At 40.7% G+C, this 56,842-nt stretch overlaps 2 protein-coding genes across 3 annotated transcripts; one reads left to right on the top strand and one right to left on the bottom strand.

Moving 5' to 3' along the window:
* Positions 1–12,079: 12,079 nt before the first annotated feature.
* Positions 12,080–23,871, bottom strand: psmd3 (proteasome 26S subunit, non-ATPase 3). Its single transcript, XM_082186076.1, has 12 exons — positions 23,608–23,871; positions 20,711–20,901; positions 17,657–17,794; positions 17,412–17,548; positions 17,143–17,333; positions 16,754–16,857; positions 16,547–16,661; positions 16,006–16,125; positions 13,985–14,088; positions 13,741–13,896; positions 12,520–12,570; positions 12,080–12,403 (listed from the first exon to the last, which is right to left on the bottom strand). The coding sequence occupies exons 1-12, from the start codon at positions 23,732–23,734 to the stop codon at positions 12,326–12,328; spliced, it is 1,512 nt and encodes a 503-aa protein (XP_082042202.1). The 5' UTR covers positions 23,735–23,871; the 3' UTR covers positions 12,080–12,325.
* A 654-nt stretch (positions 23,872–24,525) lies between these two features.
* On the top strand, positions 24,526–47,911 carry LOC309511043 (uncharacterized protein). 2 transcript variants are annotated; one of them, XM_082186062.1, is made up of 9 exons: positions 24,526–24,774; positions 30,682–30,834; positions 31,060–31,165; positions 31,366–31,486; positions 40,470–42,593; positions 43,070–43,232; positions 43,329–43,491; positions 47,049–47,181; positions 47,283–47,911. In XM_082186062.1, exons 1-9 carry the CDS (start codon positions 24,722–24,724, stop codon positions 47,444–47,446), a joined length of 3,180 nt encoding a protein of 1,059 aa, XP_082042188.1. In that variant the 5' UTR covers positions 24,526–24,721; the 3' UTR covers positions 47,447–47,911. The 2 variants fall into 2 exon arrangements, with proteins under 2 accessions (XP_082042188.1, XP_082042189.1); XM_082186063.1 differs by lacking the exons at positions 24,526–24,774; positions 30,682–30,834; positions 31,060–31,165; positions 31,366–31,486 and adding an exon at positions 33,329–33,539.
* Positions 47,912–56,842: the final 8,931 nt, after the last annotated feature.

Raw genomic sequence — 56,842 nt, 5'->3', positions numbered from 1 at the left:
AGGTGATGCTGTGTGTTTCTCCATCAGTCATGTGACCTCAGGAGACTCAGGTGATGCTGTGTGTTTCATCAGTCATGTGACCTCAGGAGACTCAGGTGATGCTGTGTGTTTCATCAGTCATGTGGCCTCAGGCGACTCAAGGTGTGTTGGACATCGGCTGCGGCTGGATGTAACCGATCGGCGAGAGTAGCCGCGTGCAGGCGGGGAGGAGCTGCAAACGGAGACGTGAAGTCGGACACTTTCTGGTTCCCGTAGTGACCGCTCACGTGGTGTTCGCGTACTTTACCACAGCTGCAGTGAAATAAATGTAATATTTGCCAAATAATACACAGATGTTTCAGAGACATTTTCATTCAATAGGCCTACTTTATGTACTGCTTCATACAGCGTCTGTTTGAACAAGAATAAAGTTCAACATAAGCTACTATCAATGAAGTGGAGTCTATACGTTTTTTAATCAGTTTTAATTTGATAAACATGACACAATATAACATCGCAACGACATGAAAAGAGTGTTTACTGTTATAAAAAACTGATTTGTGAGCTTTAGATGAACTAAAGGTGTTCGAATAAACACGAAACACACGTGATCGTTGTCATGCGGTGAATCCGGCCAATCGTGGAACAGCTGTGTCGTCATCAGCCCTCCTGCAGCCCAGTGCAGCCGCTCTTGAGAAGCTGCGCTGGCTGAGTTCTCCGGCTACTCTCGAAATGCTCTCGCGGTACTTTGATGGCATATGTCACAGTCACGTGGCATCGGCGCTGTATCAAGTCGGACAACATTTCTAACCGGCATGCACTGCTTCAAGTCAGCCGCCGATCGGTCTGCGCAGAGCTGCATGAAGTCGAACAAGCCTTCAGGTGATGCTGTGTGTTTCTCCATCAGTCATGTGACCTCAGGAGACTCAGGTGATGCTGTGTGTTTCTCCATCAGTCATGTGACCTCAGGAGACTCAGGTGATGCTGTGTGTTTCTCCATCAGTCATGTGACCTCAGGAGACTCAGGTGATGCTAGGCTTGTTCGACTTCATGCAGCTCTGCGCAGACCGATCGGTGGCTGACTTAAAGACGGCTGCCGGTTAGAAATTTTGTCCGATTTGATACAGCGCCAACGCCACGTGACTGTGACATATGCCATCAAAGTACCGCGAGAGCGATTCGAGAGTAGCCGGAGAACTCAGCCAGCGCAGCTTCTCAAGAGCGGCTGCACTGGGCTGCAGGAGGGCTGATGACGACACAGCTGTTCCACGATTGGCCGGATTCACCGCATGACAACGATCACGTGTTTCGTGTTTATTCGAACACCTTTAGTTCCTCTAAAGCTCTCAAATCAGTTTATTATAACAGTGAACACTTTTTTCATGTCGTTTTCATGTTATGTTGTGTCATGTTTATCAAATTAAAACTGCTTAAAAAACGTAGACTCCACTTCATTGATAGTAGCTTATGTTGAACTTTATTCTTGTTCAAACAGACACTGTATGAAGCAGTACATAAAGTATTGAATGAAAATGTCTCTGAAACATCTGTGTATTATTTGGCAAATATTGCATTTATTTCACTGCAGCTGTGGTAAAGTATGCAAACACCACGTGAGCGGTCACTACGGGAACCAGAAAGTGTCCGACTTCACGTCTCCGTTTGCAGCTCCTCCCCGCCTGCACGCGGCTACTCTCGGCGATCGGTTACATCCAGCCGCAGCCGATGTCAAACACACCTGCCTTGTGTTTCTCCGTCAGTCATGTGACCACAGGAGACTCAGATGATGCTGTGTGTTTCTCCATCAGTCATGTGACCGCAGGAGACTCAGGTGATGCTGTGTGTTTCTCCATCAGTCATGTGACCGCAGGAGACTCAGGTGATGCTGTGTGTTTCTCCATCAGTCATGTGACCGCAGGAGACTCAGGTGATGCTGTGTGTTTCTCCATCAGTCATGTGACCGCAGGAGACTCAAGTGCTTTAATGCTGTGTATGTTTCATCAGTCATGTGACCTATTCTGTGCTGGAGTCTGAGAGGCAATATGAGGGATAGGAACAACAGGCGGTGGAGAAAGCCAGCTTGATGCTTGGCTAGAGTCAGGACTGTGTGTGAGAGAGGCATGAGGAGAAGATATCAGCCAATACTGGACAATGCTAATCACATCTTTATCACTCTTCATGCCAGCGTGATCAACCAGAGGAGCAGTGGAAGCTGATGACTCTTCTCACTGAGGTTTAGAAGATCTTTACAATATTCTGGTCTGGTATTTATTTTATTGACCTATTCATTTTTATCATTGGATTTTTAGGGACATTCACAATATTTTAGTCTGTATAGTAGTTTGAGTAAATTATTCTTAGGACTATGTGCCTTTTAAACAAGTATTTTCCTCACTCTATAGCTCTCTGATTTGGTGGTTGTGGCTGATTTATTTATCATTGGATTTTTTTTTTGTGTGTGTTTTTACTGTTTGTAGTGTTGTGTGAGCTAGTGGATGCTTGAATATCCCAAAAGGGATGGATAAAGTATTCATCAATCAATGAATACAGTGGGGAGAACAAGTATTTGATACACTGCTGATTTTGCAGGTTTTTCCACTTACAAAGCATGTAGAAGTCTGTAATGTTTATCATAGGTACTCTTCAACTGTGAGTGACGGAATCTAAAACAAAAATCCAGAAAATCACATTGTATGATTTTTAAGTAATTAATTTGCATTTTATTGCATGACATAAGTATTTGATACATCAGAAAAGCAGAACTTAATATTTGGTACAGAAACCTTTGTTTGCAATTACAGAGATCATATGTTTCCTGTAGTTCTTGACCAGGTTTGCATACACTGCAGGGATTCTGACCCACTCCTCCATACAGACCTTCTCCAGATCCTTCAGGTTTCGGGGCTGTCGATGGGCAATACGGACTTTCAGCTCCCTCCAAAGATTTTCTATTGGGTTCAGGTCTGGAGACTGGCTAGGCCACTCCAGGACCTTGAGATGCTTTTTACGGAGCCACTCCTTAAGGCCAATTTATACTTCTGCGTCGAGTGTACGCCGTAGTGTACGTCGTAGGCTACGCACGTAGGCGACGCCGTCATGAGCATTTATACTTCTGCGAATGTCTGTGTTGCTCTGCAGTTACACCGCCGAAACGCTAGTTGGCGCGGGTGGGTTTTAATGTTCCACTGTGTTTACATTATCGCGGCTGTTTTGAGTTTAGGTTTCTACGAGCAATGGCGACTGAAGGAGTCATACAGATGGCTGTATTTCCGCACTTCTTCAAGCAATCTCTCGGTCACTTGGTCTATTTCCATGGCTCTTCACTGATCTTCGGAATTTAAAAATGGCGGGCGGGCGGTGCAGAGTGCAGAAGATCATTCCGGAAATGGGTAGGAGGAAACGCGATGCTATCCAGCCGACCAATCACAGATCTTGCGGTCCGCGTCGCCGCGACGCGTAGTTACATTTTTGAGGAGGTGCGCGTCAGGGTACGGCGAAGGGTACGACGTATGGTACACGTCAATGCGTATGCTACGCCGTACCTTCTACGCGCACCCGACGCAGAAGTATAAATTGGCCTTTAGTTGCCCTGGCTGTGTGTTTCGGGTCGTTGTCATGCTGGAAGACCCAGCCACGACCCATCTTCAATGCTCTTACTGAGGGAAGGAGGTTGTTGGCCAAGATCTCGCGATATATGGGCCCACCCATCCTCCCCTCAATACGGTGCAGTCGTCCTGTCCCCTTTGCAGAAAAGCATCCCCAAAGAATGATGTTTCCACCTCCATGCTTCACGGTTGGGATGGTGTTCTTGGGGTTGTACTCATCCTTCTTCTTCCTCCAAACACGGCGAGTGGAGTTTAGACCAAAAAGCTCTATTTTTGTCTCATCAGACCACATGACCTTCTCCCATTCCTCCTCTGGATCATCCAGATGGTCATTGGCAAACTTCAGACGGGCCTGGACATGCGCTGGCTTGAGCAGGGGGACCTTGCGTGCGCTGCAGGATTTTAATCCATGACGGCGTAGTGTGTTACTAATGGTTTTCTTTGAGATTGTGGTCCCAGCTCTCTTCAGGTCATTGACCAGGTCCTGCCGTTAGTAATGTGACATTTGAACCGAGGCGTCGGAGCTTGTGTCGAGAAAAAATGGGCGTGCCAGATGAAGCCGCGATTCGAGGCTTGTGTTGTTAACGTGAAATTCACGTGACTGATGACAAACGAGGCCTCGGTTTGTGTGGATACGTCATCGGTTCGGTCTGAGTGTCGCTTCTGGATAAAAGGCGGTTCGAAACTCGCGCCACCTTGTGGGTGTTGTTAGTAGTAGTAAAAGCAGTTGTAGTAGTGTTAAAGAGTCAGAGAGTTAGAGAACTATCATTGTTATGGCTGTATATTATTACATTATCAGGTTAGAATAGTTATAGTATATTGTTATTATTAATTATAGTAGGCTTAGCTATATTATAGTCTTGTTATATTAATTAGCCTAGATAAGATTATTTGGATTGCTCTGGATTCTTTTATTTGGATTGTCCTTTTGGATTTGTTTGCTTTTTGTGACTCTTCCTTTTTCCTGGAAATTGGAGCCAGCAAGAAAGAGGGAATCCTCCCCTGTCTGGGCTCAACAGAAGCATCAGTATCCTCATTTATACCAGCTGGCACTGGCATTTTTTAAATAAGTGTGTTACCCCAACACACTTGAAATAATTCTGTTTCTCAATAAAAATCGATTGTAATCCTTCCTTCCAGACTATTCTGTTGCAGTTTACTTTATTACACTCCCTCCAACATAAGCACTGCACTCAACACAGTGTCACTGTTGTTGTTCATACTGTCACTATCCAAACAATTAATGAATATTTAATTAACTGTGTGTGTGACTCTGCACAAGTAAATTCAGACAGAGAAAGATACATATTTTATATTATACACAGTAATGGACAAATGTCTGCTCATGTCTTTTTATTATTGCAAATGAAAGGTTACATACATCAACCGCGAGTACAAAATAAATAAATGCATATTTTTATTTATACAAATATTTTTCTAAAATATATATATTTTTCTAAAAAATATATTGTGTATAAAATTGGGGTGTCCATGTATAAAAAGCGAGCTCCTTGACAAAAAAGCCAATAGACATATTATACTGTTTATTACGGTTTTTCCAATCAGATGAAACCTAATTCATGATGATTACTGCCAGAGAATTTAATGACAGTGTAATTGAAGGTTAGAATGTCAAATCATTTAACATTTGATTCCATGTATAAAATGGTGTGATTTATAAATGTAACCTCTAAAATGATTCAGAATGTCACTTGTGTAAGCCAGTGACACTGGTTCAGAATGAATGAATTTGTCTGCTATTTCTTTGCACAGTAGCTAGGTGTCACTAGTGAGCAATGCTGAATGAAGCTTCGAGTAATGAACCTTTGGCTGAAGCAATGGGCTGCGAGGTATCAGTGGTTCAGGAAGCCTCATTTTGCCATCACTACCTGCCGTGTAGTTCTGGGCTGATCCCTCACCTTCCTCATGATCATTGATTCCCCACGAGGTGAGATCTTGCATGGTGCCCCAGACCGAGGGAGATTGACCGTCATCTTGAACTTCTTCCATTTTTTTTATAATTGCGCCAACAGTTGTTGCCTTCTCACCAAGCTGCTTGCCTATTGTCCTGTAGCCCATCCCAGCCTTGTGCAGGTCTACAGTTTTATCCCTGATGTCCTTAAACAGCTCTCTGGTCTTGGCCATTGTGGAGAGGTTGGAGTCTGTTTGATTGAGTGTGTGGACAGGTGTCTTTTATACAGGTAACGAGTTCAAACAGGTGCAGTTAATACAGGTAATGAGTGGAGAACAGGAGGGCTTCTTAAAGAAAAACTAACAGGTCTGTGAGAGCGGGAATTCTTATTGGTTGGTACGTGATCAAATACTTATGTCATGCAGTAAAATGCAAATTAATTATTTAAAAATCATACAACGTGATTTTCTGGATTTTTGTTTTAGATTCCGTCACTCACAGTTGAAGAGTACCTATGATAAACATTACAGACTTCTACATGCTTTTTAAGTGGGAAAACCTGCAAAATCGGTAGTGTATCTAATACTTGTTCTCCCCACTGTATATGTATACACACACACACTCGCACTTCCGGATGGGAAGGAAGCCGCCGCTTCTGCGATTCTAAACATTCATCTGTAAAATGCTCATATTTACCCGAAGCCTTTGATTTTAATAGAAGAAAAACAAAGCGTGGTGGAGATCAGGCCTTTGCTTGCATCTCCTACACTGTGGAATGCCACTATTCATAAAATCTTCAAATATGGCCATTTTTAAAAGGGACATCATAATGTTTTATTTATAAAGCACCTTTCCCAAGCTCAAGGTCGCTGTACAAGAAGATAACAAAAACACAGCATCAAACATTAGTATGCTTCACATAGTAAATATACATATAACAATATACAGTAACAAAAAAGCAGAACACTAAACAGAGGAGGGTTGGAAATACTGTAAGAAAAGAAAGGTTTTCAGTTTGGGATAGGATGAGGATATAGTAGAAGTGTCTGGAAGAGTTAGAGCAAGAGAGCCTCAGCACTGAACAATCTTCCACACATCGATGAATGTCCGCAGTTTTAAGTCAGATGACCGGAGAATAATAGTGCAGAAGTTCAGATAAACACTGGGAGCAAGTCCATGAAAACATTTAAAAATTAAAAAGATAATTTCATACTGAATGTGGAGAGGAACAGGTAACCAATGTAGATTACAGAACAGAGTGGTCATGTGATCAGATTTTGTGTCTTGATTGATGAATTCCGAACATACTGTAGTCTAGTGATAGTTTTAGCAGGCGAGGTACAGTAATCGAGACGAGAGCTTATTAAAGCATGGGTTATAGTGTCATTGTCTTCAGTGCTGAGCGCTGGTCGCTGTCTTGGTAAAAGAACTTATCTGAGATGAAAATGTAAACGAAGAATCAAAAATTATACCCAGATTTCTAACAATATGAGATGGAATTAATGTGGCGCCATCAATAGATAAACGCAGACCGGACCGGAAACAAGAACCTCAGTTTTGTCATTACTGAATTTTAGGCAAGGCAAGGCAAGGCAAGTTTATTTATATAGCACATTTCATACACAATGGCAATTCAAAGTGCTTTACATAGAAGAAATTAAAATATAAAAAGAAATAAGAATAATTAAAACAGTTTAGAAAAATTAAATAAAATACAGTACTTTTAAAAATAAAAAATAATATTATTATAGATCTTTCCTTCAAAGGATTCCCTTAAGACTTAAATCTTTCCTTCTTTTAACCTTCAATCTTCTTACGACTTCCATCTATCAACTTTCCTTTAACTTTCTTTTCTCCCTCATTTACTCACACGTTCTTTTCACTTTCTTTAGCACTGCGTTCACATTCTTTCTCAGACGAAAACTTTAATATCGTCATTTAAACACTGTTCTACTTTCAAACCCACATTAATACACGTCACTTTCACATGATCACTTTCTTTTACCTTCTGAGTGGGCATTTACAGTTTCGGGCTAAATGCCCTGCTGACATAGGAGAAATTAAAATAATTAAAAGAAATAAGGATAATTAAAACAGTTTAGAAAAATAAAGTAAAATACAGTACAGTACAAACAGTCGGACGAACAGCGGCACAGTGCTCATTCAGTAAATGCACAGCTAAACAGAAGTGTTTTGAGTCTGGATTTGAATGTGACCACTGTAGGAGCACATCTGATCTCTTCTGGAAGCTGGTTCCAGCTGTGGCTGGCATAATAGCTAAAAGCAGACTCGCCATGTTTAGAGTGAACCCTTGGTATTTCTAGCTGATATGATCCTAATGATCTGAGTGATCTGTTGGGTTTATATTCAGTGAGCATATCTGCAATGTATTGAGGTCCTAGGCCATTGAATGATTTATATACCAGTAATAGTACTTTAAAATCAATCCTAAATTTAACTGGGAGCCAGTGTAAAGACCTGAGGACTGGTGTGATATGTTCATATTTTCTGGTTCTGCTCAGAATCCTGGCGGCAGCGTTCTGTATGAGCTGCAACTGTCTTATGGTCTTTTTGGGAAGGCCAGTGAGGAGTCCATTACAATAATCCACCCTGCTGGTGATGAAAGCATGCACAAGTTTCTCTAAGTCTTGCCTGGAAACAAAGCATCTAATTCTTGCAATATTTTTCAGATGATAGTATGCTGATTTAGTTATTGCTTTGACATGACTACTGAAACTAAGGTCTGACTCTAGTGTCACACCAAGATTCCTGACTTGATGTTTAGTTGTTTGACCCCTAGAGTGAAGGTATGCGTTCACCTTGAGAACTTCATCTTTGTTTCCAAACGCAATAACTTCAGTTTTGTCTTTGTTTAATTGAAGAAAGTTTTGACACATCCAACTGTTGACTTCGTCAATGCATTGGCACAGGGAGTCAATGGGGCTGTAATCGTTAGGCGATAGGGCTAAGTACAGCTGTGTGTCGTCTGCATAGCTGTGGTAAGCAATTTGGTTATTTCTCATTATTTGGCTCATTGGGAGCATATACAGGTTGAACAGGAGTGGCGCAAGGATTGAGCCTTGAGGGACTCCGCATGTCATGGATGTCCACTCAGACTTATGGTCTCCTATACTAACATAATAACCTCTCCCATCTAAGTATGACTTGAACCATTTTAGGACTATCCCAGAAAGCCCCACCCAGTTTTCCAGCCTGTCAAGAAGTATGTTATGATCGACAGTGTCAAATGCAGCACTGAGGTCGAGTAGTACCAGCACTGATAATTTTCCTGAATCAGTATTTAAGCGAATATCGTTTATTATCTTTATGAGCGCTGTCTCTGTGCTGTGGTGCGGTCGGAAACCAGACTGAAAATTGTCAAAGTATCCATTTGAGCTTAAGAATTTGTTCAGCTGATTGAAGATAACTTTTTCAATGATCTTGCCTATGAAAGGAAGATTTGAGATCGGTCTATAGTTGCTTAATATGGTCTTATCCAGATTGCTCTTTTTCAGGAGGGGCTTGACAACTGCAGTTTTCAGGGAGTTTGGAAAACTCCCAGAGAGAAGTGAGGCATTTACCACTTCTAGAAGATCTGCTTCTAAACTGTTTAACACACTTTTGAAAAAAGATGTGGGAAGTGTGTCAAGGGCGCATGTTGATGTTTTAAGGTGTTGTACGGTTTCTTCCAAAATTTTGCCATCAATTTCTTTGAAGTCAGACATAGTAACTACTTTCTCAGGTGGTCTGATCTGTCTGACCTCAGTGCAACTCAAGGATGTGCTGATCACCTTTCTGATATTATTGATTTTCTCAGAGAAGAAAGAAGCAAACTCACTGCACTTGCTGTTTGAGAGCATTTCACTGGGAATCTGGCTTGGGGGGTTTGTCAGTCTCTCTACAGTAGCAAAAAGAGTGCATGTGTTGTTTAAATTGCTGTTTATAATATTTGAGAAGAAAGTCTGTCTAGCTTTGCCTAGTTCCATATTGAAAGCATGAAGGCTGTCTTTGTAGATGTTATAATGGACTACAAGTTTTGTCTTCCGCCACATGCGCTCTGCTTTTCTGCATTGTCTTTTCATATGTTGCACTGCTGTTGAGTTTCTCCAAGGTGCTTTTTGTCTGCCACTCTTCTTCCTGACTTTCACAGGAGCAATATCATCAATTACACTTTTAACTTTTGAGTTAAAAGAATCAAGGAGAAAATCAACAGAGTCAGCAGATATGCTTGGTGTTAAGGATATAGCCTTCATAAATAGTACACTAGTGTTCTCATTTAAGCATCTCTTCTTGGCAGACACAGATCTAGCTTCAGTGGCAGGAGAGATCAATATATCAAAGAAAATACAGAAATGATCAGACAGTGCTACATCCTTAATAACAATCGATGAGATGTTTAGACCCTTACTGATAAGTAAATCTAGAGTGTGTCCATGATTGTGTGTGGGTCCATGTACATGCTGAGTCAGATCAAAAGTTTTTAAAACAGTTTTGATTTCTTTTGCCATATTGTTTTCTGCATTATCTATGTGAATGTTCAAATCTCCAGCAATGGCAAAACAGTCAAACTCTGAGGTAATTGTTGATAACAGTTCTGTAAAGTCCTCAGCAAAGGCTGGAGAATATTTTGGAGGCCTGTAAATAATGATAAGTAAAATGCGAGGAGCACCTTTTAACACAGTACCCAGATATTCGAAAGACGGGTAATTCCCAAATGATATTTGCTTACATTGATAGATATCTTTAAAAAGAGCAGCTAGACCCCCACCTCTCTTAACAGCTCTGCAGACACTCATAAAAGTAAAGTTAGGAGGGGATGTTTCATTGAGGATTGTTGCACTGCAGCTGTCTTCTAGCCAGGTTTCATTTAGAAACATAAAGTCCAGGGCCCGTATTCATAAAGATTCTAAGAATCCTCTCAGAAAACTTTTAATTTAGCTTAAAAACTTTTACGTAGGAGTCTTAGCTTAAAAGCGATTCGGGAACGATCTGAGAGCAACTCTGCGTAAGGAAAAGACAAAAACTTTCATCTTAGTAAGGAGGCGGGGTTGACCCCGTTGCTATGTATGACACAATCTTTTGACGACTGTGATTGGTTGGTTGTCCAAGAAGGGAAAAAAGTATAGGGTTTAAGTATAGGGTCTATTCTAAGCCTTCACTTTGAAATTACATACGTAATTTTTCCTATTTGACCGTTCTCACACACACACACACACACACACACACACACACACACACACACTCACACATTATATATGTGTATATAAATCCTTTTTATTTTTATTTACCATGCTGTTAATTTCCTATAAGGTATTTGCTTGGCTTAGAATGATAAAAATTGTTCCACTCTTTCCAATTACACTAATTGCTGGCATGTCTATTTAAGTGGTGGTTTGAATGTTGGTTTTAATGTATCAAACATGGAATTTTCCCAGTTGCCAAATATCGTAATGTAGTGATTACTTTCATTTCTGGCGCTATGGCATATGCGCTGTATCGGAGATATTAGCGTGTCTCTAATAAGATCAGTCACAAACATGATCCCTGCACGATCTAATCTATAGCGTCTTATTAACTCACTGTTATTCATTGTCTGCAACACATTTCTTCTCCCTCTTCGTCTTTCTGCCATTTTCTCCTCTGCTAAAGAAACTCTTAAGCCTCTTAAAAGTCCTCGTCCGTGCTCCTAACAATTTTGACCTTAAGACCTCTTTTAAGGGTTAAGATGCTTTCTGAATTACTCTTTTCTTTACTAGGATTTTTTCTTTAATTTTAAGAGTAAACGCCCACATTTCTAAGAATTTTCTTAGAATTTTGTCTCTAGGAGCTACTCTTTGCATTAAGATTCTTTATGAATACGGGCCCAGGTTGTTTGTGGTTATTAAGTCGTTGACTAGAAGTGATTTATTTTTAAGTGAGCGAATGTTTAAAAGTGCTAACTTAACAGTCTTACTTTTTGTCCCCACAGCAATCTTAGTTTGACATGTAATAGGCACCAGATTAGTTGGGTTTGCTGTACGGCTATTGAAGGCCTTAGACTTTCTATCTTGTAATAGAACAGCAATAGAGAAAGATACAGGCACACTGGGTTCCCGCTTGTTCTGTAAACATTTGAGAATGTTTTAGGCTGCAGTGTGACCAGAATTGATGTCAGCAATACAGGTATTTAATAAGTCCAGAGGAAGAGCAGAGATGGAGCGAGCTGATGTGTAAGCTGATATGTCATCGGCTTAATAATGATGGCTGAGACCATGACTATGGATAATGTCTACGGGACTTAAAGACTCATTCATCGGATCAGGCTTTTGCCGTTTGATTGAATGCGAGTGATTTCATTGTATGATTCATATTGGTGTTATGCTGTGTTGGCATTGAATGTTTTTAATGTTATCTCTGTACAGCACTTTGGTCCATTCTTATGGTTTGAAAGCTTTATATAGGTTTATGCTTTATAAATAAATGTTAAGTTCAGTAAATTCCACCCTTTTCAAAATGAATCTAATTAAATTGTCCATTTTGTTAATTTGGTAAAGCAAGACAATGCTTTTCACAATTCAATTCAACACTTTCTAACAAGACACTATTATGTTTAATTGAGATTTATTGCTGCAAACCACATGTATAAAACTGATTTATGTATTGGTGGAAAAAAAACAAGCATCCATTAATTTTCAAAAGCAGAGAACTGATGCGTTTATAATGTTACATCACACAGTACATTCATGGATTACAAGAAGAGCAAAGCTGAAGCACCTGTGAGGAACAGACGCTATTTGCAAAGATCCGGGACCGAAACACAATAAGATATGAGGAAAAAAGGACACGAGACTCATGGGAAACTATCATCATCATCTTCTGCCATCTCTTTAGCAAACTCCAGATCCTGCTGTTCCCGCTCTCTTCTCTCCTGTCAACACATGCAGACAAGCGGTCAACAACTGTGTGTGTGTGTGTGTGTGTGTGTGTGTGTGTGTGTGTCTGTGTGTCTGTGTGTGTCTGTCTGTGTGTGCGCGTGTCCCTCACCTCAGCCGACTCCAGGTCCTTGTTGTACGCCTTCGGTGGGAATCTCATGGCCTGCACAGAATCGTGTGGATAAAGTTAACAGAACTCTAATCCCCATAGAGCGAACTTCAAGTATATCAGATTAATAAATCAACATTTAGAACATGAGTTATAAAAGGCCCTTTCACAGGCTTGAGCTTCAGCAATGCGTGGAAATTCAGGAAATTAGCGCTTGAGAAAGTGTCAGAAAAAGCATTATTGATGGGATCCACCTGACCCATGCTCAAGATATTTTAAGGAACTCATTACTAATAATATAAATATGATATACTATATAATAACAATTATTTGTGACTGATAGCTATGGGAGAAGCTCAAGTGCTGGGATTATAATGAGATCCCTCATCCCAAAGGGTTCAGGACACTATACAGTACACACTTCTTTCCAGGGTTTCTGCAGGGATCTTCAGTTTAAATTTAATGCCTTTAAATAAAAAAATAAAAAAATGTATATATATATATATATATATATATATATATAAATATAAAGATTGACAGCACTAATATATATATATATATATATATATTAGTGCTGTCAATCTTTATATTTATATACATATATATATTAGTGCTGTCAATCGATTAAAAAAAATAACTCAATCCAATTTTTTCTGTGATTAATCGCTATTAAAAACACAGTTTTATAAGTTTATATTAGTTTATATATTTTATAATGTAATAATTTCATAGTTAATCTACAAATGAATGTAGAAGGCCCGTCTCACTGATAGTAATACAGCTATTGATGACTGGATAAATATGATTTTTGGCCCCTAATTTCCATCCAACATTACAGTGTAATTGAAAGCTTTTCTTCTTTTTTAACATTAGGCTTAAAAAAAAATGACAACTTTTAATTTAAGTGAACTTAAACAATCCTCACATAAACCCATAATAAATGTCATTTCTAAATTAAATATAGACTAATGCTTATTAGTGAGTCATTTTCTCTGTGTTCTGTGATTAACTTTACTGACAGAAAGCTTTATTGGCTGCTAAATTGTTTGTCTCCCTAACCCTTTCCCATTTTTCTGGTCTAGTTTTATTCCTGTTGTTCCTGCTGTTCAAAATGCCTGCATCATCTCCGCATCATCAACTCCGCATCATCGCATCATCAGAAACCCGGTCTTTTGTTTTAAAATGAACTATTTTGAACCAATCCGTTGGATACGTTAGTCCTACCTTGACAGACATGTTGTGTATATCCAGACAGAAGGAGATGCGCTGGTGGAAGGCGAGCTGAGGCTCTCGAGTGCTGTAAATGTCCATGGTCTCCTTAGACTGAACGTAACCTTTCTCGTGGTTTATGCTGGCCTCAATCACACCGTCACGGATGGCCTGGAGATACACTGAGTCAGTGAGTGTGACAGCGCTGTGTGTGTGTGTGTGTGTGTGTGTGTGTGTACACATGATGCTGGTCACTGACCTTGGCCACGATAAACTCGGCATCTTCAGGACTGTCCAGCTGCAGCTTCTGAGCGATGTCCGCCAGAGAGATCCGAGAGTACGACAGACTGATCATCCTCACCCCTACAGCAAACACATCACACACACGGGAACACGTCACACACACAGCATTAGGGATCCAGCAGCTGCCTAAACCATGGCTGAATACAGGCTAGCATTCCCTTCACACACACGAGAGAGCTAACCCTAACCCAGCTGCCTAAATACAGGCTAGAGCTTAGACCTACCTGTGCCCGTTGTGTCCGAGCCCGGCCTGGCTTGACACATTAACTGTAATTATGAGCCGATTTAAACCCGACCATTGTTAAATACGTGGGCCGCTATAACCAGGGGCGGCGCCAGAGAGTTTAACGCAGGTGCTGAGGGGGTGCTAGATATATTATATATAAATACTATTAATAAATGAGCAAAAATTGGCCACTTAATATTTAATATTCAATTACTTTATAAAAATTAAAGTATTCATTTTATTAAATTGAACAAGCACAACATTCAATCAAATATTATTAAAGATTTATTATTAATAATAATGTTATTTCAACATAATATCTCGTTATTTCAACAATATGTGTGCGTGCAACAAGCAAGAATGTGCATTTGTAACTCAGGTGACACACGTGCATTGATTTTTATTAATAAACTAGTGTTTTCTGTGTCAGTGTCGGCTGCAAAGATGAAGTTGACGATCGCCGTAGTGAACGCGCAGAGAGAAATGCACATCATGGATTACATAATCAGAGTGGCCTATTTCTTTTCGTTTTGAATTGTTTCATTTAAAGACATTTCAGGCTTTCTTTAGATATATTGCTCATGTCTGTGAGGCATACGTCGAGTTATACGTCGAGTTATACGCCGCGTTATACGCAGAGTTATACGCAGAGTTATACGCAGAGTTATACGCAGAGTTATACGCAGAGTTATACGCAGAGTTATACGCAGAGTTATACGCAGAGTTTCAGTCATTTATGATGAGATGCGCTCCCGTTCACGAGCAATGCAAGACCGCGCCGGCGCCTCCATGTCATGATTATATTGTCTGCTATATTTTATTATTTATTAAATACAGGCAATTGGTTGCTGAAAAATTTATTAAAATGAAGATACAATTTATACAAAACGAAATTCACTTTAAAGAAAGGTTTTCTACAAAACAAAACTTAATGAAGTGGTCAAAATCATGTCTGACCCACTCCATGTCTCCCGATATATTGCGCATCCTATCTTACTCGTGCTGTTCACTTTTCATAATCAACATAGATGAAAAAAAAAAAACATTATAATATTTGAACAAATATGAAACTAAATGCGCTTATTTAACCCTAACACATATAGGCCTACAGACTCTATCTGTACAAATTGCTGCACATTCAAGTTAATTCTCCTGTTTTTATTCTTTTCTGTACATCTTCAAGCTCTATGTTGCACTTAAGCTCCACAATACAGCACAGTGACAGGGCCCAGCCCGAGGATAGTGGCGGGAAACATCGGGCTCGGGCAGAGGAGCTAAGCTCTAATACAGGCTAGCATTACCTTCACACACACGAGAGAGCTAACGCTAACTCCTGAGAGTCCACTGGACACTCATTCGGCCCTGTCCTGCGTTCATTTAGGAAAAAAATTACACGTTTCCTGATTCTCAATTTTAATTCCACAGTACTGAACTCTCCAAACTGAAATAAAATAGTGACAAATCTGAAAATGTAAATGTTCGCAGAATCGTCCTCAGTGTTTTCAGTCGAGTAACCCTGAACCCCCGTTGGTCTGCTTTAGACGAAGGTCTTCCGGAAACTTCTTACAAACACGAATGAAACTAGGCCTTTTATATTCTAAACTCCTTCTACAGAATCTGTTCTTATTCACGTTTATAAAATGATTCTCTATCATTACTAAACATCTTTTTCAATAAGCAGCCGGAAGAGAATCTAGTCTGTAATCGTGCTCATTATAAAGAATGGAAGTAAAGACAGAAGCAGAACTCACCGGTTTTGATGACGTTGTGTCTCAGACGGATGATCAGTGTGTAAGTGCCGTCGGTCTGGAACTTCTCTCCAAACTGATCCAACGCCTGGTTAAATTTGGCAAGATTTCCGGTTCTCACCGCTAGATAGGCCAGAAGTTAAGAATTTGAAGCTTAATTACTTGTAATGCAAATGGAAAAGTTTTTTTTTCTTTTCCTTGTAAATGTCAATGAAAGTGCAAAGTGATCTAATAGATCAGGGACGGACTTGTTCAAGAAACCCTACACTAAAATACATCCTTCACTACTTCACTGATCACACATTTATCGTTTAAGTTTTAAAATTGAAGAGATGCTGATTACACACTTAAACTAAAGTCAAGTAAGGTATTTTAGCATTATTTTTTGCATTATATCGCAATCCACTTTTCATATCCATGACGATGCACTGTTACACCCCCAGAAGGAACATTTAAATCCAGTCTCCTAACACAGACAGGAACACATGTTTGTGAATTTTTGCTTGTTAAGCGAGTGCAGCGAGTGAAGAGTGTGAAGAGTTACCCTGTGTGAGTAGAAAGTAGGGCATGAGAGATCTCTTGAGAGACGGCTGTCGAAACTGCAGACGGTCAGGAATCTCACCCAGCAACAACTCCACCACGATCAGCAGCTTATGAACCTGCACACACACACACACACACAGCGGAGAGAGAGAGGGGTGAACACTCACGGTCAGCATCACAGCAGAGAGAGAGAGAGAGAGACACTCACGGTCTGCTTGAAGCCCACTGCTGTGTGTTGAGGAGCTTTACGCAGGGCGTTAGTAAGCGTCCTCCTGGCTTCTGAATACTCCAGCTGGATGGCCTTGATCCGCCCTGAAACCAGCCAAACATTTAATAATATTAATAATGATACTAATAATAATAATGTCATAATATTACTATGCCATTTACTAATAATACAACATTTTGTCTCATGGAAATGATCATTTGACGGTAAAGCACTGCATTTGATTTGGGATTTAGACTTACTTAACTGCCTTAGTTCAAGTTTTTTTATTTAATTTACCCAGACTCTAGTTTCTCCCTCTCACTGAATTGAATCCCTAACTCTGGAGAAAGCCCTGAGCTGGTGGGCTGACGCCGCCGGCCCTCACTCACCTGTGTAGTACAGATAGCGAGCCCACTCGTTGTTATTGGCCAGCTCGGGGAACACTGATTTGGACACAAGTTTCTCAGCCTGGTCGTATAAGTTGTACTGTAAGTAGTTGCGCAGAAGCAGGTTGAGGAGCGTGGCCTGACCATCAGCATCACGGCGTAGCGTCGCTGTCCTCAAGCGCGTGTGCAGGAAACTGGGGAACACAACAACACAACCACATGAAACACTCTTCTCAAGCTGAACCTCGAGTTGTTGTGGAAAACCGGCTCACCTGCGGACCACATCGAGCTGGTTCAGGAACTCGTACACACGGGAATGGTAGTAGTAACACTTGGCAGCCACTAAGTCCAAAGCCCGACGGTTCTGAGAGCCGATCTTCTGCAGAAGGTCATCCGAGACTTTCTGAGCCTGTTTATGGGTGAAATCAGAGCATTTTAGACCTGCAACTAATGATTATTTGGACGATTGAATACTTGAAGTTCCAACAGATGAGCTATATAGTGTGTGTGTGTTCACCTCGGCGTAGCGCTGGTTGTTGGTGAGGTAGACCACCATGAGCAGCTGAAGATAGGCCTCGGCCTCGGGCAGCAGTGGGGTAGCGGCAGCTTTACCGGTGCGAGGCCTGAACTGCACATCGCCCTCGTTCTCCACCGGCTGGAGGACACACACATCTGTTAATAATCGACAGCAACTCGCGTTTCATTGTAGGGCTGCAATAAACCTCTGGGCTCAATGTTAAGCGTTTCCAGCTACTTTTTGTCCAATGGACATTATTTGCACTCTTGAAAGTGTGAGGATATAATATCAAAAAAGAACAAGAAATCTTCAAGTGTCTGCTTTCAAAAGAGACCAGGATTGTTCCCGTAGAGCTGCAGCCATTTCACTTTGGGTGTGTCAATTTTGTTTGTTCAATGATTTTGTTGAAACACTTTTACTCCCCGTCTAGAAGTGCCTGCAGGGTAATGCTGCAACTGCTGTGGAGAAACATTCAATTCATGCTCTGGCATGTGCGTGTAATGCAAAAAAATTGACAAAATCGGCATCTTATCCCAAATACCTTGATGTTTCGCTTTCAGTAATTGCACCGTATCTAAAACACTAAAAAGATGTGTGTATGGTTACTACTAGGCAATTTAAAACACAGTTGCCAACTTCCCACGGGTAAAACAGACAGCACCTCAATCAATGAATTAACAACAAAGTAGATATTCTGAGAAACTGCTGTGTTATTTAACACTTGCTGGATTAGTACCGGTCCAGGGGTAGAAAACTTCAGTCCTGGAGAGTTTGGCTCCAAACCTGAAAACCCCTCAGTAATCCTGAAGACATTGATCAGCGTGTTCAGGTGTGTTTGATTAGGGTCAATTTATGGCTCGTTTCCAGAGAGCCGTACAATACAGTACAGTACGAAATTAGTTTCGATTGTCAGAAGCTGTGAATAATACCAAACCGTACCACTTTTTTGGACCTTTCCATTGAGGTTCCCAGTACAGCCGGTACTAAGGGGCGGAGCTGGACTCACTGCAGAGCGTAATCCGGTACTAATAGGGGCGGAGCTGGACTCACTGAAGAGCGTAATCCGGTAATAAGGGGCGGAGCTGGACTCGCTGCAGAACGTAATCCGGTACTAATAGGGGCAGAACTGGACTCACTGAAGAGCGTAATCCGGTACTAAGGGGCGGAGCTGGACTCACTGAAGAGCGTAATCCGGTACTAAGGGGCGGAGCTGGACTCACTGAAGAGCGTAATCTGGTACTAAGGGGCGGAGCTGGACTCACTGAAGAGCGTAATCCGGTACTAAGGGGCAGAACTGGACTCACTGAAGAGCGTAATCCGGTAATAAGGGGCGGAGCTGGACTCACTGAAGAGCGTAATCCGGTAATAAGGGGCGGAGCTGGACTCACTGAAGAGCGTAATCCGGTAATAAGGGGCGGAGCTGGACTCACTGAAGAGCGTAATCCGGTAATAAGGGGCGGAGCTGGACTCACTGAAGAGCGTAATCCTGTACTAAGGGGCGGAGCTGGACTCACTGAAGAGCGTAATCCGGTACTAAGGGGGCGGAGCTGGACTCACTGCAGAACGTAATCGGTAATAAGGGGCGGAGCTGGACTCACTGAAGAGCGTAATCCTGTACTAAGGGGCGGAGCTGGACTCACTGAAGAGCGTAATCCGGTACTAAGGGGCGGAGCTGGACTCACTGAAGAGCGTAATCCGGTACTAAGGGGCGGAGCTGAACTCACTGCAGAACGTAATCCGGTAATAAGGGGCGGAGCTGGACTCACTGAAGAGCGTAACCCGGTACTAAGAATTTTACTGAATGTAAATGAGTGTGTATGAGAGATGCTGGTGTGTTTGTGTGTGAGAGATGCTGGTGTGTGAGTGTGTGTGAGAGATGCTGGTGTGTGTGTGTGAGAGATGCTGGTGTGTGTGTGTGAGAGATGCTGGTGTGTGTGTGTGTGTGAGATGCTGGTGTGTGTGTGTGTGTGTGTGTGTGTGTGTGTGTGTGTGTGTGTGTGTGTGTGTGAGGCTGGTGTGTGTGTGTGTGAGGCTGGTGTGTGTGTGTGTGTGGCTGGTGTGTGTGTGTGTGTGGCTGGTGTGTGTGTGTGTGGCTGGTGTGTGTGTGTGTGGCTGGTGTGTGTGTGTGTGGCTGGTGTGTGTGTGTGTGTGTGTGTGTGGCTGGTGTGTGTGTGGCTGGTGTGTGTGTGTGTGGCTGGTGTGTGTGTGTGTGGCTGGTGTGTGTGTGTGTGGCTGGTGTGTGTGTGTGTGTGTGTGGCTGGTGTGTGTGTGTGTGTGTGTGTGTGTGTGGCTGGTGTGTGTGTGTGTGTGTGGCTGGTGTGTGTGTGTGTGTGTGGCTGGTGTGTGTGTGTGTGTGTGTGTGTGTGTGTGTGTGTGTGTGTGTGTGGCTGGTGTGTGTGTGTGTGGCTGGTGTGTGTGTATGGCTGGTGTGTGTGTGTGGCTGGTGTGTGTGTGTGTGTGTGGCTGGTGTGTGTGTGTGTGTGTGTGTGTGTCTGTCTGTGAGGCTGGTGTGTGTGTGTCTGTCTGTGAGGCTGGTGTGTGTGTGTGTGTGTGTGTGTGTGGCTGGTGTGTGTGTGTGTGTGTGTGTGTGTGTGTGTGTGTCTGTCTGTGAGGCTGGTGTGTGTGAGGCTGGTGTGTGTGTGTGTCTGTCTGTGAGGCTGGTGTGTGTGTGTGGCTGGTGTGTGTGTGTGTGTGTGTGTCTGTCTGTGAGGCTGGTGTCTGTGAGGCTGGTGTGTGTGTGTGTGGCTGGTGTGTGTGTGTGTGGCTGGTGTGTGTGTGTGTGGCTGGTGTGTGTGTGTGTGGCTGGTGTGTGTGTGTGTGGCTGGTGTGTCTGTCTGTGAGGCTGGTGTGTGTGAGGCTGGTGTGTGTGTGTGTGGCTGGTGTGTGTGTGTGTGGCTGGTGTGTGTGTGTGTGGCTGGTGTGTGTGTGTGTGGCTGGTGTGTCTGTCTGTGAGGCTGGTGTGTGTGAGGCTGGTGTGTGTGTGTGTGTGTGTGTGTGTGTGTGTGTGTGTGTGTGTCTGTGAGGCTGGTGTGTGTGAGGCTGGTGTGTGTGCACCTGAGGGAGGAAGCTGAGCAGGAACTCTTTGCTCGAAGCGTTGGAGGTGAAGAAGCCGGTCACGGCCTTGTGGAGGACATTAGGGTTGAGTCTCCGGCTGGTGGAGGGCAGAGCTCTCAGCGCGCGCAGGACAAACCTCGGCTCCTTCCCAAGAACCGCCTTCTCGATCTGCTTCACGTGCTCCTTGATATCTGCACACACACCAGACACGAGAGACCACACACACGTCAGCCATCAGTGCTCTAACCTCCTCACCAGAGTCTAACCCTAACCCTGCTCATCATCAGAGTCTAACCCTAACCCTGCTCATCATCAGAGTCTAACCCTAACCCTGCTCATCACCAGAGTCTAACCCTAACCCTGCTCATCATCACGCTAGACAACGAGTCTCCTGCATTTACAGGAAAGAGACACACATTCTGCTTTGGTTATATCATCATCTCTTTAATACACCGACTTAAACTGCTTTTCTAATTCAAAACAAGCGGTTTCATAATATAAGGCTTATTTAATTTTTTTACATTTTATGCACATGTCGTCACAGCCTACATCAGCGTGGGTCCTGAAGGGCCACTAACCCTAACTTAACCTAACCCTTCATCAGCGTGGGTCCTGAAGGGCCACTAACCCTAACTTAACCTAACCCTACATCAGCGTGGGTCCTGAAGGGCCACTAACCCTAACTTAACCTAACCCTACATCAGCGTGGGTCCTGAAGGGCCACTAACCCTAACTTAACCTAACCCTTCATCAGCGTGGGTCCTGAAGGGCCACTAACCCTAACTTAACCTAACCCTACATCAGCGTGGGTCCTGAAGGGCCACTAACCCTAACTTAACCTAACCCTTCATCAGCGTGGGTCCTGAAGGGCCACTAACCCTAACTTAACCTAACCCTACATCAGCGTGGGTCCTGAAGGGCCACTAACCCTAACTTAACCTAACCCTACATCAGCGTGGGTCCTGAAGGGCCACTAACCCTAACTTAACCTAACCCTACATCAGCGTGGGTCCTGAAGGGCCACTAACCCTAACTTAACCTAACCCTACATCAGCGTGGGTCCTGAAGGGCCACTAATCTAAAACACCAGATCAAGCTAATCAATGCCTTCACGATTACTAGAGGGTAAACTAAAGCCTAACCTAACCCTGACTTAACAACACCAACTCTATAAGAACACTGAGCCAAACACTCATTATTATTGTGATGCAAGCACACTGGTCACGGTTATATAATGCGATATTCAATGCCATTTGAAAAATAAGTGTAAAATATGTGTTACAGCTAGGGCTGGGCGATATATCGATATAAAAAATATATCGATATATTTTTGAAATGCGATATGGAATTAGACCATATCGCATATCGATATAGTTCAAATTTGCGCTGTGATCCTTGCTCCCCGCGCCTCCTTTTCCACTCTGCGTGCGTGTTTAGAGCATGTTATGTTATGAGAGGCGAATCATGATTACTTCAGAAAACCCAGCACAATAGGAACTACCAGGCAGTGACATAAGTGTACGCTGAGATAAAGTCTTTCACCTCAGAAAAACTGACTTTCTTGTCCTGTCAGCCGTTATCCTGTTCTCGTAGCGCACATTCATCATCGCCTCACTGATCAAGTGCAAAAGAAACTACGAGCATGCAACGCCGTTACGTTGTAAATTACACGAAATAAAAGTAATGCAGGTATGATTTTCATTCTATTCACCAGGAGCAGTTTCCATGTTTCATTAACAGTTATTGTTAATAGTGTATTCACCATGGTAACTGTCCTTTCCATATTAACCCCAAAATGCCACTATTTTTCTTTGTGTTATTTTTTATATTTTTAATGACTGTAGTGTTTATAGCCTATATAGGCCTATATTGAATGTAAACTTTGATAATCATAATTAATAAATCGCAATTACAATTCGAAGGGAATAATCGACAATTATGATTTTTGTCATAATCATGCAGTCCTAACTTAGGTGAAGAAACCTGTTTATTATTTATTCATTTGATTTTGCAACTGTTCACTGAAATAGTTGGTTCCAATAAAACTACTTGTGACGTCATAGTTGGCTTTGACTGAACATTTTCTCTAAATATCGGGATATATATCGTATATCGATATTTAGCCTAAATATATCGCGATATGATTTTTGGTCCATATCGCCCAGCCCTAGTTACAGCATAACTATCTTTACAGTTATTTTTGCTATATTTGATGAAATGATTGTTTATTGAGTAATAAAGTTCAGCACTAAGGGTTAGATTACATGAATCGGTGGAGCTCTGCTTCAGTAACTCGGTCAGCTGGTCATGAACACATGATGACAGACACTAACCCTGGCAGTGCATATTAATGATGACATCCACTGTGTATTTCATATCCAACAATATTATTGCTCTCCTGCACTGACTCTATATGAGGACTGAGCTGGACGATGACATCACAGTTTACTCCAGAGCTGTATGTATATATATATATATGAACTAAATTAATAACTTTTTCACAACAAAAATGAACCATCACTGAACTGAAGCTGGACTAACGCTATAATCCTCTAGATCTGCTGTAACGTTACAGCCGATATACATAAAGAGGACTTCACTGACCGAGACTGACACAGCATGATATTCTCGAAAGCTCTGCTTTTATGCTCTCGTCCACACACAGCTTTGCTATATGGCTGGGACTAAACCAGTGATCAGATTTAAAACACGCCTGTCATAATAACAGTGCATTAGCGCCGGATCACAGCAGAAGCCGGTGTAGTGTTGATGCTCGCGGCGGCACTGATCAGAGGTTAGGGTTATTACAGCAGAAAGCGAGATCGGTTATGGTTATGATAGGTCATGTTCAGACCGTCCAGGGTTTTGGTTATGATTATAATAAGTAATATTCAGACCGTCCAGGGTGAGCTGGTCCTGCTCGCGGGGCGCGCGCTGCTCGTGCTCGTCCTCCTTCATCTCCACATCTTCCACATCTTTGTCCGCGCGCGCTTTCTCGCGTTTCTTCGCCGTCGCTTCTTTCATGTTGACGCTCAGATACTGGAGTTCGGTCTCGTTATGCGATAATCAGGCATGTAAATAAGAAGCTCGCTTGAATCCGCACCACACACACTAATACAGAAGATGACTGGCAATTCTCACGGGTTGCAGTGCATTATGGGTCGCTTGTGTTCTTTCTCGTTGGTATTTCTGTGCGGATCTGATAGTGAGAGGAAAGTGCTGCCCTCTGCTGACAGTCACAAAGATTACATAAATGATAAACAGCAATACAACGATAACAAAATAGCAAAAATAGCCTAACTGAACTGTGTCTGCACATTAAATATATTTACTTCCGTAATGCATGTTAGTGGTTTCATTGTGAACGATTAATTCATGCCTGTATCTCTTTTTTTCTCAATACAAAATATGTCCACGATGTCCTCACTTCTCTATGCTGACGCATTGTTTTATCATACATTTAATTCAATTCAGTTTTATGAGCATTTGTTTGTCTTGTGCCTTTTGCTGGATGCTATAAGATTTATTTTGTAGTGGCAGAGACTTTCAACCTCGAGAGACTCAGATTCACTCGCTGCACTTTAACATGGAGAAACGAAACCTGAATAGTGAGGCGCCAGTGATGAACTCTGTGAGTCACTACACCTCCGCGACGGCAGATGGCGCTGTGAGTCACTACACCTCCGCGACGGCAGATGGCGCTGTGAGTCACTACACCTCCGCGACGGCAGATAGCGCTGTGAGTCACTACACCTCCGCGACGGCAGATGGCGCTGTGAGTCTCTGTGAGTCACTACACCTCCGCAATGGCAGATGGCGCTATGTCATTTGGCCGAAGCGGAAAAACTGTGAATGGAGGGAATTTTGTTGTGGATAACAACGGTGTGAGGATAAACATTCTTGTTCAGGAGGAAACTTCATCAAAACAAAGACAAAAAACATGTTTAAGAACCTTTTCGCTGAGAGTTTAGCCTGTATAAGCATGGCGTGGAAGCAGTTTAACGCACAGTAATGGCGCAGTTAGAGGCTCTCCTGATCGATGCAGTCAGTGAGGCAGACGCCAGGTAAACACGGACTTTTGCACTTTAAATATAAGTTTCTATTTGTCATAATGGCTGTATCTCAGTCACTATAACGTTGTTCAAACTCTTACATTAGGATAACTTAAACTTCCAGTGTCCTTGTAGATTTATAAAAACTAACGTTAAAAACAAGTAAACAATAAAGCACGCTGTCTTACAGTAAGATGATCATTACAACAGAACGAAGAACACGCTTGTCTTCAGAAATGGCATGTTGGGATCAAGCTGTCATCGAAACACATTATTATATTCAGTTTCTGATGTGGCCAAAACAACAGAAATCGGGTTCAGTGGTTTCGTGAATTGCTTGTGCTCTGTAATCATTATTTTACTTTAAAGTCATTATAATTTTGTACATTTGAAACGGGATGTAACGGAGCTCAGTGTGTCTTTATATTGAACTCTGATGGAGAAACACTTTTGGAAAAGAAATGTTTGAGGTGGTGAAGCTAATGAGCTTATATTGAGATTATTGATACAAATGCTTTAATTAAAGTTAATGCTTGATCAAAACACTTACTTGATCAAAGTTTGTACTATTTTTCTGTTTCTTTTAATTAATAAAATAAATGTATTTTTATTCAGTAAAAACACCTTTATTAAAGTTTTTTTTTTATAAATAAAGTAATTTAAAAACAAAGGTAATATGGCTTTACAGTGATAACAATAACATGATAGTTATTATATATTGTTTCCCACACATATACTAATTGTCTATTTGTCTTGTGTATGCGTTCTATACTATAGATCACACAATACTCTTAGATCGACTACAAAATTATACTGGTGTTCAAGGACAAGCACTAAGCTGGTTCAAATCATACCTATCTGACCGCTACCATTTTGTCTATTTAAATGGAGAAAAATCGATCATAACTCCAGTAAACTATGGAGTGCCGCAGGGATCTGTATTAGGCCCTCTGTTATTTTCAATATATATGATGCCACTTGGAAATATTATAAGGAAACATGGAATTAGTTTCCATTGTTATGCTGATGACACTCAAATATATATTTCATCACGGCCGGATGAAAACGCTAAATTTTCCAAATTGACAGAGTGTGTTAAAGATATAAAAGATTGGATGACGCGTAATTTTCTTTTATTAAATCCAGACAAGACAGAGGTAATACTTATCGGTTAAAAAAACTGCCCACAAAACCTCGCACAATACAACTTTAACATCATAGGATGTCCTGTTACTTTATCCTCTACAGTAAAAGACCTGGGTGTTATACTCGATTGCAACCTGTCTTTTGAAAATCATATTTCATATGTTACAAAAACAGCCTTTTTCCACCTTAGAAACATTGCTAAGCTACGTAATATGCTATCAGTTTCTGATGCAGAAAAGTTAGTTCATGCATTCATGACCTCGAGACTGGATTACTGTAATGCCTTATTAGCTGGTTGTCCTGCATCCTCAATAAACAAGCTACAGTTAGTCCAAAATGCCGCCGCTAGAGTTCTTACTAGATCAAGAAAATATGATCATATAACACCGATTTTATCATCACTGCATTGGTTACCTATAAAGTTCCGTATTAATTACAAGGTATTGCTACTGACTTATAAAGCCCTAAACGGCTTAGCTCCATTCTATTTAACAGATCTTCTATCGCCCTATAATCCATCGCGCTCTTTAAGATCACTAAATTCAAGGCTTTTGGTCATACCTAGGATATCCAGAACCACCAAAGGAGGGAGAGCATTTTCACATTTGGCTCCAAAACTCTGGAATAGTCTTCCTGATACTGTTCGTTGCTCAGACTCGCTCTCCCAGTTTAAAACTAGATTAAAGTCGCATCTCTTCAGCCAGGCATTCATATAATCCTATAGTTCAAACTACAATCCGGCCTCTAGCTCATAAATGCCAGAGGAGAACTGGCCCCCGACTGAGCCTGGGTTCTCCCAAGGTTTTTTTTCTCCATTAGGTCACCTGATGGAGTTTTAGGACACCATTAGGTCACTTGATGGAGTTTTTCGGTTCCTTGCCACTGTTGCCTTTGGCTTGCTCAGTTGGGGATATTTTGGGGATATTGAATTGAATTTGATCAATCAATAAATTCCACTAGAAACAAACCTTGTTGTATTATTTTAATTTAATACTGTGAAGCTGCTTTGATACAATCTGTATTGTGAAAAGCGCTATACAAATATACTTGACTTGACTTGATTTGACTTAATTCGTGGCGGTGTGCAACAGAATCAACACCGGCCGCCACGTTGCGTTTCGTTATAATAAAATAAAACAAATTACGGTATTTGCATTTCCTTTCCCTGCTCTCCCTCCGTCTCTCTGTCACTCACGCGTCTCACTCTCCCTCCGTCTCTCTGTCACTCACGCGTCTCTCTGTCACTCACGCGTCTCACTCTCCGTCTCTCTGTCACTCGCGCGTCTCTCTCTCCCTCCGTCTCTCTGTCACTCACGCGTCTCACTCTCCCTCCGTCTCTCTGTCACTCACGCGTCTCACTCTCCGTCTCTCTGTCACTCACGCGTCTCTCTCTCCCTCCGTCTCTCTGTCACTCACGCGTCTCACTCTCCCTCCGTCTCTCTGTCACTCACGCGTCTCACTCTCCGTCTCTCTGTCACTCACGCGTCTCTCTCTCCCTCCGTCTCTCTGTCACTCACGCGTCTCACTCTCCCTCCGTCTCTCTGTCACTCACGCGTCTCTCTGTCACTCACGCGTCTCACTCTCTGTCACTCACGCGTCTCACTCTCCGTCTCTCTGTCACTCACGCGTCTCTCTCTCCCTCCGTCTCTCTGTCACTCACGCGTCTCTCTCTGTCACTCACGCGTCTCTCTCTCCCTCCGTCTCTCTGTCACTCACGCGTCTCTCTCTCCCTCCGTCTCTCTGTCACTCACGCGTCTCTCTCTCCCTCCGTCTCTCTGTCACTCACGCGTCTCTCTCTCCCTCCGTCTCTCTGTCACTCACGCGTCTCTCTCTGTCACTCACGCGTCTCTCTCTCCCTCCGTCTCTCTGTCACTCACGCGTCTCTCTCTCCCTCCGTCTCTCTGTCACTCACGCGTCTCTCTCTGTCACTCACGCGTCTCTCTCTCCCTCCGTCTCTCTGTCACTCACGCGTCTCTCTCTCCCTCCGTCTCTGTCACTCACGCGTTCCTCTCTCCCTCCGTCTCTCTGTCACTCACGCGTCTCTCTCTCCCTCCGTCTCTCTGTCACTCACGCGTCTCTCTCTGTCACTCACGCGTCTCTCTCTCCCTCCGTCTCTCTGTCACTCATGCGTCTCTCTCTCCCTCCGTCTCTCTGTCACTCACGCGTCTCTCTGTCACTCACACGTCTCTCTCTCCCTCACGCGTTTCTCTCTCCCTCCGTCTCTCTGTCACTCACGCGTCTCTCTCTCCCTCCGTCTCTCTGTCACTCACGCGTCTCTCTCTCCCTCCGTCTCTCTGTCACTCATGCGTCTCTCTCTCCCTCCGTCTTTCTGTCACTCACGCGTCTCTCTGTCACTCACACGTCTCTCTCTCCCTCACGCGTTTCTCTCTCCCTCCGTCTCTCTGTCACTCACGCGTCTCTCTCTCCCTCCGTCTCTCTGTCACTCACGCGTCTCTCTCTCCCTCCGTCTCTCTGTCACTCACGCGTCTCTCTGTCACTCACGCGTCTCTCTCTCTCCCTCCGTCTCTGTCACTCACACGTTCCTCTTTCCCTCCGTCTCTCTGTCACTCACGCGTCTCTCTCTCCCTCCGTCTCTCTGTCACTCACGCGTCTCTCTCACAAGTGATTTTTTGTCTTGCCAAAGCCTTATTTGATCGGTGAGTGATGTATGACTGCTGCGCTTGCGATAGGGCGCATATTACTGAGGGAAAGGGAGAGGCCCAGAGGGAGAGAGTGAGTGAGAGAGAGAGAGAGAGGGAGGGAGAGGCACAGAGGGAGAGAGTGAGAGAGAGAGGTAGAGGCACAGGCACAGAGGGAGAGGGAGAGGGAGAGGCACAGGCACAGAGTGAGAGAGAGAGAGAGAGAGAGAGAGAGGCACAGAGGGAGAGGGAGAGAGGCAGAGGCACAGAGTGAGAGAGAGTGAGAGAGAGAGGGAGAGGCACAGAGAGAGAGAGAGAGTGAGAGAGAGAGGGAGAGGCACAGAGGGAGAGGCACAGGCACAGAGAGAGAGAGAGAGAGAGAGAGGGAGAGGCACAGAGAGAGAGTGAGAGAGAGAGAGGGAGAGAGTGAGAGAGAGGGAGAGGCAGAGGCAGAGGCACAGAGGGAGAGAGGGAGAGGCAGAGAGAGAGTGAGACAGAGAGTGAGAGAGAGAGGCACAGGCACAGAGGGAGAGAGAGAGAGAGTGAGAGAGAGAGGGAGAGGCACAGGGAGAGGCACAGAGGGAGAGGGAGAGGCACAGAGAGAGAGAGAGAGAGAGGGGGGCCCGGTTGTGTGTGTGCGCGCGCGCGCGTGTCTTCAAACTGTCTTGCTCCCTCGCGCATATTAATCAAAATCAATTGAGAATTAACACGATGGTAAAAAATCGGAAGACCGAAGTCTCACGTAGAGCATTCGGCATTTTTTTTTCCTGAATTACTGCTGGGTGTGAATTGAGCTAAAATTATTTATTTATTTTACTATTTTTTTTACGTTGCCTTATCTTCTCTGAAAAGCATTCCGCCCGTTCAGCTGACATGGAAAACACTTTCAATAAACAAAACAAAACCTATACAATGATGAAATGTTTTCTGTGTTGACAAATATTGTGCGATGTCTAATCACACAACGCGTACAAGTCCGCTAATGACACGTCCGATTCGTGAACTAATGACTCTTTGAACCGATTCACTTTAATGAATGGTTAAAACAACTGATCTGTCCGACACTGAACTCACGACACGTTTGAATCGGTGTATAACATATCGGTAACACTTTACAATAAGTTTCCCTTTATTAAACTCTAGTTAACTACATCAGTTAACATTAACTATTAATAAACTGCACTTCTACAGCATTTATTCATCTTTATTAATGTTAATTTCTCTATTTACTAGTAGCCTACATTATTTAAATCAAAAGTTGTATTTGTTAACATTAGTTAGCCTAACGCAAGTAACATAATAAAAATACAGCTATTCATTGTTTGTTCAACTAAGATTAACAAAGATTAATAAATACAGTAACAAATGTATTGCTCGTGGTTCATGTTAGTTAGCCTAATACACTAACTAATGTAAACAAATCAAACCACATTTAACACCTCTTAAAATGAGAATGTAAGTGTGCTTACCCCATTTTTTTAGTATGTGTGGTTAGCAAGATAAACCTTTATAAACTACTGTATTTTCAGGTTATCTATATGACAATGTGTAGAACAATTACCAAAACAATCTTTTAGTTTTCACTGTTTGCGGTAAATGCAGTTTGGTTGTTGAGGTCAGAACTCTAAATAAGCTGTGAATCAAGTAAACTTACTATAAATAATGTTTTCATTTTTTTACTCTTACACTGAATGTTTGGATTTTGTGAAGGTGTGAATCATTTTTGATTAATATTTAATATAATAAAGTTCTGTGTAACGAATTATTAACAAAGGAATAAATCTGGCTACATAAATCTGTAACATTTTAATAACATTAAATAACAGATCAAACTAGCACTGAATCAGCTTTGCATTCGTGTCAAGTATCAGCCGAAGGGAAATGCGGATGTTTAGGAAAGTGTTGCAGTGAGTTTTTGTGGTTTAGAAGAGAATAAAATCCTAGGCGCCTGTAACATATTGCCGTGTAAAATGGCTTTTTAAACTTTAGATTTAGACTTTTTTAATTTACCTTTATTTGATATTTCATGCAATGGTAACCCTAACTCTTCTGCAGTGAAGGTGAGTTCGCTTGTGTTGGACTGTTGCATGCTGCCACACGCAGGTATGATCATGATCTTGTTATTGTTATGCAGGTGTGTGGAGTCTCTGCTATGTCGGGGTGCTAATCCCAATGGGATCATCCGCGACGGCGTGGCAGCGGTTCATTTATCTTCAGGTAAAGAGTCTGAGAAAGGACTGCGTTGCCTGAAACTCCTCCTTCAGCACGGAGCCGACCCAAACCTCAGGTCAGTTACACCGTTAGACACGAGTGGTGCACTGCATGCTATGATCATATCACTTACACGCTAGCTTTCTAGGAATGCTTGTCTATGATTGGTCATTCACGCCATTCAGTGCAATAATAGAATAATGCCCATGGCAAAGAAGTATTACTGAGCATTCACCTGGTACACCAATGTTTCCTACATAGCTGTGTTGAAGATGAAGTTGTTGTTGTTTTTGTTTTTTAGGAGTAGTGAGGGTCTGACTCCATTACATATTGCTGCATCTTGGGGGTGTTTTCAGAATCTCAGATTACTCTTAAGGAATGGTGGAGATCCAAACCTCACAGATCAGGTAAAGAATTCAGTGCATTAACATCTCCAGTACTGACCTGTGTGGATGGAGACCATCTGTATATATCTAGACATTTAACTCTGTTTTTTAAATTAAGTGAAAGCTGAAAGTGACTTTGTAAATTTTTTTTTTTTTTTTTTTTTTTTTATACAGTTGCTGAGTGAAGAACCTTATAAAAGTGTTTAATGCTTTATTTCTAGGATGGGAATAAACCATCTGATCTGGCAGAACAGGAGGAGAACAGTAAATGTGCTAGTCTTCTTCAAGAGTATGAATCCCACACATCCAAAGAGGAACATGATGTACCCAAATTTCAATATTGTAAGATTTTTTGTTGTTATCGTTTAAGTTATTTAACAGGCCTTGTTTTAACACAGTTAGATTAAGGCCCCCCTACTCTGCATATTTAGTATGTTTCACACCTGATTCAGCTCGTCAGGAGAGAGATCCATGAGCTGTGCTGTGTTCCCTACGCAGTTCTCTGCTCCCTACACAGTTCACTGCTCTCTGCTCCCTACACAGTTCCCTGTTCCCTACGCAGTTCACTGTTCCCTGTTCCCTACGCAGTTCACTGCTCCCTGTTCCCTACGCAGTTCACTGCTCCCTGTTCCCTACGCAGTTCACTGTTCCCTGTTCCCTACGCAGTTCACTGTTCCCTGTTCCCTACGCAGTTCACTGTTCCCTACTCAGTTCACTGTTCTCTGTTCCCTACGCAGTTCACTGCTCCCCGTTCCCTACGCAGTTCACTGCTCCCTGCTCCCTATGCAGTTCACTGCTCTCTGCTCCCTATGCAGTTCACTGTTCCCTGTTCCCTACGCAGTTCACTGCTCTCTGCTCCCTATGCAGTTCACTGCTCTCTGTTCCCTACGCAGTTCACTGCTCCCCGTTCCCTACGCAGTTCACTGCTCTCTGCTCCCTATGCAGTTCACTGCTCTCTGCTCCCTATGCAGTTCACTGTTCCCTGTTCCCTACGCAGTTCACTGCTCTCTGTTCCCTACGCAGTTCACTGCTCTCTGCTCCCTACGCAGTTCACTGTTCCCTGTTCCCTACGCAGTTCACTGCTCTCTGCTCCCTATGCAGTTCACTGCTCTCTGCTCCCTATGCAGTTCACTGTTCCCTGTTCCCTACGCAGTTCACTGTTCCCTGTTCCCTACGCAGTTCACTGCTCTCTGTTCCCTACGCAGTTCACTGCTCTCTGCTCCCTATGCAGTTCACTGCTCTCTGCTCCCTATGCAGTTCACTGCTCTCTGCTCCCTATGCAGTTCACTGCTCTCTGTTCCCTACGCAGTTCACTGCTTTCTGCTCCCTACGCAGTTCACCGCTTTCTGTTCCCTACGCAGTTCACTGCTCTCTGCTCCCTACGCAGTTCACTGCTCTGTTCCCTACGCAGTTCACTGCTCTCTGCTCCCTATGCAGTTCACTGTTCCCTACCCAGTTCACTGCTCTCTGCTCCCTGCTCCCTATGTAGTTCACTGCTCTCTGCTCCCTATGCAGTTCACTGTTCCCTGTTCCCTACGCAGTTCACTGTTCCCTGTTCCCTACGCAGTTCACTGTTCCCTGTTCCCTACGCAGTTCACTGTTCCCTGTTCCCTACGCAGTTCACTGTTCCCTACGCAGTTCACTGTTCCCTGTTCCCTACGCAGTTCCCTGTTCCCTACGCAGTTCCCTGTTCCCTACGCAGTTCCCTGTTCCCTACGCAGTTCACTGTTCCTTACTTAGTTCACTGCTCTCTGTTCCCTTATGCAGTTCACTGCTCCCTGTTCCCTTACGCAGTTCACTGCTCCCTGTTCCCTAGTCAAGTCAAGTCACCTTTATTTATATAGCGCTTTTTACAATACAGATTGTATCAAAGCAGCTTCACATTGATAACATGAAAATAATACAACAAAGTTTGTTTCTAGAAGAAAATTGCATCATCGTCCACCCCATAATAAGGCAGATCAATAATATTGTTGAATATTAAATTTCCCCAACTAAGCAAGCCAAAAGCCAAGGCAACAGTGGCAAGGAACCAAAACTCCATCGGGTGACAGAATGGAGAAAAAAAACCTTGGGAGAACCCAGGCTCAGTCGGGGGCCAGTTCTCCTCTGGCCAACGAGCGAACAGTGTATGATTATGATCCAGGCAGCGTAACAGGCCAGAAGTCAGATTGGTCGTGTCGATGAGGCCTTCACAGGGCTGATGAGGCTGGCACTTCAGGATGCGTCATGGTTAGGTCCAGGTGCAGATCCACCATCTGATCTGGATACGGCCGAGGTCCACCTCACTTCAGGAAACGGAGAGTCTTGTTGACACTTCAGGACTGCATTGTTGTCGCGTCCAGGCGCTGGTCCTTCTTCAGATCTGGATACGGCCTGGATCCGACGGACTGCGGTAAACCTCGGTATAAACAGAGAGACTAATATTAGCGTAGACGCCATTCTTCTTATGATGTAACGAGTACATCAGGATTTATGGGAAGTGTTCCCGGTTCCGGCTGGCCTAACCTATGCAGCCTAATATGGAATTATAGAAGTCTATAATGTGTTATGTGTATGCTAGGTCAAAAAGATGTGTTTTTAGTCTAGCTTTGAACTGACAGAGTGTGTCTGCTTCCCGGACAATGTTAGGAAGATTGTTCCAAAGTTTTGGTGCTAAATAGGAAAAGGATCTACCGCCAGCAGTCGATTTTGATATTCTAGGTATTATTAACTGGCCGGAATTTTGAGATCGCAATAGACGTGAAGGACTATAATGCGTTAAGAGCTCGCTCAAGCACTGTGGAGCTAAACCATTTAGTGCTTTGTAAGTAATCAGCAATATTTTAAAATGTATACGATGTTTAATAGGGAGCCAGTGCAGTGTTGACAGAACTGGGCTAATATGGTCATACTTCCTGGTTCTGGTAAGAACTCGAGCTGCTGCGTTTTGGACCAGCTGTAGTTTATTTATTAAGCGTGCAGGGCAACCACCCAGTAGAGCATTACAATAATCTAGCCTTGAGGTCATGAACGCATGAACTAACTGTTCCGCATTTGTCAATGAGAGCATATGACGTAATTTAGATATATTTTTAAGATGGAAAAATGCGGTTTTACAGATACTAAACACGTGACTTTCAAATGAAAGATTGGTATCAAAGAGCACACCCAGGTTCCTCACCGACGATGAGGACTTAACAGAGCAGCCATCAAGTGTTAGAGAGTATTCTAGATTATTACGTGAGGACGTTTTTTATCCAATAATTACAATCTCTGTTTTTTCAGAATTAAGTCGTAGGAAATTACTAGTCATCCAATTTTTTATATCAGCTATGCATTCCGTTAATTTTGTGAATTGGTAAGTTTCATCTGGGCGTGAAGAAATATAGAGCTGAGTATCATCAGCATTACAGTGAAAACTAATGCCATGCTTCCTAATGATATCTCCTAAGGGTCGCATGTACAGAGTGAACAGCAACGGTCCTAGTACTGAGCCTTGTGGTACGCCATACTGAACTTGTGAACGATAAGACATCTCTTCATTTACTGCTACAAACTGATAACGGTCAGATAAGTATGATTTAAACCATGCTAGTGCAATGCCACTAATGCCAACATAATTTTCGAGTCTATTTAAAAGAATGTTATGGTCGATAGTGTCAAATGCAGCACTTAGATCGAGTAACACTAATAGAGAGATACAACCACGATCGGATGATGAGAGCAAATCATTTGTAACTCTAATGAGAGCTGTCTCTGTACTATGGTACGGTCTAAATCCTGACTGGAAATCCTCACAGATATCATCTCTTTCTAAAAAGGAGCATAGTTGTGAGGATACTGCCTTTTCTAGTATCTTTGACAGAAAAGGCAGATTCGAGATCGGCCTGTAATTGACTTATTCTGTAGGATCAAGTTGTGTTTTTTTAACAAGCGGTTTAATCATAGCCAGCTTAAAAGTTTTCGGTACATATCCTATTGACAAAGATGAATGAATGATATTAACCCCTTAAACACTGAGGCCATTTTTGGAGTTTTTTGTCTGAGTGACACACAAAAAAGTAAAGACTCATAACTTCAAAACTATAGAGAGGAGAGTCAAAAGGTAGATATCATTTGTTAGGAAACTTTTTATATTTTTAGAAAATATAAATTTTTATTACTTTTGGACAATCTAATGCTGAGAAAATGCTGATAAAAGACAAAAATATTAATATTATTTTTTAATAATTTAGATATCTTTCTTATTTGAAATGCAATAATTCCGGAAGGAAATACGGTAGCAAAATAATTCTTTTTTTGTGATGTTCCCCTATGTGTGGTCTGCGTCTGGATCATTATTTTATGATGATAGCATAAAGTAATCCAAAGTTACAGCACTTGGAACAAAGGGAGCCTTTTTGTTAAGTCCTCACACATTTGGAAGGCAATAAAAAAAATGAGTTTTCTTAGTGACATACACAAAACTAAAGACTCATAACTTCAAAACTATAGCAAGGAGATTCTAAAGGTAGGTATCGTTTGAAAGAACACTTTTCAAATTTTTTGAAAATATACATTACATTACATTTGGACATTCTCCTGCCGAGAAACTGCTGATAAAAGACAAAAAATATATATAATTTTTATTATGATAATGCATATCTTTCTTATTTGACATGGAATAACTCAGGAAGGAAATAAGGTAGAAGGAAAATTCTTTTTTGGGGAAGTCCCTCTACATATGAGCTGCATCTCGATAAAATTTTGTGGTGATTGGATAAAGCAATCAAAAGTTATAGCATTTGGAACCAAGATAGCCTTTTTGTTGAGACCTTGACGCCCCCTCATGGGCATTTTTAAAATTGTTTCACCATGAAGAAAATCTTGTCATAAAAGCAATAGATTAAGTAAATTTTGGGCTCATTTGAATTGTATTAATATGCTGTAAAAAATTAAGTGCAATTTTCAATGATTTTTGAATGTTTCATGAGATGTATGATGTTTTTGACACATTGCAGTACATAGTACAAAAAACTATTTTATAGATTATGAAAAAAAATATTCTATTTATCAACAAATAACTCAGCAGTACTTAGGAGTTTTTCGAATTGGCTACATTCACTGTAAAGTTCAGACTCTAAGCTTTCAAATGACACCAATTTTGTTTGAATCAAGGCAATATTTTGGAAAAATATGATAATTAATATTTTCGCAGCTAGGTGGCGCCTGTGGGGCGTCCGCGGGCGGTACACTCCGGTTGAGAGAGACTAGTCAGCACTCGTTCAGAGTTGATCGAAGTGGTTGGATGCATTAAAAAGCTGAGATTCTAAGCTTTAATATGATACATATTTTGTGTTATTCCACGTTTGAAATCGAGCACGGATGGTTCCGGGAAAACTGGAAAACACTTTGCACCCCGGGAGGATGAGAGACTTGTTTTTTAGCCAAGTATGCATCACTTCGTGAGGAATATCTCGTGATCAAAGCAATGGATTATGTTGTGTTTGGGCTCTTTGTAATCGTGAGAATCTGCTGTCAATAAAGATGTGTGATTTTTCACAATCCATGCATGTTTCATTGAGTTATGAGCTGAAACGTCACATCAAAACAACATCGCATCACTGCTATTGCTACTTCATAGATCCGCCTGTGGAATTTTTTGTGTTAGAACGCCATAAGGAATATATTTAGATCTGAGTGATGGATTATGGCGAGTTTGGGCTCTTTTTAATCTTAACAATCTGCTGTAAATAATGATGTGCCATTTTCCACAATTGATGCATGCTTCATTGAGTTATGAGTTAAAACGCGACAAGTGCTACATCTATAATAAACGGTCTATGCGCGCCGGTGGTGGTTCGTGTGTTACAACTCCCACGAGGAATATCTTTAGATCTGAGTGATGGATTTTGCTGAGTTTGGGCTCTTTTTAATCGTGAGAGTCTGCTGAAAATAATGATGTGCATTTTTCTACGATCTGTGCATGCTTTGTGAAGTTATAAGTGAAAACCAAACGCGAGTGCTTCATGAGTATATACTAGGATAGGCGCGTCTGAGGTATTTTTTGTTTTAGAACGCCATGAGAAAATATCTTTAGATCTGATTGATGGAATATATTAAGTTTGGGCTCTTTGTAATCGTGAGCTCCTGCTGTAAATAACGATGTATAATTTTTCATGATCGGCGAATGTTTCATGAAGATACGAGTAAAAAGGCCAAGTCTAAGCTACCTTGCTAGGCTACGTGAATCAGTGGATTTTTTGTGGTTTAGAACTCCATGAGGAATATCTTTAGTTCTGAGTGATGGATTATGTTGAGTTTGGACTCTTTTTAATTGTAAGCATCTGCTGTAAATAATGATGTGTCATTTTCCACAATTGGAGCATGTTTCATGAAGTTACAAGCGGAAATGTGTCTAAAATGCAGCATCCATATATGGTTTACACATGGGTCTCTTAAGGGGTTATTTTACAAAAACCTTGCTCAAGTTTATTAAAAACCCTGGAACAATTATGCTTGTTGTATTCTACTCATTGAGACCTTTCAAATGACATATGACACAGGACTATCTGAGCTGTATGATGTTTTTGACATATTGCAGTATGTGGTACAAAAAAGTAGTTTATAAATTATGAAAACATTTTTTTTCTATTTATCAGCAAATAACTCAGCACTACATTGGAGTTTATCAAATTGGCTACATTCATTGTAAATTTCAGACTCTAAGCTTTCAAATGACATCTATTTTAAGTTGATCCAGGTAATATTTTTGAAAAAAAATTATGATTATTAATTTTGCAGCTAGGTGGCGCCTGCGGCGGGTACACTCGTATTTAGTGGAATAACTCTGCAATCATTAGAAGTTGATCGAAGTAATTAGATGCATTAAAAAGCTGAGATTCTAAGCTTTAAAATGATACCTATTTTGTGTTGTTCCATTCAGTGGTTGCTTAGTAATTTGATTATGAATATTTTTCATGGGGTGGCGTCCCGCCGGCGGGACGCTTAGGGTTTAAGGGGTTAAGAAGAGGATCTGTGACCTCTGGGAGCATCTCTTTCAGTAGCTTAGTCGGTATAGGGTCTAACATACATTTAGATGATTTAACGAGTTTGGTAAATTCTTCCTCTCCTATAGCAACGAATGAATCAAATTTTTCTTCAAGGAGACTACAGTGCACTGCCTGATGCGATACTGTAGTAGACTGTTGCATAGTTATAATTTTCTCCCTGATATTATCAATCTTGTTAGTAAAGAAGTTCATAAAGTCATTACTGCTGTGTTGTTTAGAAACGTCTGGGGTTGAGGATTTATTTTTTGTTAGTTTAGCCACTATTTCAAATAAACACCTAGGGTTTTGTTTATTTTCTTCTAATAGGTTTGAAAAATAAACAGATCTAGCAGCTTTTAAAGCCTCTCTGTATGCAATCGAGCTCTCTTTCCATGAAATGCGAAATACCTCTAGTTTTGTTTTCTTCCAGTTGCGCTCCATTTTTCTGGCTGCTCTCTTAAGGGCCTGAGTGTTATGTTATGATGTTTAATATTAAAATAAACATAATTTGTAAAATCTAATATAACAATAGTGCGTTTATTTCCGTATACTAATATTATACGGTGCTCATGTAGTGAGCACTGTGTAGGGACCCTGTCAGTGCAGCTCAGTTCATGAATCTCTCTCCTTAAACACAGTCGGTTAGGTTAACTTTAACAGTTGGGGAATAAATCGCATATCGTTGCTGTCGGGCGGAATCCTCGTATCTCCAAACCATTATTTTTCAGGAAATTAAAAAAAGGCATATTTTTTGAGTTATTATACATTGTTTCGTTAAAGTTGGTATATACCTTATATTGCTGTTGTGTACCAACATTAACACAACATTTCCCCAAAATCATGTTTAATCGGAGATACAAGATTTATGACTTGGGTTAGGGTTAGGGTTAGGATAAGAACAGTACGGACACAGACGTTGCTGCTGTCAGCAGTGTTCATCAAAGTCTGCGGTCGCGTTGAGCCTTTTGACAAGAGATAAGGCTTTAAGAGCTATTCAAAGCTAATGATTGTGGTTACATACATCTTCCTAAACTCCATTTTAAAGCTATGAGTGATGCAAAACAAAAAATGATGAGGTGACTAGGCTGTCTAATAGGTGGAAATTAGCCTAATCTGCCCCCAAACTTACCTTCGTGACTCACAGGCTTCCTTCTGCACTGAAGCATTACAGCTATCGATTTTTAACAAAACAGGCCTACTCAAATGTATCTCACCTAACTATTTTAACACATTATTGTCTAAAAAACAGACAGAGTTATCCAAAGATAGGCTTACTTGGCGCCAGTAGACAGCCCTTTTTTCTCCCATAAATAAAACCTCCTACTTGGAGTATTTTACGTGCACAGTGCCAACTTCGAGTCAGTAAAATAATAATAAAAACAATAATTTAATTCTGGTATCCAAAACATTTAATTCAATTCAAGTATTATAGTAGATACATTTTAAACTTCAATGCACATGTATAATAAGCCTAGTAATAATAAGCCTAGTAATAAGTAGATATTTAAAATACATAAATAACTGATATCATAGTTAAGGCTTTCTTTACGTGTTGCTCGACAAGGATTTCTTAATCTTTGCGACTTTCAATCTTGAGGAGACAAAATGCCGCGAAGCTCCCGCCGCGGAGTGAAGATGATGTCGAGTTACGAGACTTGTCAGACAGTTGAAGTGTCCAATAGAGTTAAGAGATTTGATCTCAAGCTATTTTCAACACTTTAGATTGGTTAATAATTTGTAAAAATAACAGATCCACATGGGGGACTGACCAATAGCATCGATTTGTGAAAAAATATGAAATTGACAAAATTTGGACATAGGAGGTTTCCGCCCGACAGCGGCGATATGTAACAGTACATTGAATCCGTGCATCAGCTCTTAAAGTGTAAGTAGCCCAATAAACCTGTGCAGTGTGTCATTAATGTTAACAACAAAAGACAAAGAAAATTATTCACTGCTCTTTAGCAGAGTTAGTAGGATTACTCTATATTTAATTAATACAGTGAAGACTATACAGTGTTGTTTTACATTTGATTTTGTTATTATGTTGTATTGTTTATGTTGGCCATCGGTATCGGTGATGGGTATCGGTTGATACTTGTTTCAGTGATCGGAGATCAGCCCCTAAAATCCTGATTGGAGCACCCTTACAAAATATGTAAAGGGGGATTGCGCCAGGATCAGAATTGGGAACCACTGTTCTAAAAGAAGTGTTCCATCAAAGTCAAAGATAATTCATTGTTTTGTCTATTGTATGTGTATGGAGAACAAATTATACTATCATAATATTCTGTATTCTTCCTTTTTTCTAGCAATCCTTTCTGGCCAGTCCATGAGTGACAGTTCGTTGAGTCCAGAAGCGTCAGTGCTGATTCCTCCTGGAGCAGAACCACTGAGCAGCACACGACTGTCCTCGTTTTCCAGACACAGTGGAAAACCTTTGAACAGAGAAAGTCAGGCTTTCTGGCTCTCAGATATGTCAGATCTCGAGTCACAAGATTCTCATATTTGGAATAATGGTGAAATTTGTAAAGAGTTACCCATATTGTCCAGTACTTGTGTTTCTGTCGTGGACAATAAGGCCAATCCAGGGTTAATATCTGAACATCAGCATCAAGCCACAGATAGTGACTGTGATGGTCTGCAGTCTCAGAATATCCCTGTTCGTTCTCAACCAGAAAACCGGAGGAGTGTCACCTTCAGAGGAACTATTGATTATTTGCCTATTATCGGACAAGATGATCATCTGCAGTTCTCTCTCGATCAGTCTAGTGATCTTACTTTAGATCTTTCTGAATACCCTGATTTTCTAGATAATAAACGTATGGCTACTGTGTTACAGAATCAGGGAATTGATGTCACGTATCCCGATGATGTATTCATTTTTTCCAAAGTCAACACATTGGAAGATGAATTTGATAAGACTGTAGTGGGGCCTGTACCACTTGATGATGATGATGATGATAACGATGATGATGAATTTAAGAGCATCATCCAGCCCCTCATTAGTAGTGGCTCTAGCGAGTACAATAGCTGTGGCAGTGAACCATACCAGAGCCCAACTGAAGGTTCTGTGGAAAATGGGTTGCCCAGTACTAAAGACAATGGAAATTCTCCTTTGACCAAACCCTGTGCCCAGAAATCCGAATCGACTGTAGGACAGAGTGGGTTAGTTTTTAGTGTTAGAAATGCATGCCTTTCCTTTGTTGGAGAGGGAAACAGACACCTGCCAGAAGGAGTCAGGAGTCATATTGAAGAAGCGAGTTTATCTGCAATTAGCGGAAATGCTGGTAAAGTTGAGGTGGCCAGTAATGAAACTGATATCCCAAGTCCATTTGTTACTGGGAGAACAAGGTCCAGATTGAGTCGTCATTCAGAGAGAATGAGCCAAAAACTGTCCTCCTTACAAACCAGCTCTTGCCTCTTTGAACAGACACTACCCACCGTTACTCGTTTGCGACGCAACACAGTTAAGTCACCATATGTTACGTCAAAGCACAGTCTTGACGAAGACAGCTTCAATGGAGAAAGCAAAATGGAGGATGTTGACTCGCAGTTGAGCTCTCTGAAGTTATCTGTGAGCTCAGATGGCCAAAGCCAAGCTGACACGCAAATGTTATCCGAGAGCATGGCTGACACAGTCTTAATTTCTGAAAGGAGTGTTGAATCACAGTTGGAAACGAGTGCAAGTGAGGCTGGTAATAAGGTAATCACTCCTGTTTGTTACAAAGGGTTAGTAGACCATTTGACTGATGTACAAGAAGTGAAGCAAACCACAACAGAAACGCCACAGTTCGTCCCTACTGCTGTAGGAAACAAAGAGTCCTGTGTTACGTGTGGACTTACTTCTCAAGGGTCTTTGCCATTTCAGGTAAATAACTCAGAATCTCCTTCCAGTTTGACGTATGAATCCCCAAAAGCACAGAAGAATCCATGCGCTAATTCAGGGCGCTCTGGATGTACACCTCGGTATAGCATGAGCCGACTGTCTGTCCACTCGTCGCGACAGACACTGGCAAACCTTTCTTGCACACTTGGTGGACAGCCTTTAACTACTGATAGCGATGAACTTGTGGAATACCTTTATACTGACACTGAAGAGGGCCATAAGTTCATTGAGACCCATGTTCCTCCAACGGCCAATACCTCCTTCAGTTCTAGCATAAGCACCAGTAACTCTGAAGACACACTTCTTTATGATTGGCGCTCGCTTCAGCTCGGGTCTACAAGTCCAGACGGTAACAAAGAAAGCTGTCGTCCCAAACAGGGTGATGTTAGAGTAAGTGGCTTAACTGACAAGGAACTCAGAAATAAGTTAATTGAAATGGGAGAAGATCCAGGACCTATAAACAGTCAAACCCGCCCACTGTACGTGCAGAAGTTGAAGAGATCCCTTCAGAACCCCAGAATCCCTCTGAGCCCCACTAATTTCAGTGGTAAGTACACAAAATAAAATGCATAACATGACATACAGCCAAGGTACTCAACAGGTGGCCATCTGGCCCATAAGCTTTTACATTATTTTATTATAATTGGCCCTCAAAGGTCACATTAATCAGGCTTTTAATTTTGTGATACACACATGAGGAAAAATATATTCTCGGTTGGCGCCACCTATTGTGCAGGCGTGCATTAGATGAAGGCAAACAATCGTTTCGCATTCAGTTTGAAAGCTCTGTTCATCAGCGATTCGCTAAGCTTTATCGCATCACGCTCAGTGTGAAAGGTCTTTTACATTTCATAAAAATTAATCTGTCAAACTGGCTTAATATTTTGTATCTTAATGGGTGATGATAAATAATTGTAAAGTAAATTGGGCCTCAAAAGTTGAGTTCCTCTGGAATAAAGAGTAGATGATCAGTGTTAGCATATAAATGCCATACTTCATCATGCATTTCTTTCTCATCTGCAGGTTACAGCCCAGAACTGGAAACTGCGCTTCACAGATTCCTGCTTCCTAACTGTCAAGCTGATGAGCTCGCTCTGTGTGAGCAGTTTGATAAGCCAGATCAGAATAAGAGATGGCGTGAGGGTTTCATTAAGTCCAGCTTTAACTACCTTCTGCTTGACCCACGGCATGTATTTTCTTTCACATTTTTGTTGCCTTTATTTGAACAATGACCGTTTCTTTTTATCGTTTACTAACATTTTCTCCCACTGCTGTTTTATAGAGTGACAAAGAATCTACCATATCGAAGTCAATCCATGGTCCCTAAAGAATGTTTTCAGACATTCATCAATGCGGTGTTCTATGTTGGGAAGGGCAAGCGTTCTAGACCTTACAGTCACCTCTATGAAGCTCTGGAATATTTCAAAGGAGACAAGACCTCCAAGGTCAGATGTGTCCTTATTTGATCATTCTTTTTGTGTGATATTTAGTCAATGATGAATGAAGAGAAAAATCTTTTTTAAGATGTACACTACCTGTTACGATCTTTAAAGATCTAGGGAATGGAACGTAACATTCAGATACTACATTTCTGCTGGTAAATTGGAATGAGCAGAAATAACCATGGATACGTTGGTATCTTTGCCAAAAGTCAGTAATTCTTTCAACAAAAGCCAAAGCCACTAGTTACAGTGCATGAGCTATTTACAGTGTGGTATAGACAAATAAAGAAAGGGGGAAAAAAATACAAATAACGTCAGGTAAAGGAACCTAAAGGGGCACCATATAAAACCAAATAATTATACAACTATACTCCTCCAGCCCTCAAAACTACCGAAAGAAAATTGTGAAAAATAAAGCAAATTGTTCGGTGTATGTGATGCCGTAAATATCCTACTCCAGTTACAGAAAACAAAAATACAAGGGGTGGCACACTCCTTACCTAAGCCGCGTTTCCACCGAAATTACCCGGAACAATTTGTACCAGGAACTTTTTTCCCAGGAACTTTTTTTGCCCCAGACCGGTTGCTTTCTGCGTTTACACCGCGGTCTAAAGTACCGGGAAGGTAAACTGCGCGCAACTGCTCCTCCCAGTCTGCGACGGACATAATCAGTTGCGCCACATTTATAATTATGGAGGAGATTCAAACTGTGCTGCAGTTATGTATTGGTTTACTAACGAGGTAATTAACAAAACAAAATAGACGAGCACTGATACTAAAGCGTGTTCGGAAAGCTCGTATGCGTATAAAATTAGACAACGTATGTTATCAGTTATTGTGAGATGCATTGGACGAACGCGGAAAAAAAAATTCCTCTTTCGCAAATACACTTAAAAAAAGCCTGAACCCCGTCTATCAATCATAAATAGTGACAGTCTTGTAAATAGTTGTTTGTTACTAACCTAACCTTGCAATAGATGACAATGTGTAAACATAAAGACTTAATAATAAAAGCTGTGGCAGAAAAGAGACGAGCACTGATAAAGCGTGTTCAGTAAGCTCGTAATGCTAACGTTAGATATAAAATTTGTATGTTATCAGCTATTGCGGACATTGACCGTGAGATGGCTGGGACGAACGCGCAGAAAGTTTCCTCTTCCACAAATCCCCCTAATAAAGCCTGAAACTCGTCGCCAGTCCGCCAGTTTTTTTATTAAATTCCATATTTGCAGACAGACAACTCTGCATGAAGCCACGACACGAACCGCAATAGATTTTTTTAAAAGGGAGGTTAAAAATAAATAAAATGCTGCGTGGAATCATCCAACCAAAATGCGGCGTGAACACAACCAATCAGCTTGTGCAGCGCACAAGTCCCACCCCTGAAAGTTCCTGAACTTTGAAAAAGTACTACCTCATGAGCAGGGACTATCGGAGGGGGAAATATTTACCCGGAACTTCATTTAGACCCTGGTTCCTGCGGTGTAAACACATCGAGTACCAGCCCAAAGTTCCTAGTTCCTGGGGAAAGTTCCTGCGGTGGAAACGCGGCTCTAGTGTGTCTAACACTTGACCTTACTACGCGCACAGTGTATATCGCACATCTGCTTACCTGTTCTCTTTTCCACCACAAAGGAACAACAACCTCTGTCATAAAGCGCCATAAAGCCCAAACAATAAAGTAATGTGTGCTAGATTCACAGAATGGGATTCGATAAACAGATTACGACAAAAAGTACACAACTCAAACCACTGAACACACACACGAGGCACGCCGGAAGGCTTTAAACCAGCAGGGGGCGACAGCGGATTGGACACAGAGAAGACGACTGATGATGACTGACAGGTGACGAGACCTGAGAGCAAGACAGCAGACTGAGAGAGAAATAGTGAGAGAGAGAGAGAGGGAAAAGCAAAATAGAAGCATGAACGTAACACTACCTTTCAAAAGATGTTTTTAAACAAAACAATAATATATTTTATTATTATTATTAATAGTATTCATTTTGAAATGTAATTATTTAAATTGAAATTATTACATTTCATTTTATCTGTAATGGCAAAGGCCCATTATCAGCATGGCTTGTGTTGCTCGACCTTTCTCTTTAAAACACGCTAAAAGTGTTCTTTTGGATTCCAGCCAGGACTCTTGGCTAGGTCATATTTTTATATTTTTCTTTAAAGACTCTTGCATGATTTAGTCAGTGTGCTTTGGGTCATAATGAATATTCCTTCTCTGCCAGAAAGTGTGTCTGGAGATTGGGAGTCACCTTGTCAACAGTATTTTAGTCTGGCATTGATGGGGCATCTATAAAAGTCATCTTCACAACACTCCATGCGGCCCCATATCAAAACTCTATTTATCTGAAGCATTTATCATAAGGCCCTTTTCATTGTCATCATTTATTTGTATAATATGTGTAGCCTTTTAAACATTGGTACAGTATGTCAGAATGGGCTGTCTGTATCATTACTCAGGCTTGCAGTTTAACACACACTGATTGTTTTATTATTCATACCATAATGGTGAATAGGTTTGTCTATAAATGTTATCATATACATCATATTGAAAAAGACAAATAAAATTGTCTCTATTTTAAATTCACAGCAATATATTAAATCATTTCTGAAATAAAAAAATTATATAAAACTACCGTAGTTATACAAATCTATGATCTAGAACCAGATCTATGCATTTACTTCCATTCAAAGGGATTGAAACTGATAGAAAAAGATTAGGCTTAAAAGATCTCTTATCCTGTGATTCCCTCTTGTGGGCAACATTAATATCACAGCCTTCGTCTTCCTGAAATGGCTGATAGTTTAGACTAGCGCTTCTCAAACCTGTCCTGGAGGAGCCCAGCACATTTAGTATGTCTCTCTTATCAGACACACTCAGTTGCGTTCTTGCGATCTCTACTAATGTGGTGATGAGCTGAATCAGGTGTTTAGATGAGGGAGACTGGGCTCCTCCAGGACACATGTGAAAACTCCTAGTTTACTGAATTAAAATTCTTTTGATAACTTTTTGCCAGCATGGTCTACAGTTGATGTGTGCGAAGTTGGGTGGAGATCTGACTAATTGCCCAAATGTTTTTCAAATAATTAGAAAGGCAGATACATTTTATAGAAACACAGTAAAATTATATACACTTGTTAGGCATTAATACAAATATTAAAAAAATTGATACAATTATACATGCACTATATGTTGTGGAGTAATCACATTGTGGTTGTATAACAATTTCAGGATGGAATAGATTTAATTCAGGCTTTTATTAATATATAATCATTGACTGACGCTCCTACATAGAAATATGGAAGCTCAGCTCAAAAACAGAAGCTCAGCCGTACTTGCGTGACGTGAGGACAAATCTCATCGGTATCCAGCGTCAAGAACATGCGTTTAGCATCCGTTGACCATATTTGATGTTCTGCATTAAACTGCTTGAGTAAAAAAACACAACACATCTCCTTGTCCTTTTTAGTACCGTTCTTGCTCATGGTTCTTAATATTAATCATAAATTCTGTGATGGTATTTTTCTCTCGATGTCTCCAGAAACTCTGCTCAAAAGTGCAGCACATCCTGCAGGTCTGGAACGCTGGGCACGGAGTAATATCTCTGCACTGTTTCCAGAACGTCATTGCTGTGGAAGCGTACACGCGTGAGGCTTGTATGGTGGATGCCATTGGTAAAGAGATCTGAAATTGGCTGCTTGGATTGTTATAAATGTTTTTGCAAACACGTTTCCATCTTAATGTCATAATTGTTCACATGTTGATCTTTTATTAGGGCTGAAGATGCTCACAAACCAGAAAAGAGGAGACTACTATGGTGTTGTGTCAACTTGGTCTGTGCGGAGAAAACGGGAGTTAGGCGTTCACCTGCTTTATCGGGCGATGCAGATCTTCTTAGCTGAAGGAGAACGACAGCTCCGACCCGCCGACATCAGATGAACCATAGACTCTGGCATTACAGAAACTCTTACGCTTTTGTTCAGTATTTCAGTAACACTATTGTAATATCAATATATATCAGCATGCAATCATTTAATGAGGACCAGCTACTGTTCAGTAAATTAAAAATACAAACCACAGAAGATCAGCAGTTAAAACATTTCTTTTTTATTAAATGTTTATTTTTTAAAACTTTTTTTACACATTGCAATGATTATTCCACTATTCTAATGCAAAAAAAAAATGAGCGGCATGCTGCGGTGGATTATTGCAAATGTCATTACATAAATCATTTTGACAATTTTTAAATCCTTATCCATTTTGTGAAATTAGGTCTTAGATATAAATCTGTAAAATCTTTTTTACTTTTTATATGACGTGTGTTAGAGCTGATTGTTAGCTGATTAAGATGGTTGTTTCTACTTTAGAATTTCTTCATTACGTAAATAAAAAAGTGAAAGAATATTTCAGAGTTGATTATTTAATGGAAGACAAAATTTGCTTTATCCTAAGTGACTTTCATTCATTCATTTTAATGTATATATATATATATTTGATCATTTCATGTTTTCTCAGGTAATTAAACCTATGACTGGCTATGCTATCACCATGTTTTACAGGAACCCATTGCTGTTAAATATCACTGTTCTTAAATAGATTGTGTGGCATACATTTGTACAACTATATATTATATCTGACTTAAGGTGATCTCCCATCTCCATTACTCAGATTGGCCTTGCCCCTTCCAAGAAGTCACTATCACTGCTTTAACCACCGTGGGCTCAGGAATAATGGATCTTCTCTTATTACCGCACAGCATTACCAGACATGACTCTCAAGTTTATCTTTGCATGAATGTTTATTAGCAGCCGGCAGAAAGTCAGTTCAGCCGCAGCAAAGAGACTCAAACAATTACACATTTATGTGTTAAGAAATTCATTTCACTTCAATTCTAGACAACTAAATCATAAGACAAACTAGTTTTATCATATATTTGTTCTATTTTCCTCTTTGGCTGCACAGTTCGTTTTAGCATTTCAGGTGGCATGTAACTTGAATATTAAAGTAGGAATTGATCAAACTAATAAGAGAATTTCAATATTCCTTACATATTCTCATTACCACTCTTTTAAAGAAAATACTTAAATCTCCACAATCATTCACCAACAAAAAATGGTAATTTTTCAAAAATCATTCCAAACCCATTTGACCTTCACAAAAGATGTTTGCAGCCTCAGTCACTGTTCACTTTAACTGCAACATGTTTGCATAATGAAATATTATGCCTAATGTACTTTTGTGTTGCACTGAAGAAAGTCATGCAGGTTTAGATTATATTATTCTAAACTAAATTGTGTCCAGTGCAAATCTTAAAAAAGAAAAAAGTTTAGAATAGAAGAACTAATTACATTTATTCCTTGAGCAGACACTTTTATTCAAAGTGACTCAGAAATGTGGAACATCACAAGCAATGTCATAAAATCCAACAACAGTCATATTACACAATGCCAAGTATAAGATGGATCATTACACAAGCTTTTTAAATAAACAAATAAGAGTTTAATGTATTTAATAAATACATAGTAAGTGCCTTCGTTTATGATTGTGAATTGATTGTGAGTTCCACAGAGAACATAGGACAAATGTGATTCTAAGTTGTATTTATAGAAAACCAGGCTCATGTGTTGAAAAATTTAGTGAATATATGGAGGAAATGTATACCAAAAAAGCTAGTAAAACAATCATTGTTTGTGGAGACTTCAACATAGATATGCTCAATCCAAATAAGCATAAATTGACAGAAAATTTCATCAGTACAATCTACAGCTTGAATTTGTACCCTAAAATCACTAGACCTACGAGGATAACGACCCATAGTGCCACACTAATTGACAATATTCTAACACATGAAATCTTCAATGATGCAATAAGTGGAATATTAATAAGTGACATCAGTGATCATTTGCCCATATTTACAGTGTTTGATAGCGATTGTAAGCCTCATCAGGAACCATTAAGCAAATTCAAAAGATTAAGATCAGAAGAATCCTTGAATGTTTTTAAGAATGATTTATTTGTACAAAATTGGGACAGTGTATATGATAAGAGCAATGTGCATGATGCCTATGATGAGTTTATGAGAATATTTAAAAAACTATATGACAAAAATTGCCCATTGAAGAAAATATGTACAATTTCAAAGAAAAAAGGACATCCCTGGATTACACAGGGATTGAAAAATGCAATCAAAAAGAAGAATTTGCTTTATAAGGAGTTTTTTAAACAAAGAACTAAAGAGGCGGAAAATAAGTATAAGAAATATAAAAATAAATTGACCAATATCTTGAGAAAAACTAAGAAAGATTATTACAATAAATTAATAGAAAATAAGAAATCTGATGTAAGGGAAATGTGGAAAATATTGAATAAAGTAATAAAAAAATCTTCTGGCCAGTTAAGTTATTCATAATATTTTAATATGGGAGATAAAGATAATTATAATATGACAGAGGTGGCAAATACTTTCAATGCATTTTTTGTTAATATTTGGAAAGAGCTGGCAGAGAATATTCCTGACCCCAGAAATGATCAATATGGTTATTGCTCTATTGAAAGAAATGTAAATTCAATGTTCCTTTCTCCGGTGGAGGAAAGTGAGATAATTCAAATTGTTTAAAAATGTAAGAATAAAACTTCAAATGATTGTAACAATGTTGATATGACGGTGGTGAGAAATGTTATTGATGCCATTTCAAAACCTCTTACCTATATTTTCAACTCATCATTTCAATCTGGCACATTTCCTAATCAAATGAAAATAGCAAAGGTCATTCCACTTTATAAATCAGGAGACAAACATCAATTTACAAACTATAGACCGGTTTCTCTGCTTCCACAATTCTCAAAAATTCTAGAAAAACTTTATCACTCGTCTTGACAACTTTTTGGAAAAAAATTATATATTTAATGAATGCCAGTATGGATTTAGAGCAAAAAGGGCAACATCATTAGCATTGTTAGACTTTATAGAAGAAATATCAAGTTCAGTAGATAACAAAATGCATACTATTGGAATATTTATTGATCTACAGAAGGCGTTTGATACCATTAATCATGAAATTTTGTTAGGAAAATTAGAGCGATATGGGATCCGAGGAAAGGTATTAGACTGGATAAAAAGTTATTTGACTCAGCGAAAGCAGTTTGTGAAACTGGCAGATTATTTTTCTGAATGCCTGGACATTTCTTGTGGAGTCCCACAGGGGGCAGTGTTAGGCCCGAAATTGTTTATTATTTACATTAATGATTTATTCCAATTGTCAGAAGTATTGAAATTAGTGTTATTTGCTGATGACACTAATATTTTTTGTTCAGGCAGTGATCTTCAGTTGCTAGTGCAGGAGACAAATAAGGAATTAGAGAAGATTAAATTATGGTTTGATACAAACAAATTATCACAAAATTTAAAGAAAACTAAATTAATGATGTTTGGTAATGGTCGAAATAATTTGCCAATTGAAATTAAGCTGGATGGAGTGAACATTGAAAAGGTTAATGAAATAAAAATTTTAGGAGTCATAATTGACAATAAAGCGAATTAGTCATGTTAGGAGTAAGGTTTCAAGGAGTATAGCAATAATTGGGAGAGCAAGGCAAGTTTTAAATCAGAAGTCTTTGCGTATGCTCTATTGTTCATTAGTTTTGCCATATTTCACTTATTGTGTAGAAATGTGGGGAAACAATTACACAACAACAGTTCAGCCACTTGTTATTTTACAGAAGAGAGCTTTAAGGATCATTCATGGGGCGGGTTATAGGGAACATACCAATATATTTTTTATGGAGTCCAGATTACAAAAATGTAAAGATTTGGTGGATTTACAGACTGTGCAAATTCCATATAAGGCAAAGCGTAATGATTTACCTCAAAATGTTCAAAAGTTATTTACTCGGAGAGAAGGAGGGTATGTGTTGAGAGGAAAACTAAATTTCATATTACCAATGGTACACAGTAGGAAGAAAAGTTTTTGTGTTTCCATACAAGGGGTGAAACTGTGGAACAACTTAAATGAGAAGCTTAAGGAATGTCCAAATATAAAACAATTCAGGAAAAGATTTAAAGAAATTATTTTTGAACGTTATAAAAATGAAGGAAAATGAGTTGGTTAAGCCAGAAAATTTGTTGCTAACATATTGTATAAATGTATGAAGATTTATGTGCTTGTGTTTTGTAAAAAAGTGGATAATACCAAAGGAAGTAAACTAATGCATTAAGAGTTTGAAAGAGGGGGTGGGAATTAACAAGTGTTAAACTTCATCCCACTCCTTTTCAAGCAGCGGTGAATTTTATTTGTTTGATCATCAGTGTTCTTTCGATTATTGTCTTATGTTGTACATACTGTACACTTTTTCATTGTATGCTTGAAATAAAATGATGAACGAATTAGTTGTGTTTGCAGAAATGGCGTGTTTTTTGCTGCCTTCACGTAGTATTGGAAATATCACAAAAACTAGATTCCTAGTTAAGAAATTGGACATGAACAGCCTCTCAAGTTAAAATTTGAATGCGATGAGCTACTTTCATGATTGAAAGTTGTGATGGCTTCAGCAGATCTGTTTCAGCTCAGTCTATCAGAGAGGAACATAATAGTGAAGGATCAACCAGGTGATGATTTTTCAGTGACCAGAAATAAATGTAAGGGAACCAGAAGGACTTCTGGAGTGATACTGGAAGCAGTAAAATAAATAGTTTGTTATGGTCAGCAGTGTAAGTGAAATAGCTGTGTAAGAGTTTTAGCATCCATAAAGCTGGCAAATTACAACAGTTACTGACAAATCTTATACAGCACAAGTGCTAATGTTCCAGTGCACTATCATCAGTCAATAAACATGAGCTCATATCAAAACACCATCGAAAGGGGTTTGAGTGATTGAAATATAACACGGGGAGCATTAAATAAATCTTTGTGATCAGTTAAGATTTTAATTATCAATCACAATGCATTGTGGACAGCCTAATACATGGTCAAAAGTCCCTTTATCAAATATATGAAGAAAGTAAGCATTAAGAAAGTTCTAACCTACCTTTCATATAAATCCTGACAGAGAAAACACATGACGGACGAGCAAGCAGGTGAATAATCAGGAGATGCAGGTGAATGAAAAACAGACCAAAACAGTAGATCAAAGTAATTTCTTTCTTTTTACATTCCTAACTTACAGTCAGTTGAGCTTGGCTACTTTACACAATTCAATAAAAACCAGCTCAAACAAACCACCGAAAGCCACCAAATGCAACAGCATGCTTGTACTAGCTGAAAAACCAGAGCAGCATATGCAATTCACTTTTATATCTTTGCTGTGGTGCATCATGGGAGGTGGGAGACACCAAGTGTAGAAGATGAAGGGGGTTGCTTGTTGTTTAAAAATTAAAAAGCTTTTCAATTAGTAAATATGAATAAATGGCTGTTAAATAATAATTTGTGGATTAGGGAATGTACAAAAAGCTTTTTATATTGAGATTTGGTTGTTTGGTGAATTTAATTCCTGGTTGTTTGTATGTCTATCAATGGTTGTGCCCATGAGTATAAATGCCCACAAGCTGAACTTGCATAGGATGGTCAGTCTGTGATGGAAGCTGGGGAGTGAGAAAGCTGCTGAAGGTTGGAATAGTGAGTGGACAATCTGTATATTTTCTGCTTTCACAGAAAGGGCTTAAGCCTAGTCTCAGACATCAATACATGTTTGTGCTGTTTTAACTGAAAGCAGTTTGCACTGACACATCATAATGTCAGTACCATTATTCTGTTTCAAGATGCAAAATGGTAATGTTTTTTTTTCTTGTTTTTTTCTAATGTATGTTCATAAAAGCTACTTAAAAGTCCTAATTTAGCTAAAGCCTGATCCTGGCTTAATCTAAGCCCTGTCTGTGACCTTTTTCACTTTGCTTAATTTGTTTTGTAGATAATTTACCCTGCCTATATTTGCATTTTTAATGTAAATATAGAACATTCATATTGTGTTTAAGTGTAATTAACCAATCAGAAGCTGTTTTTGCAGGTGGAGAGCATGCAGTTTATGGTGTGACACTGATGTAAAGAGCGTCAAGAGATTCAAAAGAAATGGTCTAGTTTTGGTATATTATATATATATTTTTTTCATTCTTGCATTTCTTTAGTCTTCACTGGTGTTTTTATTAATTGTTTTTCAGATGCTTCATTGTCACTGGAAAAGGGTGAGTAACATTCAGCTACATCCCACACAAAGCTTGTAGGGTTATCCCACAGCTCTTCAGATTTGAATTTGAACCATTTCTAATAAGGACTGTCTTTGTGTACCTAAAAGGTGTAATGGGACTTGTTTTATTTTAATCCTAAACGAGTCCTTTGGATCTGTGCAATTCACTTAAGTATTTTAACATTGAATTAAGAACTTATTTGTTCTTAATATTGAACCATTTAATAGTTTGTCCAGTAGGCATAGAGCACATCATTTATTGACTGTCATAAATTTAACTTCTGTTTAATATTTTAAATGTTTTCATTTAAATACATAGTTAGTTTTATACAGCGTTGAATCAGAATGGGTTAAATTGATGGAGTTCATATTAAATTAAATTGAATACAGACTGAATGCAGTGTTTTAATGGCATTGCTGGGTGTACAGTTAATGACACTAAAGAGCCACCCTCGATGTTAGGCATCCTGGCTAATGTTGTCCCTGAAATTGTGCAAACTGAATTTGGTGAAAACCAAGTTGGTAAATGTTTTGATGCAAGTTATGCTATGTACAGCAAGTAAAATTGGCACATTTAAAAAAATGGCCAACCAGATTAAGACATTGGAATCTTATCAAAGGAAAAAAGTCTTTAAAACTAGAAGAGAAATCTGTGTTCGTTATAATGGCACCTTTGATCCTCTGATCATAGTAATGTGGTTATGTAATGTGATACTTTTATTGTGATTCTTTTTATCCCATTTGTTAAAATCCTTTTGTGTACTGCTCTTATAAACATTACAAATAGGTTCTGCAGATTCAGATTTAATGTGTAATAGGTATTTTACAGTCTCTTTTAGCAGCCGGCCTATGCCAGTGTTTTACCAGTCTTTAAGAGTTTTTGTCTCTTTCACTTTTTCTGCTTTCACACAGATTTTGGAATTATTGTTGTTTCTTTTATTTGATGTATCATGTTAACTATTCTGTTGTCTCTGTAGGTCTGAGATCTAAAGGGGGCTGATATGATCTCTATCACTGAGATTGGTTCTTTCATGTGGTCCTTTTTCGTCCAACTTTGTATGAAAGTTGCAAACTTGTCTTGTATTTTGTTACACTTTGTTTTGTTTATGCTTTCATTTTGAAGCTCTTTTGTACTTGGGATATAGTCCATGTTTCCATGTTCTTTTTTTTAAAAGCCTTTCTTAACCAACTTTTTGTTACTACCCTTTTATTTTTGTCCCTTTATGATTGTACGTGTGCCCATATGCCCCTTAGTGTAATCTTTAATACCCTATTTGTAAACCTTAACCCTTTTCTTAAAGTTTTCAAAATGAATTTAAAGTACTTGGCAGGTTTATTTTTATTTTTATTTTGTGTGTGTGTTCCCATTTGCCTGTGTTGGCTGGTCCCCTCCAGCTGTTTAGATAGCCCAGTCTTGTCTGTTGTCCTTCCCACTCAGTTTTTGTATTTATGGCTTGGCCACTTGTACTCTTTAAGACTTGTTTCTTTGTCCCTTTCCCCCCCCTTAATACTCATTTTGTATTTTTCCCCTTTTTGTCCCTTCATTATTCCAGCTACATCGGGCTCCCTCGTCTGTCTGGCTCCACCTTGGTCCGATATCACCCTTTGTTGTGCCCCTTTGGCTCCACCGGACTCTTCCTTTTCTCCGGCTCCACGGATTCTGCCTTGGCCATACAGTGCTGTGGTCTTGCCTTGGGTCTTCGGCTTGCACTAGGTCCCCACCTCTAATGGCTCCATCTGAGTTGGTTGTCCCCCTGATTCTGCCTGGACCATTCACCAAAGGTCCACCCATCCTTTTATTGACTGTGCCGTGGCTCTACATCCTGGTGATCCTGCTGGGGCTTCCTTCTGTTATCTCTTTTATGGTGGTTCCCTCTGTCAGCACCCGTCTTGGTCATGCTTTTCTCCAGCTCCACATCTTAGAACCGCCACTTATCATCTTTTGCCTCTTTATTCATATCACTTTCAACCTTGTGGTGGTTCCATTTTGTACAGTTTTGTTTGTCTTGTAATTTCATGCTCCCTTTTTTGGGTATCTTTTGTAGATGTTAATGTTTTGTATTTATGCAGTTGACTGACTTGTATTTTTCATTTATTGTAAAAGTGTTTAACAATTTGTTTGGAGAAAAATAAATCTATTTTTTTAATTTTGTATTTTTGGGGTAAGAGTCCCAGGGGTAAGAGTCCCAGGGGTAAGAGTCCCAGGGGTAAGAGTCCCAGGGGTAAGAGTCCCAGGGGTAAGAGTCCCAGGGGTAAGAGTCCCAGGGGTAAGAGTCCCAGGGGTAAGAGTCCCAGGGGTAAGAGTCCCAGGGGTAAGAGTCCCAGGGGTAAGAGTCCCAGGGGTAAGAGTCCCAGGGGTAAGAGTCCCAGGGGTAAGAGTCCCAGGGGTAAGAGTCCCAGGGGTAAGAGTCCCAGGGGTAAGAGTCCCAGGGGTAAGAGTCCCAGGGGTAAGAGTCCCAGGGGTAAGAGTCCCAGGGGTAAGAGTCCCAGGGGTAAGAGTCCCAGGGGTAAGAGTCCCAGGGGTAAGAGTCCCAGGGGTAAGAGTCCCAGGGGTAAGAGTCCCAGGGGTAAGAGTCCCAGGGGTAAGAGTCCCAGGGGTAAGAGTCCCAGGGGTAAGAGTCCCAGGGGTAAGAGTCCCAGGGGTAAGAGTCCCAGGGGTAAGAGTCCCAGGGGTAAGAGTCCCAGGGGTAAGAGTCCCAGGGGTAAGAGTCCCAGGGGTAAGAGTCCCAGGGGTAAGAGTCCCAGGGGTAAGAGTCCCAGGGGTAAGAGTCCCAGGGGTAAGAGTCCCAGGGGTAAGAGTCCCAGGGGTAAGAGTCCCAGGGGTAAGAGTCCCAGGGGTAAGAGTCCCAGGGGTAAGAGTCCCAGGGGTAAGAGTCCCAGGGGTAAGAGTCCCAGGGGTAAGAGTCCCAGGGGTAAGAGTCCCAGGGGTAAGAGTCCCAGGGGTAAGAGTCCCAGGGGTAAGAGTCCCAGGGGTAAGAGTCCCAGGGGTAAGAGTCCCAGGGGTAAGAGTCCCAGGGGTAAGAGTCCCAGGGGTAAGAGTCCCAGGGGTAAGAGTCCCAGGGGTAAGAGTCCCAGGGGTAAGAGTCCCAGGGGTAAGAGTCCCAGGGGTAAGAGTCCCAGGGGTAGGTTAGGGTTAGGGTTAGGGTTAGGGTTAGGGTT

The sequence above is a fragment of the Leuciscus leuciscus genome, assembly GCF_965113295.1.
Source record: "Leuciscus leuciscus genome assembly, chromosome: 12".
NCBI classification, from domain to species: Eukaryota; Metazoa; Chordata; class Actinopteri; order Cypriniformes; family Leuciscidae; genus Leuciscus; species Leuciscus leuciscus.
Note: the sequence above shows the minus strand (reverse complement) of the source record. Positions and strands in the feature narration are given on the sequence as shown.

What these genes read in the sequence shown, in the direction of transcription:
- LOC309511043 (XM_082186062.1), top strand. Translation starts at nt 24,722, where the DNA reads ATGGCGCAGTTAGAGGCTCTCCTGATCGATGCAGTCAGTGAGGCAGAC. An exon ending in ATCCAAACCTCACAGATCAG is followed by an intron (nt 31,166 to 31,365) that starts GTAAAGAATTCA and finishes CTTTATTTCTAG; the next exon opens with GATGGGAATAAACCATCTGA. An exon ending in TGTACCCAAATTTCAATATT is followed by an intron (nt 31,487 to 40,469) that starts GTAAGATTTTTT and finishes CCTTTTTTCTAG; the next exon opens with CAATCCTTTCTGGCCAGTCC.
- psmd3 (XM_082186076.1), bottom strand. Translation starts at nt 23,734, where the DNA reads ATGAAAGAAGCGACGGCGAAGAAACGCGAGAAAGCGCGCGCGGACAAA. An exon ending in TGCTCAGCTTCCTCCCTCAG is followed by an intron (nt 17,795 to 20,710) that starts GTGCACACACAC and finishes TGTGTCCTCCAG; the next exon opens with CCGGTGGAGAACGAGGGCGA. An exon ending in CAGTGGGCTTCAAGCAGACC is followed by an intron (nt 16,662 to 16,753) that starts GTGAGTGTCTCT and finishes GTGTGTGTGCAG; the next exon opens with GTTCATAAGCTGCTGATCGT.